This window comes from Sardina pilchardus, chromosome 2 (assembly GCF_963854185.1).
Source record: "Sardina pilchardus chromosome 2, fSarPil1.1, whole genome shotgun sequence".
NCBI lineage: Eukaryota > Metazoa > Chordata > Actinopteri > Clupeiformes > Clupeidae > Sardina > Sardina pilchardus.
In genome coordinates, this window is record NC_084995.1 from 9234781 (window position 1) to 9305845 (window position 71065).

Here is a 71065-nt window from a genome sequence, read left to right on the forward strand (position 1 = left end):
AATCTTACAGACTCACAGAACTTCACTGATTGAAATTGGATATATTTTTTTTTCAGCAGTGTAATTTCCTGCTGCTGGCATGATTCACATCTGACACAGCAGTCATTGCTCATGCTTGAAAGGAACAAGATGATGGATGGCCTGTACACAGAGCACCACTGACCTAAAAAAAAGCATGCCCCTGGTCTGACAGAGCAGGCAGCCAGCAGTCCTGGGAAGCCTCGATAGACACCTAGGTAATGTGAGTTAGGCTGGAGGGGGAGACAGACGATGAGGTTAGAGAGTGCACGGGACCAACCCGGCCTCAGGAGTAATTCACCTCCTGCATGCATCTGCAGAAATGCATAGCAACTCATTTATTTACTGCATGAAAGCCCATAAGAGTCTGCATGGGGGGTGGTGGTGGTGGTGTGTGTGTGTGTGTGGGGGGGGGGGTGTTGTCCAGCGCCTGACCTGAGGTTAATGAGGGCCTAGTACTCGCCAGGGTTTCCTAAGTTAGCAGCCTCAGTAGAATGCAGGATGGGTACCAGAGTAACACTCATAACAGACCCGAATGTGGGCTTTCTTCCTGAATCCTTACTTTGTTGCACTGTCGATGGCAGTAAGGAAAAAACAAAACATCACTTGACTACTGATCCTGGATCAGATCATTGGACATTACAGTAACATCAATTTCTACACGGTCATTTCAAATGCCAAATTAGAGATTAGCCGCTTATTTTATTTTGATGGACTCATCACTCTAATGCGAAACAGTCTAAACATGCAAATTGCAAGTATTCCAGTATTTGTAAACACTCAACACTTGACTTAAGAACCACATTCCAAACTCTTCCGAACATGATGTCCCAAAAATCCGTCTTCTTAGATATTACCACTCGCAATGAACAATATAATTTGATGTGTGGACAGACAATGTTCCCCCATCTCCCCAGTGCCTTGGGCATGAGGAAGCAGAGATAGAGAAGCAAATTGTACAATCGTTTTGAATAAATTAATAAATAATCAATCAAACAGATGAATGAATGAGTGGAATTGTCTTAGGATGGTGGGGGTCTGGGTCTGATCTCACCATGTTAGAAAAACAGAATCATGCGATAAAGCTCAATGACCAGTTTAATTATTTTGGTAATAAAATCTGCCGCTCCTCAATTGAGGTACTCTCCCATCTCTTCCATCTCCTGATTTATTTGAACAGCGCAGCTGAGCCAGGTGGCCTGTGTGCTCAGCAGGACCGAGGTTAGAGGAGAGGAAGAGAGAGCGCAATATGAGATGGCGGCGCCACAGGAAGACACTGCCAGCACTTCCTCCGCAGGACAGCAGCGCCGGAGAGCTCTGGGATCACATTTGTCTTTTTTTTTTTTTTTTTTTGCTCATGAGAGAGCAGGGCATGTTTCACCCTACGTTTGTTTTTGTTGGCTCGCTGATGGCTAAAACTTTATGGACTCTGTAAAATTCTTAACATTCTGTGAATAAGGGAGTGGGGGTGGGCTTGGAAGTGATGAGTTTCTCAGAGAGGTGCTGAAGTAAGTCTTTATCATGATTTGTCTATGTAACTGTGTGGTGGTTTTCTACTTGTCTTTTTATGAAATACCAAAAGAACCACTCTCCTGTGCCTACGGCACATACTTAACAGCAGTGACTATGCAAGGTTTTCGCCATTTTAAATGTGAGCCTTCAGTTTCAGACTTTTTCATGTAAACAACATTGCTATTTGAAAAGCAGCAGTAAGTCGGCCATAATGAATGACAGATGTCACCCCATCTCTGTCTCTCAAAAGAAGAGGCAATGGCTTCACTGGACTTTCAGAGACTCCTCTATTGTGATCCTGTAAGCCAGTGTTGCCACATTTCCTTCACAAAGAGCCTAATGGCTTCAGCTTATGAGCCATGCTGCACACACAAGCCACCAGCATCTCCCCACAACACAGGGCAGATTTAGCTTGCTGACCCAGAATTAAGCAGACCTTGTGAGCATGAGTGATGTCAACTAAACTAATTCTACAGAATACTCTCTGTGACCTCCACTCCTTGTTGGGGAAAAAAGAGGCTGATTGTCAGTCCTGACAAGAACCACTCTGCAGATGGTAGGCCTGAACGGGAACCTAAAGAAGGTGATGAATAGGACAGGAACCAGCCTCTCAGCACAAGGAGGGGATTGAGTTTCACTATGCGCTGCCCGCAGTCTCTCTCTTATACACGTGAATACACATGCACACACACACACACACACACACACACACACACACACACACACACACACACACACACACACTGACCTGCACACAAAAACTTCAACATGCAGGACAAACTGCTTGAGAAACATTGAAAATATACCCTAATGATGACAAATGAGGTCTTTCAAAGTTGGGAGTGAGTGACATTTATTAAAATGACAAAACATATACATGAGTGTGGCATTTGCAAATTGGTCGTGGGTGAGGATTTACAGATTTTGGCTGAGCAATATGGTGACACTTTTTTTGGTCAAGAAAGTGTAAGACATAGAGCAGATATGACTATGTGGAAAAATTGAAATAACTCCCTCTCTTATTTTCAACAGAATTATGTGCAGTGTAACATTACAATTAGCCTAGTATTTTAAAACACATTTAAAGCTGTCAACATAAAGTTATAAATTGGTAGTATGTGTTTGTTAATATTGCAAGGCTCCAAGCAATTTATACAAATTTGTAATGGTAATGTAATTGATGCTTAAGTTCCTGAGCAAGGCTCCTTTAAACCATGTTATGCATAAATACACTAGACAGAATGTCCTCTGTGTCTGCAGTCACAGTGAAACAAAAAAAGTCAAATCAGTGTTTGCCTGTCAACTATCCTGAATCCCTGGCAAAATATACAGCAAAACTGCAGTGATGGGTTTGTTACTGCAGTTTTGCAGAGTGCAGTAGGAATAGTTTAATGTCCAAAAGGTTGCAGCTGCAAATGTTATGGCAGTAAAGTACAGTAAAATAGGCTCTAGTGCAATGTCGTTTTCCATATCCAAAATATTGCATTTCCTGCACATGAACCGCAAATAATTACTCAAAAACGGCAGTTATAATACCTGAATAGTGCAAGGGCTGAGTTTGAGGTAGCCAACATGACCTTAGGCTACTTGCAATTAAACAAAGTAGGTTAATGGCAAAGAACTGGCCATTATCGAAGAATACTATTCTAGTATTCTTCGATGTTTAATAAGTAGTTCTGAAGTTGGGTTTACCTGATACCTCGGGATGAAACCAGATCCAAGTTGACCAATGATTTGGTTCTCTCTCGACTCCGCCCTGATTCTCCTTAGAGAAAACCACAGGTTAAAAACTCAAACAACCCATTCTCAATGAATCGGACTGTTCATCTAACAATAGAACAAGGACAACTTGGTGTTTTAAATTCGGGGGCTTGTATAATTGATAATAACTTTCAACAATGCAGAACATAATGCTGCCTTTGATCTGGGCTTTGACATTACCCGCCTATATGGAAGCAATTCACGGGATATATGCTTTCGGTCAGCCCGAGCTGTTTCAAAAGAAGAGCAACTGCAAACCCATACCTGCGAACCTGCTACTGTGCCATGACATTGAGTACACCGAGATGCGCCTCCCGAATCTTCTGGGACACGAAACCATGAATGAGGTCCTGCAACAAGCAGGCTCTTGGATTCCCCTTGTGCAAAAGCAGTGCCATCCGGATACGAGGAAGTTTCTTTGCTCTCTGTTCGCTCCAGTGTGTTTGGATGATTTGGACGAACCCATTCAACCGTGCAAGTCACTGTGCGAGAGCGTGAAACAGGGCTGCGCTCCGGTAATGGCTGCTTTTGGGTTCCCATGGCCGGACATGCTCGACTGCGAGCGCTTCCCTCTCGATAATGATCTGTGCATACCTCCTGCAAGTGATACTTTGATGACGGCAGCCACTCAAGGTAGACTACATACTCTTTTAATGTTAATTATACCATCGACCTCATGAAAAGCAGTAGCCTAATTTAGAGGCCACTAATGTGAAGTAGGATACAATGCATCTATTTCAAACGCAAGGAGGCTACATCGTTTTTTAGTACGAGATCAGATGTAAGGTCCATCTATACTATATCATCAGAGGTTCTCAAACAAAATCCACTTTTCCTGGTATTCTTTGAAGTTGGAAACATGAGTTTACCATTTGTAGAATGTAATATGATGCCAAAACACCTAACAATTTGTTGTCCACCTGTTCAACTAAACTATGGTCTAATCTATTTAACACTGTTTTGCTGTTTCAGTGCCTAGAGTCTGTGATGCCTGCAAAGAGAAATCAGAGAATGACAACGAAATTGTTGACAACCTTTGCAAGAATGACTTTGGTAAGTTTTGCGTTTTGACATAGGCTAATAGATAACTATTGTAATACAATGTCGTCAACCATACACATTGAAACAAGGCATTTGACCTTTGAAGAAAGGCTTTAAATCAAGCTGTCTGACATGCATTTCCTGTACATTATATTGTCATTTCCTTAATAACTGAAATGAGAGATGGAAGGGTGTCACTCAAGGGGAGTAAAACATTTTTGCCAGTTAAAATGAAGGGCCCGGTCAACTGGGGGTCCTGTCCTTACATTGAATAATTGCCCCTACAGAATCCTCTGCTTCAATAAGAATATAGATGAAGGCTGCAGGATTGGCATTTTAGGCCCAACAAAGATGATAAACAAATATATTCTACCCATATTAAGAGTAGTTTTCAGGACTTTGGGTTGGGCATTAATGAAGGTGAGCTTGAAAATAATTAAAAAATTTCTCTCAAACACCACACACACACAATAGTATCATCATTGTTATAACAAGTATGTGTGGAAGTGGACAATATCAGCTGAAGTATTTCTGACACAGATGATGAAATACTTAGACCTATCTTTGGTGTAGCATACAGTATGATTGTGCCCCATTCAGTTATTTTCACCTTTTCCCACAACAATAACACGAATCCTCCCCTGTTTTCCATTCTAGCCTTGAAGATCAAGGTCAAAGAGATCTCATACCTGAATGGTGACACCAAAATTGTGCCAGAGACCAAAAGCAAGACCATCTACAAGATGAACGGCGTGACGGAGCGCGACCTGAAGAAGACGGTGTTGTGGCTGAAGGACGGCCTACAGTGTATCTGCAACGAGATGAGCGACATCAACGCCGCATACCTGGTCATGGGGCAGAAGCTGGACGGCAACCTGGTCATCACCTCGCTCAAGCGCTGGCAGCGTGGCCAGCGTGAGTTCAAGAGGATCTCGCGCAGCATTCGCAAGCTGCAGTGTTAGGGGTCGACCACCCCCCACACCCCCCCTCAACCCCCCACCACCCCCACTGACCTCTGGGCTGCTGTAAAACAGCCACTGCTCCCAGTTCAGCACTCCAGTAGACACCCTAGAGTAAGGCTCTAATCTTTCAGGGAAAGAACAAAATTCTTGCTGGTCATTCTCTGTGACCACTGTCGGCATTCAGTGCTTTTATATATTTCCATACATGTCTTTTGTAGAGGAAGCAGCATGTCCTCTCCGTGGTAACTCCCTCCCAGTGTGACCATGTATTGCATAAATGCCACATTTCCTAAATGGTGATTAGAATTGTGCTCTGCGACTCTCTGGTACAACTTTGTACTGCTCTCAGACCTCTAAAGCGTAGCTAGGTAGCCTATTCACAAAGCACAACTAAAGTAGCACTCAACTAATCTCCAACACATTCTGTTAAGGTTTGGTATCCAGCACATCAGTATTTCCATTGACAAGGCCCTCATATTTCTTCATAGGGAAATTGATATTAGCATACAGTGATTTTGTGTCTATGAGCCGCATCGTATAAGCCGCAGTGTTTTAGGCCGGTTAAAAGAAACAAAACCATATTAATACCATAGTAACTATCCCTGTGTATTTACCTCATAGTTGAAAAAAATTGCGAATCAATTTATGAGCTGCGGCTGATATTTGGGAAATTACGGTAAATGCATGTGGTTTAAAATTCATTCATTGGACATTCTTGTCCATGGTAAAGAAAACAGAAATGCTTTTTTACAAATAATTTTTACAACAATGAGGAATAGCTGGCTCTATTCTCAGTCCTTTAAAATACCTGTAAATGTCCCCCTAGTTCATAATTTTAGAACTTTAATCTAAGTGCTGTGCGATGTTTTAGCCCCTACCCTGTCTAGGCATAGTGTCCCGTGTGATTTGGGTGTAAATGCATGAATCAGTTGCGTTTCTGTATGTCCTGTTTTTGCCTTTTTTTCTGTGATTGTTTTGCCTTCTGTATACTTGAGCCTCAGAACTGCACTGCAACAGTATTATTTCTTTAAACTGTAATCTGATGTTTGTCTGTCATCTTGACCATTAAGGTTCCCTACACAACTGATGCAGTTTGTTGTCGGGATGTTGAAAGTATGTTGTTATAGCGTTTTTATGGGTCCATTATTTCCCATCAATTCGGCGTGACAGAATTTATTTCCAAGTTACTCATTCATCCATTCATCCAGAAAAATGCCTGTTTTCTGTGTCATGCAAACAGTGGTTACGGTTAAGTTTCGTGACTGTGCATTTGGCTCAATGTTGGTCACTGCCAAAATGTTGCATATTTGTGGTAACAATATGTCCTACTCTGTAAATATCTAGATAAAACAGTTTATTCTTGTACATAGTTTTCAGAGACAGCAAATCGAAAGTCCAAAAATATTTGCGGACCACCATAATGCCTAGAACTTGTTGTTCAAGCTGGTGAGTCATTGCTTTGTATGTGGTATATTACTTTTTTATTATTATTAAAAATAATGTTAAAGCAATACATTTATTTTCTCGCATTAGTGAAATATTTAAAATCATTTACGTTTAAGATTAAACTATCAACACATCATATAAGTATTAAAGATGCAATAGAAATAACATGTTTGAATATGTTTGAAAATATTTTCATAACAATACTAAATAATTAAAACTTTCTAAATACCTTGTCAACAGGAGTCACTGAGAATGTCCTGTATGTGTGATGTATGGAGTCTAATGGAGTGTGTTAAGGTTTTATTAGTCATGAAAAGCAGCTCAGAACATTTACACAAGCATTTTGGATGGATCTTATAGCAAAGTATGCCTTCAGCCACCCTAAGTCCAATGAATCTCCATGTTATATGTGTGCATGTAACACCTCATTCTCATTGGTCATCCAATTAGCCCTCTGCTAAGTGTTGTCAGTTCCACAGTGTTGTCCTGTGCTACAGTGAGGAGAAAATGTATTTGATACCATGCTAAAGTTGCCTAAAAAGAGGAATATAAAATCGTCATTTGACAATTGATCTTAATGTCTTAATTCAAAAATTGAGTAAAAATAAAACCGCTAAGTACGCCAATTTTCTTTGTGATGGAAGAATGTTTCGTAAATAAATAAATGTTCTTCCTAAATGCTAGGGGGAAGTAAGTATTTGACCCCCAATGTAACCCTATGGGAATTCAACACATAGGGTTAACATAGGGGCGGGCAGATTTTTATTTTTTAAGGCCAGCTATTTTATGGATTCAGGATATTATGCATCCTGATAAAGTTCCCTTGGCCGTTGGAATTAAGATAGCCCCACATCATTACATACCTTTCACCATAGCTAGAGATTGGCATGGTGCTTTTTCCAGTAGGCCTATTAGCCTGTTTGATGCTCATTGAGCTCAATGCAAATCAAACAGGCTAATAGGCCTACTGGAAAAAGCACCATGCCAATCTCTAGCTATGGTGAAGGGTATGTGATGATGTGGGGCTATTTTAATTTCAAAGGCCAAGGGAAATTTATCGGGATGCATAATATCCTAGATCCATGAAATAGCTGGCCTTTAAAAATAAAAATCTGCCTGCCCCTATGTTAACCCTATGTGTTAAATTCCCATAGGGTTACATAGGGGGTCAAATACTTCCTTCCCCTAGCATTTAAGGAAAACATTTATCTATTTACGATACATTCTTCAATCACAAAGAAAATTGGTGTCCTTGGCGGTTTGATTTGTACTAATTTTTTGAGTTAAGGCATTAAGATCAATTGTCAAATGATGATTTTATATTCCTGTTTTAGCAGGGTATCAAATACATGTGCTCCTCACTGTATATGCTGAGTTAAGCACAGCACAGAGGGGATACCAAACTCACTGCTCCCTCCATATGCTTGCCCTATGTGTCTCCTCAGGTCCATATTGGGCTAAGGATATGTGCGTGTCCTTAAGAACAAAACATGCAATGTTGTTTCTATCCTTGAGCTATTTGCCCGTTTAATCCGTACCATAGGGAGAGACCCTTTGTAAAGTGGGACCAGAGTTTTTGAGAAATGGCTTGGCTAGCGGACAGCTATGAACTGGATTTCCCAACATGCCTAACTAGCCAGTCTTCCCACCCTCACTTTTCTTTTTTTTACAAGGTCCCAGTTCTTCCAGGAATTGTTTATTTACACATGTACAATGTCCTGGTTAGAAATATGAATAAGAACATGAAGCACAGAATTAGGCAGAAGGATATTAATACTGATGAAGAATGAAATATATGCGTAAAAACAAGAGATCAAACAAAGAAGGCAGGTTCTGTCAGAATCAGGGGGAAAAACTAAACTAAAATAAAAGTCCTTGCCAATACGATCAAGATTGGCTGAAAATGGGCATTCCAGTGTAATGGCCAAGAGCATTTCTGAAATGTATGAAACAGAATATAATAAAATAACCAAGCACAATAAAATGTTCTGCACTGGCTGTCTAGATCATAGTCAAATTATGCCTTGAACTAAAGTCAGCCATCTTCAAATAAAAAACACAAAACGGTAATAGTCTGTGGCAGTTCTGGAGTTCTTCCAAAATGTGTTTCACTCGTATTTTACTGTTGCAGTGCCCAAAATATAGAATTCCATGGGGTCCCTGGTCTTATCTTGGGCCCAATCGTTTTCTTCCTATGATGTGGCGTTCTGACCCGTAACCAAACCAGGTTGTAAACCATTTAGAAAAATATACACCGTAAGGAAAATGGGACTCAATACAAGGCAGTCAGGATTTCTAAGTCCAGTGTAAGGTGGTCTCAGTTATTCATTGGCATTCTGACCACAATGTGGTGTCTACTTCCCTCACGGGATCAAAAAAAGTATATATTCTTATTACTTATAGATGTAGTAAAATGCCTTCCCATGTCCAGATGTCAAGATTAAGAACACGTCTAATTTTTAGTTTTGGTGTAAACAGATCGGTTGTTATGCAGTACACGACATATCCACATACATTGTAAAAGCACATATTGGAAGGACAACCAGTCCAGTGACAAAAGATGCCAAGTCAAAGAATAGGGCATATCATTGTTACAACTACTAGATTGTGCCCATTAAATCAGTCTATGTGACATCAAATAGCTATAAATACAGTAAATCACTTCTTTTCCAGCTGTATAAATCATGACACAGAGATTCATGCTAATGAATTTAACTATATTGAAGAAAACAATTGCCATTAATTTAAGAAAGAGTGACAAACAGTCAGATGATCAGAAGATAACAAGACAAGACATGAATATGAAAGCTAACACATGACGTGTACGACAGGGCTGTCAATATCAATTTATGAAATGAGTTCTTGTGCAGAATGGACAGAATATTTCACCCCCTCAGGGTCCAACTCCTGCAATAACCAGAACAGGGGCCAAGGACATCACCTCAAGACACCAAGCAACAGCATACACGCCAGAGTAAAATAAAGGACTACAAAATGTGTCTCCCTGAAGGGACAGCAAAATCAAGGCCATTGTCCATATTAAACTAATTCACTCAAAAGTCTTAAAACTCCTTGCTGTTACCCACATTATTTGTATTAATGATTTATTTTGATCTTGCTAGGCCTGGTGGCACGGACACATCCTCAAAACATCCACTCGTTAATGCTTACCCACTATGCAGAACAGAGATACAATCAGGAGTCTGTTGGAGTGAGGACAGACAGAAAAATGATTTCCTTCTAAGAAAGAGAAGGACTGGAAAGACTGACACAAAGAGAGGGAGAGAGAATGATGGTCTTTCAAGGTCTCTGAGCTCCACTGTCATGAAAACAGAAATGAGAAACAGAAACAGCGCAATTCAATACAAATTTAGACTTAATTTGGCCTTATACAGCCCATTGACAATGACTTACATATGTATGTCCACCTCAAGTATACTTTTTTGATCCCTTGAGGGAAATTCAGTCTCTGCATTTATCCCAATTTGTGAATTAGTAAACACACACAGCACGCAGTGAATACACAGTGAGGTGAAGCACACACTAACCCAACAGCGGCACTCGGGGAGCAGTGGGGGGTTAGGTGCCTTGCTCAAGGGCACTTCAGCCGTGGATTGATCGGAGATCGAACTGGCAACCCTCCGGTTACAAGCTGGAAGCCCTAACCACGACTTCCCCACCTGTAGAAACATATGAGTCAGTGCAACACTGGTCTCCCTCGAACGCCTGCAGGGACACACACTCATCTGAGTCCAAATACCAAGGTATACCGTTCTCTGACAGTTTATTTGGGAACACTGGCATGAATGCCTTCACTAGCTTCCATTTATTGTATGCGTATTTTTTTTTAATTTTTATTTATTATTGTATTGTTGATGAGTGTATTGCAATGTGTCCAATGTGGGCCCTGAGCCTGTAATAAAGTTTATATATATATATATATTTAATGCCACCAACACAAAAGCACAATCAAAAATACTCCTGAAAACAGCAATGCTGGGGTCATGGACCGAGACAGACAGACAGATTCTGTTATGATTCTGAGGATATAGCAGTGCTCTGCTCCTGTTAAAAGTCTGTTCTGATTAGATTAACAGGTGATGAGGTACCTTGGTGGAGCAGTGGATGGAACAGACGCAGGAGTGCGACTGTTCCACTGTTCCAAGCCTTGACAAAACGGTGCAGCGGCACGGTGCACAATGACTTTTACAGCAGGAGACAGGAGAAGACAGGAGAAACAAAGAGAAAGAAGTTAAGAATGTGGCCATCAATCCTGTGGATTATTACTAATATCTTCCCCCAATCTCATGTAGCCACTACAGCTAAAGCAAATACCAGTCGAGTGACAGTATACACCGCACACATTCCAAAAGACCCTTCACTAAACCACGGAGAGAGCAGGAAAAGAGATGCTCTGCAGTGGCAGACTAAGAGGTGGTCTTGCTGAATGTGAGGCACGGCTGCTGTCCAGGCCAAACTCCGGCTTTTCAGCCAGCTGCAATCACCTCCTTCAGCTCGGCCTAATAATCCTCTGTGATCACCTGGCAGACTGCTGTAGGTCCTTCAAACCCAAGACGTCAAACACATCCGGCAGCAACATGGCACTAGCTTTGTCCAGGGCCCACGTCTGGTCCACAAAAGCAGAAAACTAGACTAGAGCTAGCAAACGGCATGGGGGTTCAGGAATGAACGTGAAATGTACCAGTGTGTGTGCATTACTATACGCTATTGTTACTCTGGACCACGGGACACAAGAAAAATGTAAGTAATATAATCATTTGTGTTTCTGTGCAATGAACCATGAGTGTACCAGCATCATATCAAAACTAAGTGTCCCAGAATGTCCCACAAAAACAATCATGATCTTGAGGCCCCCCTGACACTTTGCCCCCCTCTGCACAGGTTATGAACAGTTCCGGTAGAGAAAAGAAGGCACACATATGTAGGCAGGCATTCATACACCACGGCCACAGCTCTTACCTCAGGTAACAACCACATGAGCTTGCACCACAGATGGCATGGGTGAGCTTGAACTGAGACAGTGGCTGACTACCAGGCAGCTCTGCAGAGCCCTCTGCTGGAGAAAATGGAAATCACCACATGGGTCAGCCCATAGACTAGTTTTTCAGTTGGGCATCTGCATAGTGTGCAGCCTGAAACGCAGCTTGGATGTTGATGAGTTGGTGTTGAGGATAATAGCTAGCTGGTACATACAGTAGCCGTGCATGCTGCCTTATAAGACAACTACAGAGACTTTTCACATATAGATGTCTGTTTCTCAAAGTCACCGACTACTATCGCTACACAAGAAAACTAAAACCATTGGTGCTACCTATCTCAAGTGGGTGCAGCCAACAGATAGAGCAGCCGGGCTAAAGTGCTACAGTCTGGAGGCATGATTTTAAAGATGCCCCAGAGTGTAGAACTTGGTAACCCGATACCAAATCTGCAAAACCATACACTCATTCTAATAATTTGACTAATTTCACAAAACACCACACAGAACTCTATACCTAAAAAAATCTCATAGGGTGGTACTTGATTTACTCCTTTTTCAGTCACAACCTGCATGTTATTCATCAATGCATACCTGGCTAGTGCCCTATATGTACCTGGCAGCTCTACAGAGCCCTCTGCTGGGGAAAATGGAAATTACAACATCTTAAACAGAGGAAAACAGGGAAGGACACTACACATAGTAAACTTTGCACAGCATTTACACAGTCACGCTTACCGTTAAAGCTTATAGCCCTCTTATGTCCATCAATAGCATGCACCAGATCACTCCTGTGTGTGTGTGTGTGTGTGTGTGTGTGTGTGTGTGTGTGTGTGTGTGTGTGTGTGTGTGTGTGTGTGTGTGTGGCAGCTAGGTGCTTGGTCTGACTTGGCTGTGGCTCCACAGCTACTGTGAGGATGGAAGGAGGGCATGAGAGAAAACACCCCAAGATTCACTCACCCCGTGTTCTACTGGGGTGCGTTGCAGTGTGTAGGCTACAGGTGTCTCACCTGGTGGAACAATAGCATCCAGTCACATTCTTTTAAAACAAGCAAGTAAGTTCAAACAGTTTAATTGGAAAATCAGTCTATTCAAATGTTTTTTGCTATGTTCATAGGCTACATCCCAGACACACCAACAAAGTCCTTAATGCACACTTTGGATAGAAAGTGCAGATAACAAGTGCTTAATCAAGAGAGACTCTTACTCTTGATTCATTTGTCTTTTCCACTTGGAGGTGCAATCACCTAACAGCCTAAACTGTCAAAATTGCTTACAAAATAAGTAAACACAATAGCAATAATAAGTAAACCGTTATAGACATTGAATGATCGTTTCAGGCTGATATAAAAACAAAATAGACGTGCACGACCCACGATCATTGACAATAAAAGCTGTTCCTCTTCCTGTTTCGCCTAACCAATGACGAATATTGTTGACGTCATGCGGACCAATGACAGCAGGGCTTTTGATAGGGAAACTTCTCCCGTTTTGAAAGCGTTTACATACCACTGTTTGGCGCGTAGATTTGAAGATGGAGTTGGACACTTTGGAGTTATTGAAATTAAGAGATGTTCCGAAAGGTTTGTTCATGCTCTTAAACTCATGTGATTATCAACATAGAATAGGCAATCTGCATGTTATTTAGGCTATCAAGATAGTTAAACCTTCACACGGAAATCGCCTTCTATGCGTAACTTTTTTGCTTGGTCTTCTGACCTAGCTAGCTAGCGTTAGCCAACGTCAATATACTGTGCCAGTGTTTTCAGTGTAACATAGCTAGCAGGTTTAGACTAACTACAATAACAATGTTACTCTTTTGTACAGCTTGGGTGGACGCAGTATGGGAAGCGGAATTCTGTGACGCTGAAAAACTGGACTCTGTTATTGAGGAAAAAATAACAGAGGGAGGAATAAATGTCTTCAAAACTATACAGACTCAACTGCTACCGTTTTCAAATGACATCACAGAAAATACGCAGGTAGTTTGTCACTCTAAAAAAATATGGATACATTTTCTTTCGACAGACTGTCGGGTCATGCAGAGGACTAAATATCAAAACAATACAAACAAAATATATATTCACGTTTGACACAGTCGCTGTTCATTTTGCAGAATGTCTGGGTCTTGATGAAAGAAAATGACATCTCTGTCAAAACTCTTGTGGCAGTAATTTCCCATTTCATCTTTGAGGGAAAGTCAAAAAACTCTAATGTAGAAGACAGGCTTCATGCGTTGCAAGCAGCCTCACTTTATCTGCTCCTGTTGAGGATTCCAGGTAAGATCCTTCTATCTGAAAATAAGTCGAATGAGCTTTCTTGATTTTGATTGATTCATACCTTGATTTATATACCAAATAACAGATTTTTATTGGCCTTCCTTGAGCTTTGTTGTCTTATTGAGTGTGTCTGTTATGTCTACAGGTAGTGTAGCCAATCAAGTTTTTCACCAAATTCTGTTTGAGAGCTCCCTTGGACTCATCCAGAAATGTTGGCCAAAGGACTCTTCTGGAAAGAAGCGCAAGAAAGACCCCCCAAGTAACTCCCAGGGCAAATCAAAGGGACGGAAACGTGCCAAGCCTCAGACAAAGAACCAAAATGAGGTACCTCTGCACATTCATACGAGTATGGGTGTATAACGTCGCTACAGTATGATTTAAGTAGTATAAATAGATTCCTTAGTCTGTGTGCTTTTCATGTTCATACAGTGTGTACTGTAAAAACTAATTGTGTCCAGTGGTTTCTGAATACCTGATGGCTATGCTGTAAAATCACAATTATAAGATGATCATGAATTTAAGAGGAAGGTCATTGTTCTTTCTCAGCTCCATATCCGGGAGCAAATTCTGTTTGTACTGTTGTACTGTAACCCTCAATGTCTGACCTTGACAGATGGACGATGATGATGATGATGAAGAGGAAGATGATGACATGGACACGGAAACCGCTTTTTCTGCTCGAGAACTGTTGCAAATACGAAACGAAATTGAATCCCTTGTGAAAACTTTGCTTCACCTCCTGAAGAATGGTTGTCTTCAATGCAGGCCCGAGTGTGTCACTGAGTGTGTGAAGGTGAGTTTATGGTTTTCAGCTGAGATATATGTGCGATATTGTTTCAAAACAGACTTTTTTTCTTATTAAAAAGTTATTATTAACTCGGGCAGGTATACGCTTTAATCCATAATGCCAATGCCATTTATTGTTTGTTTTGTATTTAGATTTTGACTGAGCTCACTCATTTTGAGCCAACTGTTGAAGAGGTGTTGTTTTCAGATTCAGTGTAAGTTTAACATGACCTTTCAGGTCATTCTGTCCCTGTATATGGGAGATGGTGTGTGTGTGTGTGTGTGTGGTGTGATGTGTGGTATTAGGTAGTGTGAGACAAGCCTATTTATAAATGTCCAATATCATCATGACTGTGTTTAGGGGAATCAACCGCATGAAGACGCTGCCAGAGCTGGCCTATCATGGACTGTGGATTCTCTGCTCCAGCCGTGCAGCTGGGGACACGGTGCTTAAACAGCTTCTTTTCTTTCCTTTTATTTTCTTTTCATTTCCCTAACATCCAAAGTGGTAGATGTTTACTGTATCTACAAATACATCTGTGCTGATTCGGTGGTTTGTGTGCCAACTGCTGTGTGTTTAGTGCCTGAGGTCAGTGTTCGGGCGGCTTCTCTACGTGATTCTCATGATGAGCAAAGATGACATGCGGTCCAAGCCCACCCTGCTTTTGCAGTCGCAGGTGGTTCTTGCTGCCAGGGAGCAGGCCCTCCGTTTTGTCAGGTGAGCATAACATGTTTGCTTGATATGTTTGTCACTGGTGCTTGTTTCTCACCATGACTTTTGATAACTTGTATGTATGCATGTTTGTTTGTTTGGGCTACATCAGGCACGTGGCATATTTACGGGAATTGTTGGTAGTATACGACTGGTGACTGACTGGACCCAAGGGTCAGTCGGTCAAGACCAGCATGTGTGTGCTTTGCTGTATTTGAGGTGTGTTAACAGTAGTGTTGTGTTTTAAAGCCATGTTGTTGATGAGCTGAAGGATGCTGCCGTGCCGGTGCTCTACATCTTGGCTCAGCACGTTTGTGATAAGGTAAGGTTCATGTCCAACTCAAACGATGTTTTTATTTTACTTTCATGAAGCAGAGCAGTTTTTTAGTAAGACAGGCAGATCTCAGCCTTGATGCAAAAGCAGTCCCGGGCCTGGGTTTAGTGGAGTTGACCGCCTCATTGGAACATGGAACGTGGAACATTGGAACAGGAACACCAGTATATCAGAATGTTTGACTCTGAATCTTCTCTGCTGGCTTCAGATGGTGGAGAAAGTGGACTACCGTGCCAAAGGAGCCCAAGCTGTGGGGCAGCTGGTGGCTAAGATGCCCCCAGCCAAGCGTGCCAACTTCATGCAGTGGCTGTACAACTACTCTCTGAAACCACAGGTGAGCGCCCCCTCCCCTCCCCTTATTTAATTTGAACTGTGGGAACCCAGACGCAAAAATGAGGCCTGTAATATCTTCTGTATTCCCTGCACTTAATCTTCAACATTGTAACTAAAAATGTGAAGTAAATTGAAGAACAGTAATGGGCAAAAAAAAGAACATTAAGTGTGACATCCAATGTTCCTCATTTTGCCATGTTCTCGATCAGATCGCGTACCGGCTGTTTGCGCTGGACGTTGCCATGGTGCTGCTGGAGGAGATGGACGAGGAGGAGGAGTCTGAGCAGCAGGAGGCGCCCCAGGAGGAGGGACGCTCGGAGTTCCTGACGCGCCGCTTCCTGGTGCAGACGCTGCTGTTTGGCCGCAGCTGTGACGTGTCGCCCACCGTCCGCGCCCACGCGCTGCACTGTCTCTCCCGCTGCCTGGACATGCAGTCACCCAACACCACCCGATACGTGCAGGAGATCTTCCAAGCCAGTGAGTCTGCAGATGAGCGCCCACATCCTGACCACTGCCCTGGCGCTCCAGACTCCAGATTTGAAAATCACACGATTTTCACACATACTGTAGGCAAAAACACAACAGCCTGAGACAAAATCTATCATTAGTTCTTTATCTTCCCCAGTTATTGTCTTGAAGTTGAGAATATGTTTCAAAGCTCCAAGTAATTCATTCAGAGTTAAAGGTAGAGAAAACATAGCTATAATTTATTTTTCATAAACGGACCAGCAGCTGTGTGTCATCCTGTGCTTTTCTTCGGCTTTTACAAATAATTGGCTAGTCTTTGGCTTCAAAAGTGGATTGTAAACGTGAATATGTTCTCTTTTCAGGTGGTGTGGAGACCAGGAGCCTCTTGGAGATGGAAGGAGGTGAAGGTGAGCTGTGAAATTAGTCTGAATTAGACTGTAGTGAAAAATGTTGAGGAAAAATGGACAACAACACGAAACTTTGCATTTATATAGCGCTTTATGAAGGCATCCAAAGCACTTACTGTAACTGTGAAGAGGGAACCACCACCGATGTGTAGTGCCCACCTGGGTGAAGCAGGGCAGCCAGACAGCTCAAAAGCATCTGCCAGAATGCTCAACACACCAGCTTGAGGTGGAGAGTGAGGGAATGGTTGAATGGTTGAGGGGCATTTAGAGCGCCAGCGCTGAATAAACCAGATGGGAGATGTAGCCGGGACACCAGTGAAGCCCTGTTCTTAGCAATAAGTGCCATGGAATGTTATGACCACGGTGAGTCAGGACCTCAGTTTGATGTCCCATCCAAGGAGGGGTGTTCTGATCACTGCACTGACGAGACAAGATTGGGATTTTTGGCCACAGTCGAGATTGCCATGTACCAGTGGCCCACCAACACTACATCCAGCAGCAGCAACAGCAGGTCTCCCATCCAAGTAGTAACCAAGCTCACACCTGCTTAGCTTCAGCATGACCGAGAATGTTTCTAATGCAACGTTTGAATCTCAAATAACAAATATGGTTTGGGTTTCCCTCCACAGGCACTGTGAGCACCCACTATGGTGCCTCCACCTTCAGGACCATTCAAAACACCAATGCCAACACGGCCATCGGCGATAGTAAGCGCAAACTTTTTTTTTTTACATTATTGAGTCATTTACAATGTTTTATGGTAATTGTTCATGCATATCAACTCCTTAGGATGTCCACTATAAGCCTCTTTAAAAAGTTAAATGAATTGGTCGACTGTACATTTGTGCTGCTCTGAAGTCACTGTAGAACTCTTACAGACGATTGGCATAACTCACTCCTGATTGCTATTCTTTGTTAACCTGCGTCTGTGTCTTGGCATGTCATCATGCTCAACACAAATAGCAGACTGCATTTCAAACCATCCCCCCAAAAAAAGTAATTTGTATGGAAAATATGTACATCATGTATGTGTTGTGTTCTGACAGGCTGTTGACTTGAACTATTTTTTGAAAGGCTCTACTCCCATCGCTCGGGACACCTTGGATCTGTTAAAGCAGCGTGTGTCAGATGCCAAGACCAGCGTCAGAAAAGCTGCTTTGGAGGCGAGTTTCTGCCTGTCATCTACTTTTCTATCGACCGTTTAAGCTAATATTTAGTGCGTACGTCTAAAATGCGTTTGTGTGTGTGTGTGCGCTCGCAGGCCATTACGGGACTGCTGAAGCACAACGTGATCTCGTGCAGTAAGGAGCACCTGGCCCTGCTGTCCGAGCGCTGCAGAGACTCCTCCGTCATGGTGAAGAAGAAGGCCATGCAGTCCCTGACCGACCTGCTCATTGTGAGTCTGCCATCGCCCTTCCCATCAGTGGCTCTCAGCCACTCTTGTTCCCAGCTGTTCGTTCTTGTTCTCTGTCGTTGTTTTGTCATGGTGAGCGTTGGTGTACTTGGCCATTCGCTTACCAGAGACTCTAGATGTAAATGAACCCATGGGCAATAGTCAGGCTTGGTCATACACTGTTGCATTGTCCCTGTAAGATAAATGTTAAAGATGTTTATAAAAATGTGCCTGTGTGTGTGTGTGTGTGTGTGTTTTGCTCTGTGTGTGTGTCCAGGCGTGTCCAGAGCGTAAGCTGGTGCAGGTGGCCTGGCTGCGTGGCGTGGTGGTGTCGGTGATGGACGTGGAGTCGTCGGTGCAGGAGAAGGCCCTGGAGCTGCTGGACGTCATCATCCTGCAGCACATCAAGGAGCCGCGCGGCTTCGCCGACACCGCCCAGAAGCTGGCCTGGGACCTGCTCGGCCTCATGTGTGACGAGTGCGCTGACCTCGGGTGAGTGTGGCGCAGTCACGCATGCCCACACACACACACACACAAATATCTCTATGGTATCTTGTCACGTGGTCACAGCTCTTGTGATGATTGAGACTGTTATTGAAATATTGTTTTTAATAGCCAAAGTGAAAATAAAATGAAATCTCCACACAGTCATTGAAATGTTTGAAAGTGTGCACAGATGTGCAAATATAATCACTTCCTCCACCTTTCTCCACCTTCCTCCAGGTGTTACTTCCGCAAAGCCTTCCGCATTTGGTCCCGACAAAACAAGTTCTCCACGGGGTTTGTGAACACGCTCATCAAGCACACGGAGACGGAGCGCGCCTCTGTTGCCTGGATGCTGCTGTCCAAGGTGTCCGGCGGAGCCTCCGGCCTCCACTTGGAGACCATCCTGAACAAATGGGACGACATGCTTGTGTAAGACCCGCAGCCCTCTCAGGGGGTCACTGAGGTCGGACAACTGCTGAAGGTGCACTGGGTCATCTCACAGGGCCTGTGGAACAGCTAAAGCCTACCGTACACTGACAAGATTTGGGAAAGGCTCTTGAAAGATTGTAGTCTTTTGAGTAAAGCTTGAATGCATTCGTCGGGGCAGTCGAGTCATTAGGCATTAGTTAAAAGACTACAATCTTTCAAGAATCTTTCCCAAATCGTGTCAGTGTAAGGTAGGCTTGACTGAGAAGAGAATAATGTCCTGATCTGTTGATCACTGAAGATGGGAAGACTAAATAGGAAATGTAATGGTGACCTTAGTAGATTTGACCAGATTGTGGAAGAATGGTGTCTGGCCCCACTCATAGCTGTATGTTTGGTATCCATTATTCAGTATGCTTAAGTGTATGTGGTCTTCTTTTTGCTGCCAGGAGCAAGGAGGTGAGGGGAGACACCGCTTGCCACATCCTGACCGTGATTGGCCACATTGCTGAACGCATAAATGATGTCACCAGGGAGAGGATTGTGGGTGAGTCACCCCCTTCTGTGTGTGATTGTGTGTATAGATGGGGGGTGGGTAAAGGTGCATACAGTATCTGAATATCTGTTGGATAGCAGGGTACACAAACCGTTGGAAACCACACTGACCTGTGGCCATGTCTGCCTGTGCCTTCCTGTCTGTAACGTTACTGGGTTTGTTTGTCCAGAGGAGGTGAGCTCATTGCTGGGCAGCTGTGTGATGCCCACGGGCGTCATCCAGGCCGGGGTGGAGGCGCTGTGCAGGCTGGGCCGGGCCGAACACAAACAGGTGGGTCGATGCTCTACCTTGCTCATCTTCAGGGCTTGTGTGGTGAAATGAATGAACTAGGTATTCCGCTTGTATAGACCTCTTGGTGATGCACGGACTGAACAGTCATTTGTATACCCCTCTTTACAATTACTTTCGTAATTAATAGTTATTCTGTCTGCAGAGACCCTCTCTGTAGTAGCATAGTCGTTTAATTATTTTTCAATGTAGCTAATGCCTTCTAAAAGGCAATTTATTTTGATATTCCGAAGGCTATGTTAGATGCTAATCAGTTGTGAACGCTTATTCTTGGTTTTACCCAAAATGGCATGGATTGATTATGCTTGATCCCAAACTCTTATCATCCACAATTGGATGCTAAATTGTAAAGATTAGTAAAGTCTCCCCCCCCCCCCCCCCCCCTCTTTCTCTGTCTCTCTCAAAGGTGCCTGAATTTCAGGCCTTCATGAATAAGCACTGTGGTGAGCTGGTAGCCATCTGTCAAAAGTATTTATCCAACGTCGTTCTGAAAGTCAAAGCAGCAGAGGTCATTGATACCGATATGGTGGTAAGGTCATCCTGTGTTTCTTTTGGTTTTGAGATTACTAGTTGCCCTAACTAACCAGTGAAGCTCAGACTGATTTCCTTATTTACCCATGAACACACATCGTGCTTGTTAAACGTGTGACTTGCTCCACCAGGTGAGGCACCTGTACACACTGGGGATGGCATCCCTGCACTGCCCTGAGCGAGTGGGGGAGCGCATCTTTGCTCTCGTGCTCTCCTTCCTCACCTCGGCTGTGGAGATACAGCCAGGTCAGACCAAACACCCCGCCACACACACACACACACACACACACCCCCACACAGTTGCTGGACAGGAGAGGTTTTCAAATCTATATGGTTCTTTAATGATTAGTGTGACTGTTTTTGAATTTTAAATGTGCCTTTCAATTTCTTTCCTGTTCTGTAACTACAACTTTACAACATTGTTGTGATTCCCCCCCCTTTCCCCCCAGCAGAGGGCCCTACAGAGCTGCCTGGTAGTCAGCCGCTGTCTCAGTTCAAGGTCACCCCCATGCCACCTGTGGTGCAAGCCCATGCGGTCATTACCTTAGGTAAGAGCTGTGGCCGTGGTCTATGAAGGCCTGCTGCCATATACTGTATGTGTACCAAAACTGTTCATAACCTGTGCAGTGGGGGGCAAAGTGTCAGGGGACCTCAAGAGTGTGTGTGTGTGTGTGTGTGTGTGTGTGTGTGTGTGTGTGTGTGTGTGTGTGTGTGTGACTGTAGGCCAGCTGTGTCTCCAGCATGAGCAGCTGGCCCACCGCTGCCTGCCAGCCTTCGCCCGTGAGCTGGAGGTGGGCCAGCACATGACGGTGCGGAGCAACGTGGTGGTGGTGCTGTGTGACCTGTGCGTGCGCTACACCAACATGGCCACCCTCTACGTCCCCAACATCTCCGCCTGCCTTGCTGACCCCGTGCCTGAGGTGCGGGAGAAGACCCTCATCATGCTCACCAACCTGCTACAGGTACACACACACACACACACACCTTTTAAGTTCTGTAGAAATATTGTGGTTCTGAAATAAGCTGGAAGCTTTAATACAGAAATAAGCATTAGTCTGGGTTTGTGTGTCTATTGAATTGCTTCTCCATGCACTTCCTGCAGGAAGAGTTTCTCAAGTGGAAAGACTCTCTGTTCTTCCGGTATGCAGCGGTACTTGCTGATCCTGTCCATGAGATTGTGAGGTACTCCAGCACTTTCATTTCTAATTCCAAGGCAAAGCATTGTATTGTTCTCCATAAAACAATGTCTTCATCCCTCTCAGCAGTGTAGAAAACATCCTTTTTGACCGATTCTCCTCATTTCTTTGTAGTCTGTGTGAGTACTGTTTGGTGGATCGGCTTCTGAAGAAAAATCCACAGATGTTCTATCAGCACTTTGTTGAGTGCATCGTCCACTTTAACTCCTATGACAAGCACAGCAAATACAACAAGTTCCCTCAGACTGAAAGGTAGCGTTGACTGTGTATGACATTTTTGAGCCAAAGTTATTTGACTGCTGTGTTGAGTCATGAAGAGCTGTCATCAGGTGCAAATTAATTCCGGTATGTTCTCTTTTACTTAAGGGAGAAGGCCGTGTTCTCGCTCCAGGGACAGTTGAAACAAGGCAAGCGATTCAGAATCTACAAGTTCCTGTTGAAGCACTTCACTGATGAACAGCGCTTCAACACCACAAACAGAATCAGCAAGGAGATCCTAGGTAACAACCTTAAAGTATAAAACACGCATACAAACAGAAATATATTTCTTGTTAAAGGGATAATCCGGAGTGAAATGCACTTTAGATCAAATTTTCGGGCTATTGGGAGTACATACGTTGAGTTGACACCAAAATCATGTCATTCGGATGTATTTTGAGAAAGTTCGAGTTCACCGTTTTTAGCCAAAACTCGTTAGCCTGTAAGTGACCGGGGCAGGTCCTTTCGCCACTACAAAACGCTATTTTTATACCTCTTCTACTGTTCCAAACAACACTACACTTACGTGGTAGTGAGTAGAGGGTCCCTAAAGCCAAACCGAAGTATCCTCACGTCTTTATGTGGTCGGATAGAGAGTCCAGAATGAATTTAATCGAGTCAGTACCTTTCCGGAAATGTTAGTAAAGTGTTGTTGAAGCGTTGCGCATCTGCCGCAGCGACATTTCCGGAAGGTACTGACTCGATTAAATTCATTCTGGACTCTCTATCCGTCCACATAAAGACGTGGGGATACTTCGGTTTGGCTTTAGGGACCCTCTACTCACTACCACGTAAGTGTAGTGTTGTTTGGAACAGTAGAAGAGGTATAAAAATAGCGTTTTGTAGTGGCGAAAGGACCTGCCCCGGTCACTTACAGGCTAACGAGTTTTGGCTAAAAACGGTGAACTCGAACTTTCTCAAAATACATCCGAATGACATGATTTTGGTGTCAACTCAACGTACAGTACAGGCCAAAAGTTTGGACACACCTTCTCATTCGGACACCCCTTCTTTGTTTTCATACTATATGACTATGAAAATTGTAGATTCATACTGAAGGCATTAGAATTATGAATTAACACATGTGAAATTATATACTTAACAAAAAAGTGTGAAACAACTGAAAATATGTCTTATATTTTAGGTTATTAAAAGTAGCCACCTTTTGCTTTTAATACTGCTTTGCACACTCTTGGCATTCTCTTGATGAGCTTAAAGAGTCACCTGAAATGGTCTTCCAACAGTCTTGAAGGAGTTCCCAGAGATGCTTAGCACTTGTTGGCCCTTTTGCCTTCACTCTGCAGTCCACACGGTGGTTGGAACCAAAGGTCTCCGATTTTGACTCATCAGACCAAAGCACAGATTTCCACTGGTCTAATGTCCATTCCTTGCGTTCTTTAGCCCAAACAAGTCTCTTCTGCTTGTTGCCTGTCCTTAGCAGTGGTTTCCTAGCAGCTATTCTACCATGAAGGCCTGATTCAGGCAGTCTCGTCTTAACAGTTGTTCTAGAGATGTGTCTGCTGCTAGAACTGTGTGGCATTGACCTGGTCTCTAATCTGAGCTGCTGTTAACGCGCGATTTCTGAGGCTGGTGACTCGGATGAACTTATCCTCCGCAGCAGAGGTGACTCTTGGTCTTCCTTTACTGGGACGGCCAGTTTCTTTGTAGCGCTTGATGGTTTTTGCGACTGCACTTGGGGACACTTTCAAAGTTTTCCCAATTTTTTGGACTGACTGGCCTTAATTTCTTAAAGTAATGATGGCCACTCGTTTTTCTTTACTTAGCTGCTTTTTTTCTTGCCATAATACAAATTCTAACAGTCTATTCAGTAGGACTATCAGCTGTGTATCACCCCTGACTTCTGCACAACACAACTGATTCCCAACCCCATTTATAAGGCAATAAATCACACTTATTAAACCTGACAGGGCACACATGTGAAGTGAAAACCATTTCAGGTGACTACCTCTTGAAGCTCATCCAGAGAATGCAGAGTGTGTGCAAAGCAGTAATCAGAGCAAAGGTGGCTACTTTGAAGAAACTAGAATATAAGGCATATTTTCAGTGGTTTTACACTTTTTTGTTTTCCACATGTGTTAATTCATAGTCTGATGCCTTCAGTGTGAGTCTACAATGTCAATAGTCATGAAAATAAAGGAAACTCATTGAATGAGAAGGTGTGTCCAAACTTTTGGCCTGTACTGTATGTACTCCCAATAGTCCGAAAAATTGATCTAAAGTGCATTTCACTCCGGATTATCCCTTTAAGTAAGTAAAGTAAGCAAGTTACTTTATTTGTCCCCCAATGGGGCAATTTGTTGTGCAGCAATAGTACAGTACAGATCACACACATCCTGACACCATGTTAAAAAATGGTCAACGACCGGACTGTGTGAATGTTCTTCATTGTTCAGTAAGCTGACAATAACCGTATCATCAGCAAACTTCACAAAGTGTTGGTTTTCAGTGTTAATTTGGTGTTAATTCCTGAACCCGGACTTTGTGTCTTCAGCTGGTTTTGTGGAAGAGGCATTGCCCCTGGATGAGGATGGCGCCGCGCTGCTGTCAGACTGCTTTGACGTTTTGAGTTTGAAGGAGCTGAAGCTGTCGTCTGCCTCCAGCGCAGCAGAGGGTGCTGATGAGCCTCAGGACGAGCAGGCCATGATGGTCAAGACCATGCAGAAGAAGCTCATCTCACATGTAAGGGCCATTTGAAATGCCTCAGCCCTCAGAATATAAGGGCTAGGTTCACACTCAGTGTTGCCATATTCCATTTATTTCAAGCGATTTGGGCTTGTTTTTTTGTGAAGTTGCGAGTTGCGGTTTTGGGAGCGTGTATTTTATGTGGTCGCTTCATTTGGGCTTGCTTCGTGTTTGTTGTTTCTGCGTAGAATTCAGGCAGCGCCTACACTTACACAGAGGGCATTTTAAACCTATATGCCTCTGCGCTTCGACTCTACGCTGTAACTATTGGCTCCTCTAACATGACCGCCCCAGAAATGTAACGTCAGGGGTTCGGGGAGGGGATGCTACTTGGGTCGCTTCTTTAGGGCTTATTTCAGAGACCTGTAGCTTATTTTTGCTCAATGTGACGTGACCTGACAACACTGTTCACACTATCAGGCCAAATTCGATTCTTTTTCACTTTATGTGATGCATATGTTTAAATGTCCAAACAATGTGAACAGTGCAAGTCACATGAAATCTGACTCTTCCCATTCTGGTTTGGGCCACTTCAATTTGTGGTTTTACTCCGATAAAGGTCTGATGTTTTGCAATGCGGCATGCGGTCTGAACAGTTATATTGGAATTCATGCAAATTTTACATTCTTTATCAACATTCCTCAGAAATTGTGTGCTGGGAGAATTCCAAACATTTCCCTGGAGCACCAGAGAAGATGGCTTATTATTGCATCACTTTGTGAAATGACCTATGAAGGTAGTCAGTAAATCAGTCCGGTTAAGCCTACCTTACACTGACAGACTTCGACAACATTTGGGAAAGATTATTGAAAGATTGTAGTCTATTAACTAATGCCCCTCATTCAAGCTTTACTCAAAAGACTACAATCTTTCAAGAATCTTTCCCAAATCTTGTCAAAATCTTTCAGTGTAAGGTAGCCTTTAGCTGTGTACTGTTTTGCACATGTGGGTCAGTTCAGGATCGATCACCAGTGCTCACTGGGGTAGAAATCTGATTTTGGCCACATTTAATAAAAAGAAAATATCAGAATTGAGCATTAAGCATAAGCGTATCTGACTTCATTCTGTGCTACAACAGCCATTAACACTGCAATGCCTTTTGGCCATGAAAAATACAAACGTGTTAACATTGAGTCCACAGAACATGAGAAAGAGGGCACATTCTTTAATTTAAAGAAAACAAAAGTGGATGATTTATGCCATGCACTGAATTTACTGCTGCGCTTTTCCAGATACTAACATGTTTATGTTTTTTGTGGGCAAAAGACATTACATGGATTTGTTTGAATGGATCTGTGAGTGTGTCTGTGCGCAAAATAAGGCCTGTTACACTTGATGCCCCATGAGAATGCCTCCCAGTTATTAAATAATGTTCATGCATAAGCGTATTCCATTGGTAGTTCCACTGATGTGGAGTATGTCAGGTCGTGCCAGACCATCAGAATAAGAGAGTAACCTTTTGGCCTCTGCTGTTTGTGATCTTCAGGCCCAGAAGAAGAACTTCATGGAGAACGTCATTCCCATTGTGCTGGGGCTGAAGAGCTTGCTGGAGGAGAAGCGCTCCCCCGTACTGGGCAACCTCATGCGCTATCTACGGGTTAGGAACACACAAACCAGTTTAAAGTGCCACTGATTTACACCTGTTTACTGTAAATAACGTTTCAAAGTGTGTAAGAATCTGAACAAACAAAGACATGACTTCCACTTCCAAGTAAAAGTCCTACCAAGTATTTGAGCCAACCATGTAGTGAACCAGCTCATCCTAATTGGCAGCCAGGTAGATCAGATAATTAGTGATATCACCTGTGTTAAGTGCACAGATAGAAAGAATATATGGCAGGACTTTTACTTTGTGGAACTGGGATGTCTGCCTCTTGTTTCCATAGTTTTGAATTATGGGTCAAGGTGCAGTAATCTTGCTGCAGGGAAGCTGTGGTGTTATGTCCAGCGTCTCGTTGGCTGACCTCAGTGGCGTGTGCGCAGGTGATCACCGAGGACTACCGGGCCGAGCTGAAGGAGCTGTTTGCGGCGGACGCGCAGCTGGCCGAGGAGCTGGAGTTCGGTCTGAAGCAGTACCAGAAGCAGCAGGAGGACCACCAGCTGGAGCAGCAGCTGCAGCGCCTCAACTTCTCCAGGAACACCCCGCAGCCTGCCAACGTACGGCCCCTCTTCTGCTGTCCTCCTACTGCTTTAGTGGAAGCTCTTTGGGGATGTGTGTGTTGTGATTTGCTCTAGCCGTCAGAGCTACATGAGGGTGTAAGATAAGGGCGATGATCCACTGCATTGATGGCAGCTTCCTTACTGTTTTCCTGTATTTTCGTTGTGGATTTGTGTGTTGTGATTTGCTCTAACTATCAGAGCTTCATGAGGGTGTAAGAAGGGGCGATGATCCACTGCAGTCATGACAGCTTCATTACTGTTTTCCTGTGTTTCCGTTGTCCTCTCTCTCCTGTAGCGTAAAAGCCGCCGAGGCCCGTGTGCCTCACCGCTGTCTGGTCAAGGCTTCACTCCTGGTGGCACCGCTTCCTCTGTTCCATCCAGCATCAAGCCCGCTGCTCCACCTAGGTACTGTACCTCATCTCCTGCACATCTCCTCAGAATAGAACCCTTAGCAGGAGCATAGAACTGCTATATCCTCAGAATCATCACACAATGTGTGTCTACCACATGATTTCTTAAGTAGGGTTCAGACCAAAGATTCGTGATGAGACTAGACTTGAGATTAGCCACATTCTAAAACCTCGCAACTGCGACTAAACATGTTGAATGCTCTGCGAGGGCTTGCAACTAGGTGCAATATTTAATTCACACCGCTGCAACTCGGTCTCGTCGCGTCGGGAATCTTTGGTGTGAATTGAGCTTTCTGATCCTGAGTGTGTGTCCCTGCAGGCGCATGGAGGGTGGGGAGACCAGTGATGCACAGCTGTCAGCCAACACATCTGTTTCAACAGGTGAGGTGGACATACAGTACACGGATGCAAGTCAATGGAGCTTCAGGCTAAATTACAGTAGCTGTGGTCTAACTAATGTGTTAATGTATTCTCGTTTCTGTGTTCATCACAGTGGAGCACAGAGATGTTGGAAGAGCCATCAGCACTCCGCAAGGTGAGTCTGTCTGTCCCTTTCCTTTCCTGTCTGTCTCATGCTAAGAGCAAGCAGTAGGAGTACTGTGAGTATGCATGAGGGGAAGCTGTATGGATACAACTTCCTCCTTTTCCAAATCTAACTTTGCTGAGTTGCATTGCATTTGTGTGTGTATATGTACTTTTTATCTATATAAACAAATGCAAACAAATGAATATATGCTGGTCAGTATATGACCTGTCAACAGTAGAGTTCCCAATCAGTGAAAAATATGTTGCTGTATCTCTGCAGCTATGATGAGCACTGAAGCAGTGTGGACATGCCCTGGAAATCCAGAGTTCTCGCGAAAGCACATTTTTAATTGTGTCCGCAAGATACTCTGACCACGAGCAATGATGCTCGTTACGTTTACCCCAACCATCTGTGGTAACCAATCAAATCGGTGTATCTGATATAGGCAGGCCAGGGGCGAGCTAAACTGATGACGACAGCGCTACAACTTTCATTTTTGGTCGTAGTGTTATCCAATTGTGTCGAAGTCCAGAATCAGTCACAGTAAACCTTGGTCGCAGTGTTATCCAATTGTGTCGAAGTCCAGAATCAGTCAGAGTAAACCTTGGTCGCAGTGTTATCCAATTGCGTGCAGTGAGATGTTCAAATGCATGCTTGGCGCCGCCCCTAGAGTTGGGCCATTTTCATTATTCGGGGCGAGACCCTTCATCTGTGGACATGTTTTTCTTGATCACACACACGTTCAGAGTGTGTCTCCATTCACAAATGACATGCACACATGTTTTGTTTTGCGCTCTCTTGCAAATGTTTGAGCTCTGGTGCAATAGATTTTCTTTGGACTTTCTTGTGTTGACATTGATTCAGTTTTCAGTAACTATAATCTGTGAATTGACTGTCGTTAAAATATCACAAACACAGGTCTGGTGACCTCCAGTGGATAATATCACAAAAAAATGTCCTTACTGAAATGGTCTCTTTAGCCCTATTCGCACGGGATTAGTATTACCTGTGGACCTCTGGTCATTTTCAAATTATCGCCCCACCTCTGTGTTACTTGCAGCGCATTCGCACGGGATAAGCAAAGTCTGTAAATTACTCTATTTTCACTGACATTACACCCGGATATGTCGTATGCTAACGTCCGAAAACAACACAGAAAGTAGAAAAGATATGCAATTGCAGTAGCAATCACTGAGATGCAGATTCGCACGGGATTAGTATTATCACCGGACGTCTGTGTTTGGCGAAATATAGTAGGTAATTTGCGGCGGAATTTTTACTTTACAAATTACAGACATGGCACATTCGCACGGGACTAAGATCTCAGGCATTCTCCGCAATTATCACAAATCACCAAAGGTCCACAGGTAATACTAATCCCGTGCGAATATTGTCATCGACTGGTTTGTTTAATACGCTGGGGATGACTTTCACACAGTAGAGCTTCAAACTTGGTTTTCCTTTTAGGTAAAAACGGAACTCTAAAACTGACCAACTGGCATTTGGAGTTGGATAAGCAAAGCTGACAGCTGATACTGTAGCTGACATCTCTTTTGTCTATTTGCCATGTGCGCTTTTGTCTGTTTGTATGTCCACACTCTAACAGACTTTATTCCTTTTCTCCTCAGTGGGCCCGCATGAGCTGACATTTGGTGGATGTGTCAGTGCCATCAGATATCGCAAAGGTAAAACGCTTTGCCTTCAATCTTTTTTTTTTCACCCACATGCAAATATTATGGGTAACTGAAAGGAGTTTTAAGACTTTTAGACCTCTGAGTGAAATAGTTAAATGTGTATGATGGCCTTGGTTTTTTTTATCTTAGCTCCAGCAAGACACCAAGAAGAAGAGAGTGATGTTTTCCATGTGACTCTTGGGGAAGAGTAAGGACCGATCTCATTTCTCTCTCTCCACACACACACACACACACACACACATTCTCTCTCTTACCTCAGCCATTTGTTTCACACAAACTGTTTACTGCTGTTTAGGGTCCGGTGGAAGGGATGTTTGACTTCTCTTTTTGTTTCTGCAGGACCCCAAAGCAATGGAATATCCAGTCACCTCTGCGCAAAACCCCCATGCGTTTAACTAAATAAACCCTGTTGTCCTATAATGTCTTGTATCCCTAGCTCTCAGATATAAATGTTTTGTTTTGTCCTCTATGTATTTTGATTGCACACTTTCATCTGAATAAACTATTTACTCTTTTAAAATTGAGAGTAATTTTCTTCAAAATATAGTTCTCATTGAAAATGTATTCAACATACAGTATGTAAACCGCTCACAAAAAGTAAGGAAACTTGACTTTGGCCCATTATATCTCCCCTTTAGTAATACCAACCAGTAAAGTGTTGCATATCATTTTTATCGTTGATTTGTCACCTTTACAATGAGGTATAGCTTGTAAGCATAGGGCAATTATGGAATGAGCAACACAAGCAAACGTGTAAGTAGTGCCAACGAAAAATGAGGAAAACAAAACATGTTAGGCATACATTTGTTCATTTTATACTCAGTGTCAGGGTCCTCAGTAGCGTGTAGAGGATCCATATGCAGCCACAACAGCTCGGCACCTTCTTCTCATGCAGGTCACCAACCTGGCTACATTCTGCTGTGGGGTGACATCTCCCTAACTGGAAAGACACACCTTGTTATCATTGAAGGCAATCATCATGCAGTTAGATACCGGGATGAGATTCTGGAGCCAGTGGCAATTCCATATCTCCAGAATATGGGACCAATTGCCATCCTCCAGGATGACAACGCTCGCCCCCATAGAGCTGGGATCATCAGAGAGCACCTCCAGAATTTGGGAGTGGAGAGGAACGAATGGCCTGCCGTGAACACTTGTGGGATCAGCTTGGGCGTGCTGTACGTGCCAGAGTCACCAACAAAACCAGGTTGGCTGACTTACAACAGATCCTTATCGAGGAATGGAATGCCATCCCACAGCAGAATGTAGCCAGGTTGGTGACCAGCATGAGAAGAAGGTGCCAAGCTGTTGTGGCTGCATATGGATCCTCTACACGCTACTGAGGACCCTGACACTGAGTATAACATGAACAAATGTATGCCTAACATGTTTTGTTTTCCTCATTTCTGTGGGAGAGTGCAATTGTCAATGCTTGAAGTAACAAAGGTGAATTCCAGCAGCATAACAGGCCATTTTGGCACATTTTTCGTTGGCACTACTTACACGTTTGCTTGTGTTGCTCATTCCATAATTGCCCTATGCTTACAAGCTATACCTCATTGTAAAGGTGACAAATCAACGTTAAAAATGATATGAAACACTCTACTGGTTGGTATTACTAAAGGGGAGATATAATGGGCCAAAGTCAAGTTTCCTTTCTTTTTGTGAGCAGTTTAGTTTCAATAGACAAGATGCTTTGTGTCCGGCTGTTCACAGGTCCTGCGAAAGATGCCAGAATACTGTTGTCAGTAAGGAATAGTAATCGATTCAAAGTCAATTATCTTTTTAAAATAATATATAACATTATTATTATTATGATTTTTATTTTGGGCCATTGATATCCTGTATTGATGGAACAGAGAGTAGACAGGTAGAGAGTGGGACAGATATGGGTAGTGGAATTGACAAATGACCTCAAGCCAGACTTGAACTTAGGATGTCATGAACAGTGGCTCACAGTCATTCAATATCACAAGATACATGAAATACTATTGTGTGTCAGTATTTGTCTATGGAACTAGTGCAAAGTGGTTAAATGTGGTAACAGGTTCATTCTTGAGAAAATGCTAACTGTGGATTCAGATGTGTCTTCGTTAATTGTTGGCAGAAGGCATGGGACAAGTAAATACTTGTAAACGTGTGTTAGTCAAAGACTGTTAAGTGCTCCACAACTAATGAGTGAGATTTTAGGGACATTGCTTTGCATCAAGTCCAACAATGCCCTTTAGCTACGCTATTCTAAAATGTACAACCTCTTCAGGCTTAAAACTGACCTCAGACATCTGAAATGATTTTAATGACTCCAGTGTTTACAAGTATTTGCCCATGATGAGTGACACCACCATTCCAGACACCACTGTTGAGCCTTTAAGTCTTGTGGGCCTACCTCAACGAAACACATGGTGACTGCTTGAAAACCCCAGAGCTCTCTTTGATTGCGCAACTGGCTTTGCTTAGAGTCCGCAGCATGGGGCATAAGCATACACCAAGGGTGATGTTTTTAGCTGCTTTGGATACTCAGGCTTTTCACAGTGCGTGCTGTATTGTGAAGGAGGGCCTTTACAGATTCCTGGTACAACATGTGGTGCATTTGAGACTGCCACTAGCTGATGGTGCATTGCTGTTGTATCTTGTGTTATGTGTGGTGTTAAATAGGGTCATAAGGTTGTCAAAACAATAAGGTAAATGGGAGCTAAATTATTATCAAAGTTAAAGGTGGTGCAGCAAATACACTGGACTGCAAATTTTTTGGTGCATTTGCATAGGCTCTGGCTATGCATGGCATAATAGTTAACTAAAACTGGCCTTACTCACTAGGGTACTTTTAGTGACTTAGGGCGTATTCACACCAGGAAGGTCCGTTGGTTCACTTATTTGGTCCGGACCAATTTTTTTTTCTTTTTTTCTTTTTTAGTGCGGTTCGCTTTCACACCGTGATTAATTGCAACCGGACCAGAATTTATAAACAAAAGCACATGTGCTAAGGTCGTTCAACCATTGGCTGGTAAACGTGTAGGTGGGGTAAAGAATGGGAAGCCAAAGTCAAAGTTGGCCCACGTAAATACTATGTTTGCGTACTGTGCTCGTTATTATCCTAGCAATATAGTTTATACAGTTACAGCTTTGCAGAAGTGCTTGAGCGTCAAGACCGTTTGATGCAAGTTTAACAATATCATGCTGGTAATTTTGCAACGACGAAGACGTGCAACAAAACAGCTGAGAAGAGCTCTCATGTGTGTCCAACATGCTAACAGCAGGCCTACGGAAGACGGAACGGGTAGGAGATGCAAAATCAAATTATTGTTGGCAAAAAAGCGTTAGTCCACTGCTGCTTACAGCTGTTGTGCGTCACGGAGCTATCCTACATTTCCCATAATGCGCAAAAACTACGGGAGCTCATCAAATCCAAAAAAGGTAGATTTCTGTAACTGGGTCGGATCGAGGTCGGTCTGCTTTCACACCATAAACGAACCGCACCAGGGTTCGGTAGGAACCGCTCCGAGACCACCTCCTCAGCTGGGTCTCGGTCCGCTTGTTTGGTCCGCACTAGAGTTCGAGTGATTGTATTCACACCAGTCAAAAAGGTCCGAACCAAGCAAGAAACGAACTTGAGTTTGTTTTAATCGAACTAAACAAGGCAGGTGTGAATAGCCCCTTAATTATGTTTCTGGTCTGGCACTGGTTTTAACTTGGCAAAGTACTATCTGTAACAGTACTAGTGCAGAGTACAAAAAAGCCCCAAACACTCCACTCATGCATTTGAGACTTGTGGGCCTAAAGACAGACCAGGCAGAGATAAATATCAAAGATGTAGGCTACTACAAGGCACGAGAGAAAACATATCCATCAAATTAATCTCTTTGGGCTATATGCTATCATCATAACTTCCTGCGCTTCTCTAATGCCCAAATGCTCTAATGGTCAGGCTTCCAAAATTGTACTGGGGAGGAGTTTGAATATCCTGCCAAACAAATTCTCTGTTTACTTTTCAGAGTACGGCTATATCCTTCGTCTGCGATACAGAGAGAACACACATGAACTATGTCAAATGTCCACAAATATTATCGGGCGTCCATTATCCATCTTGTAGGGCATGCGCTCTTGGCACTGTCCAGTTGCATTGGCGATCTTCCCTGTCTCGTCTTGGGAGCCGTCCTCTTCCGGGTCTGTTTCAGCGACTTCCAATGGGCGCCGACCAACGCTTTGCTGTTGAATAAATTGGACAAACTAAGCTACGAAATATAATTGCACATCGGAGCGGCTGCGATTTCGTGTCCTGGACACCAGCCACAGGTAACATACACGAACGCTTTAATGCACAAGTCATGAATAATGTTGGGTTGAATAGTGCGATGGATTTAGCGGTAGTGCTGTTGCTGGGCTGTACGGTTGGGGTGACAACATGGGCAGCGGTAGCTTGAAGAGAGCATGAAACTTAGCTAGCTTTTAAGGATAGCCCTTCAAAATACATGTCACGTTTAGCGTCGGTTTAAATGGGAGGCTATCGAAGTGCGCCACTTCAGCAGGACCTAGATATCCTTCCTTTGGTCGAAGTGTTAAGTTTTTGGCAGCATTGTTGTGTAACTTGTAGCTAGACAGTTGCTGCTCTAGACACTTTGTGGCTGATCGGCTACTGTTGCCGAATGTATCCACCTGCAACACAATTGCAACGTTGTAACCTCGGATAGTTTGAGTATGTCAAGTCTGGGTCAAACTCCACCATAGGCTTTCAGTGAGGCGATCCAGTGAGAGTGACAACTGTCAGCAGCATTAGTATTGGGGGCGAAAACTGCTATGTATTTTTTGAATTCCTGATCTCTTTGCCGCTTTTATGTTACATATGACAGTGGTTTGTTTTCTACAGTTAGGGCAGAAGCCTAGGGTGTATTGTTTACGTGTCCCTGAATTTTCGTCCAATATTTCCTGCTTTAGTCTTAAAGGTACCGCGTGATCATTGGATGATATGTGCTTCCGTGCCGGTTGAACACGATAGAAGGCAAGGTTAGCGAAAGAGCATAGGCTACGTGCAGTGTGATGCATGCTCTTGTGCCCTGCCATGACATCTTCGAAACTTTGAACGCTTTCATGCGAGAAGGGCCCTATCACCAAGTCCTTATAGTTTATGTCTTTCAACCATCCTCATAATGTTTTTCACTTCTTAATAAAATATAGCCAAGAGGAACCCTCCACAAGAGTTTGACAGGACATTTATCAAACATAAGGGCCATCTGGCTTGGCCGAATAATGCCTCTTGTTTGTGAAAGTTATGATGCCCGTCTCAAGTAGCCCATTTCCTTGTAGTAGGCGGCATGTCAACAGACATCAGACAAGGCTGCTTATTGGACATTTATTGCCCCTGACCTACATTGTTCTTCCTGTCTGACTGGGTAAAGGTACTTCAGCTAGCTACTGTACCCCCGGCCCCCTCTAAAGCTTAATTGACCCTCCAGTCCATTTTTCCAGCGCAGAAACAATTAATGATAAAGTTAGCCTTTTCATGTTCAGAGATGATGGCAATGTGAACTGTAATGTGCGTTAAATACCAAATAATTGTCAGTGAAACAGAAACTGGTTGTTTACCGCGCGCAGGCATAATGACTATCCATGCTTTTGAATGGAAACCATTTCTCAGAATATTTTTTTGTGCGTTTTTATGATGTATTTATTTACATAGTCTGAATAAAATGAAATGTCAACCTAATTTGCTAAATATTAAATTGTTGCCACAACAGTTGTTTCAGCTCCGAAACAAAATAATCTTCACTTCACCAACAGAAAACAAAACGGCATCAGAGTTATTTGCATTATTCTAAAGTTACAGCACTACACTCTGGACCACAGAGTTTCTGGAAAGCCTCTTAGTCAGTGGAGAGAGATGTTATAAGTGTAGTCTCATCCTCTAAATATTTTAATTGTTCTAGTTGGAAAGATGTATTTCAGACCAGACCTATTTAGAAGAGGCATTACTGTAGCCACCAATCTAAAAATGTAGTACCAAAATAATGGGCACATTCTCTAAAATGCACAAGACTATAGGCTTACATGCCTGTAGCCATACAAAAGTGCCTTGATAAGGCAATCATTCCACCAGTGCCTCACTAAAACATGATCAAACAAGCAAATTAGTTTGATCAAATGGCAATAACTTCAGTAGCATTTATATCAAAAGTCACAGATGGCCATTGAAACAACCCTTTTTTTATTTTCAATACCATCCTCCCTGGGTACTATGCCACTTCCACCTGCCTGCCGGGGATCCTAACCCTGTGAGCCAAAGCTAATTCACACCATCATACATGTTTGCTTCCAGGGATGTCAGACGTTAGTGTTGAGACAGAGCCCAGCCAGGCTGTGGGCGCAGGGTCCCAGGTGGAGCATGAGGTGGGGGAGCAGGGCCACTCTGAGGAGGCTCGGCGAGACCCCGAAGACGCTCAGGCTACACATGAAGGAGCCCCGCAGGGCACAGACAGCCCCGCGGCTGACACGTATGATGATGTTGTGTACGATGTGGCTCTGAGTGACAGTGATGAGGAGGCAGAGGGTGGCTCTTCCCTGAGCCGCAAGGGAGGGGCTCACCTGGACACTGACCCATCCCTAAAGGCCACTGCTCCCTCTGGTAATGACGCTTCGATGGATGCAAAGTTAAAGGTGACAATCGTCCTTCGCCAACCTCGCTGCAATCCTTCTCCTGTGCTCTAGCTGCTTCATGTTGCTTTGCTGCTTGTCGGGTCACGGAAGCTTCCGAAAACCCTCTCTACAGCTCTGTCTTGGAGTTCAAGTGATGTGTTCTCAGCAGTAAGCAACATGAATCAAGGTCTATGGAAATCCCTCCCATTTTAATCAGCGGGCTATCGTACAGTGTCTGTCCGTGGGGTGATGGTGTGTGCTGGTGTGGTAGTGGTGCAGATCCAAACCGTCTTGGTGCCTTTTTATTAGAAGCAAGTGTCTCTGTCCTCTTCCAGTTTCCCCGGCGCCATATTTTGTGAATGTGGGGCTCATGCTTTTCTTATACTGCTTTGGACTTCTTCTTCTTTTTTGCCTCTCTTGGAAATTAAAAATGAGTTCATATGTGTCGAGTTAAAATTGTTTCAATCGGCGAATCTGTGTTTTTGTCTGCTATCTTCCTTACTTCTAACTGTCGTTATCTCATGTAAAATCTCTTGCGTCACCACAGGTCTTGGGCAGAGGCAACTGTTTAGTGGCCTGCTGTGCACTCATAACATTGCACTTCTCTTTCAGTTGGTACTGTGATTCTCAGTGTGGACATGTTTCACCCAGGGCCATGTCAACATCTGTTGACATGAGTTTAACATTACAGCAGTACTATTTCAACCCTTTCTTCCTATGTTACATTGAGTTCCTCTTAGCAAATTCATAATGGGTAGTTCTTCATTTGGATTAGGAGAACTGATTTGGTTAGGTTTGCCGTTAACTTTGTGTTCTAGACTGTTGTATGTTCTTTTATGTACACAGGCTTCCTAGACAATCAACTGTTACTTAAAACTAGCCACAGAGCAGCACAAACATCAGTTCCACTGTTCCTCTGGTGTCTCATGTCCATTATTTAGCAAACCAGTCCTGTAAAGAGCTGAGAAGAGAGCGGGAAGCAAACAGGAGACACTTGACATGCTGGTTTGGAGGGGGGGATTCAGTTATGTTGCCGGTCTGGCATTCTACTCATTGTCCTGTTGTGTTGGTTCGGTAAGAGTGGACAGAGAAAGTAATGTTTCAGATCATGTGCTGTGAGTGGCTGGTCACATGGTGCTCTTCCACACGGCAGCTTTTGTGAGTGTGTAACCAGGGTAGTGGCCTAATCCCCAGGGGAACACACAGCTCCACCCACTGAACACACCCTGACTCTGAATCATGAAGCCATGATAGCCATTTTGTTAATAGAAGTTATTCTTTTATTCAGATCATCTCAGCTTGGGTTGTTGGGCTTAAATATGACTCTGGTGGTCATGAGGATTGACGCATCGATGACCATTATGGTCCACACGGGGAGGTGAACGCCCTCAGAGAGACAGATGTGCTGTCCTGTGCCCCTCGGTCTGTCAATTGTGTTATTGTGTAAGGCCGAGGCACCTGTCTGTGTGCGGGCGTCCGGTGGCTTTAAAACATTCATGTTGCGTGTTACCGGATATCTGGTGCTGTTTTCCCCTCAGACTGGCTCTGCAGACAAAGCCAAGCAAGTCCAGTCTGTGAAGATGACTGTTTTATGTGAAGTAATTTGTATAAAAATCGTTAAGAAGGTGTTTTCAGTGCATTAAATGTCAGTGTGCATGTTCAGAGGTGTAGTATTCGCCACGTTGCTCTTGCTGTGCATTCTAAAGTTACTGGAATCACACAGTATGATATTCCATTCAGATAACAATCCTATGTTGCGTATTCTTGGTGACCTAATCAATGCATTTGGCGCAATATTGATGAAGCTATGGAATGGGGACCCCAGTAGAACAGAGGAGCTCTGGTTGGAGTGCCATGTACTGTACCTGTGAGAGCTCTGCTCTGCTCTGCTGGGTATTAGCAGTACAGCTACACCTGCTGGCTGAGTCCCTTGACTCCTATTAGTAGAAGGTTGATTTCTCTCCAGGGTGCGTGCCACCATAATGGTGTCTTAGTCAGCTTGACCCTCGTACCCTCTGGTGGCCACCTGGGGGTTCAGCTCTTCTCAGTGTGTGAATTAAAGCAACACAGCATAGTTCTTTTACTTAAAAAGTAAACTCATTTAGGTGCTACACTGTCTTACAATGAGGAAAATATGATCTCTAACATTGTAGATCCATGCCCAGTATACGTATGTTATTGCACCATGTAAAATTGTGGGAAGGAGCACGACCCTTTTTGTTGGATTTAGACTAATGTTTACCCACTAACAACTGAATGGATCAGTTTCATTGAAAATTGATGAACGGAAGAATTCCTACATAGCGTTACTATAACATAGTCCAGTAATCCATTCACACAGAGGCACAGAGTCTATTTGTAGTTACTGTTGTCATGGGAGTAGCCTGCATGGTCAGTTTGGCGACCACAGTGCTGAGAGGCACAGGAGTCTAATGAAACAGCCTTCTATAATGCTATCAAGATTATGAGCCATCACACACGTAGTTTTGCTCACTTTCTTATTTGCCAAATCGTGGAAACCTTTACATAGTGTGACATCACATATTCAGCTGTGATTGTGCACAAACTAAACAGTGGCTTTGTAAACTCTTTATGCAGTACTTAGGTTTTCCATGACGGCCTTTCATGAATTAGGCGTTTGATGTTATTTGGCGTGTGCTTTGTGCGGTGTTATTTTTAGCGTATGTAGGCAGTGCCTGTGGCTTATGGGGAATAGTGGGCAAGCGTGAGTATTATTTTGCGGGTGCCATTGCAGCCTTCAGTGCTGCCGTCAGATGATGTCCGTGGACTCCGTGCACACTTACAGTGCCTGTTGCACGTGTCAGGGCGGACTCTTACCTACTGTAGTAGGCTTAAGACTCTTCTGTGAGCCAGTGAGTCGACCCAGGTTCCTGTGTACCCCACTTGCACACCCCTCAGTGCAGAATCTGATTCTTCTCTGAAAGCTGATTGTAACAGTGTCATTCATGAATATGAGGACAATTCTTCTTTTAGATTGTGTGATATTTGTAATGAGTTGTTTTACTTACCGGTAATAGTCTTGGATACGTTACCAGATAGCATTTCTTAGCGTTGGCTTTTTTGAGTATAAATAGTGTGATGTAATTCCTAAGAGGGCTGTGTTGGCAAACTGGATCGTCTTGAAGAAATCATTACCATGGAGACCAGGACTTGAGATGAGACATCTCCATGGTTATTCTAATAGCTGAGGTTATTTTATTTCAGACATGCGTTTACAGGTCAAGTTAACACAGATACTGAGATGATCTCCGTAGATGAAATATAGTTTTGAAGTAGATCTAGCTATATTGGGGATGATTGTGTTCTTTCTGAACAGCCATGTTTAAGAAATGCTACCTTAGTGTTTTTGTTAGAATGTTCTCCCTGAGTATATTCTCCTAAACGTTGTCTTCGTCAGGAAATAGAACAAAGTAGCTCTTTCATTATGAAGGACCTGCTGTATGTGGCAGCATTGGATGTAATGTCACTGAAAAGATGTCCACAAGCTTTTTAAGAGGGATATCTCTGCTACTGGTCTTGGCAGTAATGTCACTCTACCGTCTGTCATTTAAAGCAGTAGCTACAGCGTACATGACCAACTAAGTGACGTAACCAGGTCAAGTGTCCTCAGTGAACTCCAGCCACAACTTGTAGCGAATTCCCCGCCCTGTTTGCCATTGTTTAATCTGGCTGTCATGGTGTTGGGTAGCATAGTGGTTTCTGCCCAGGAATAAATTGTGTGCAACAGATTAACACAAATTAGACAAATGGGCCATTCAAAAGGATTGACACACCATGGCAGCCTACAGTACAAACACAGTTTTTTTTTTGGATAAGTGGGCAATATTGTGCTTCTCGTCTTGACTGGATAGAAATGTGTCCAGTGTGTTTGTCCAGTGTGTACTACTAATGGACACTGTGAATGGGAGCTCTTTGGTGTGTGGATCATCTTTGACTTGATTCCAAACACACTGGACAAGAATCCGATATCCTGAGATATAAACATCCAGCTGCTTATTCCGAGTCCTCTGAGTAGGATCACTGGGCATCTCTCTGACTGTCTCTAATGCTCTAGTGGTCGGTTGGTTTCCCTCTCCGCAGGAGACCATGGCAGAGGAGCCGCACAGAAGCACAGCCGCTGAGATATCAGTGACCAGCAACGGAGAAGCGGAGAGCAGCCGTGATGATGTGTTTCAGAGGGTACGTCCCATGGATTTGCATTTTGCATGGATAACCTGATAACACTATTTCAGTTGCAGCGTTGTTGTTGAGACCTTCGATACACAATACACAAATCTCACTCACCTGCAGTTACAAGTATTTTGCCATATTATTAATGATTTGTAAGATGATTAAGCATTAACATGTAGTTAATTGGATGAGTTATTTATATTTTAAAGTATTTTTTTGCAGCTCCTAGGAATGCATTTGTTGTATCACTAGTGAACTTAAAACACACACACACACACACACACACACACACACACACACACACACACACACACACACACACACACACACAAACACAAACACAAACACACACGTTTACATCAAACTTCAGTATGGCACTGGGTTTGGCACACTCTCCCAGGAAAGTCTACTCTAATCTATTCAACTAGGTTGGAACATTTTCAAGGGCAATGAAAATCACTTCTATTTCAAACAACACATTTCTGTCTGGCCTAAGCTTGAGCTCTATTGTGTCTTTCTTTGCTTTGTATCCCAGTGCAAGCTTACACATTGTCATAGTCCCTCAGCTGAGAGCAGTATGGCAAACCATGCCATATGGCAAAAAATATCACACTCCAAAAGAGTTTTTTTTTTGGTTGTTGTTTCAAAAATTGCCACACACAAAGCTGTCCTGACATATAATTCAGAAATGTAATTTGGGCTTTATATTCCACCGATACATCACATTTATGACGACTGAATTTGATTTGTGAGCAGGCAGTGGCTGAATGACGGGATTATGAGCCTGAGGGTAGAACAGGGAAGCGTGATATTAATCCAGCTATGGACAGATGGTCAATGGTGTCATTTGAGGAGCGCTCTGGTTTTTATTTAAATCATGTTTCACCAGACAGTCACAGAAACTCTAGCCATTTCCCTGTCAAGGTTCAGTAACATACAGCTCCCCTTGGTCATGGGGTAATACAAAAGGCTTAAATATTTGATGCTGGTAACATGTGATGTATGTAGTACTGTTCATACTCCATAACGTGCATAATGTGGTGGGATATTTATTTCTGTACATCACAACACACTCTCAGTCTAAGTCTTTGAGGTCTACACGTTTCATTTTTACCGTTCATCAAATCAAATTTCAAGTTCAACCTGCTGCATTCAAATCAATATGTGTAATCACATTGCCTTGACCGGCTGTCCATTTTGCCCCTCTAGGACGCAGCCCATGGAATGACCAATTTCTCAAGCATGGTGGCACAAACCCACGACACCTTGGACAGTTATGGCTCAACCACAGAGGGAGTGGTTGAAGTGGGCCCTTACAAAGGTACAGCTCCCCTTATCCGGCTGTCCCTACACACACACACACACACACACAGTGCCATCACCCAGTGTTTTGTCTATAACGCTCTCCTTTGTGATAAAGCTACAGTATAGCACGCCATTGTTTTGTGATAAATCAGATTATGCTGATGTATTGTTGAAAACCGAGGCCATTGTGCGATGTCTGTAAGCCCTCACTGACGAGGCTCCCATTTTAGCTTTGTTCTCCTCCTGTCTGCTCCGCTCAAGAGTTGCCGGCTCATCTCGACGTCCTTGCAGCGCTCCACGTGGTCTTGGTTACCATGAGAGTGAATTAAACGAGAGCCCAACATTTCAATTTGAAAAGAGAGGCACCGGGCTGTGCTCATTAAGCCGCCTGTGATCTTCATTTGATTCCTATTCCTTTTCATGCGGAGCCTCTTGATTTAGATGGAAAGGGCCGGGACATCCACATCATCTGTTAATATGTTATATTTACATGCTGGGTTTCTTTTCTCAGGATACTAAAAGGATCTTGCTCCTGAGATAATGTTCAAATGTCTACCAGATAGATGTCTGTCTAATTAAGAGTTTATGACACTGCTTTCCCCCCCAAGAGTCCCTGTCACAAGCTTTTTCATTACCACACACCTGTGCCTGCACCTGTACACACTTCAATCTGTCTCCAACAAAATACTCAACCTTTTTTTTGCTGTGCACACTCACCAGTCTATTAAGATGATCACTGCATATCTCCTTAATCAACACTGAATATTCCCAGGGTCAGCCAGCCAGCCCACGACCCCCACAGTGGCCCCAAGCTCAGTAGCGGCTGGCCGCCTGGCCCGTGGGGCCAGTGACAGTCAGGTGGAGCTGGAGAAAGGTACCGGCTCTCAGGGACCCAACGCCCAGGCCACGGCTCACAAACAAACTGTGGAACAATGCTTAAGCATCTCCATCATAGATGTCCACCTCTATCATGGAACGCCATCTGTTGCTCTCTCTCCTGGCCTGGTAGCTAGTAACAAGTTATTAAGCAACCATTCAGGCAAAGCTGTGTGACCGACAAGACATCTGAAGATGCATGCCCCAATCTTCAGTTTTTTTTGTCTAGTTTCACTTACTTTGAGCCAAAAACCTATGAAGCGTTAGCATGTATATACCCAGGCCATATCAGATGTGTTCTGTTCCAGATAGCAGGCAAAATGGGCATTATGACGTGGATATACGTTAGGCTGTTATGCTACCAGACCTCTGCACCAGTGCTTAATCTTGACTCGTGTCTCGATCAGTTCTCTACCCAGTCTTCCTTTGAAAATGGCACCTGTCCCCTGCTTCTTTCCCCTGACTTTCCTTTTCATTTGGAGCTTCACTGAGCGTAGCCCTCGGGGTAAGCGACTATGGTACATGCTAAGTGCAATGCTGATAACAGGCTTTGTAACGCACTTCTATGGCACACAAGATCAGCAAACTGCACTCTGCAATGTGAGGGTTCATGCTAACACAGCACTCAGGTTAGCACTGACGGTGAGCCCTCGTGAGTTTCGGGGAAACTCTAAGCGCGTGGGCGGCCATGTTCTTCTTGCAGCCCTGCTCCCTCTGGTCTCCCCTTTGCAGATGTTCTGCCCTCTGCCGTCTCTGGAATGCTGCGAACTCGTTTTCTGGCCCAGCTGAAATCTTGTCCTGAAATCCACGCTGACACACTCCCTTTCCTGTTACGCCTTTTTCTGCTGCTGGTATCGCTCTAAATACAACTGTCACCTTGTTTACCGGTGTTTGAAATAATCCAACAGGTGCTGCTATGGGACAGCCAACGAGTGGGCCGGTGGTCCTTGCAGATGATCTGAAGAACCCAGCCATGGAGAAGCTAGACCTGGTGAGAAAGTGGAGCATCAACACCTACAAGGTGAGTGAAGGTCTCCCGTTGGTGGGTCTTGACCTAATTTCATCCTGTAATACAGTACAAAGCTGAAAAAGGACTCCAAAAGTCTTCAGTTCAATAGCAGATTTTCATTGATCGACCAACTATATCTTCTAGAGGTTGCTCATACAGTAAGTGACGATAGCGGAATCTGTCATGGGTTTTTCTGGATTTTGACTGTCTTTAATGTCAATAATTTGGGTATCCATCAAGTACACAGTGGGCTAGACTTTTGCGTACGGTCTCATGTTGTCTCAGGTGCAATGTTTTCTGATGTCCTAACTCTCATCACTACTCACAGTAACCGCACAGACTGCAGTAGAATGGTCACATGACTCACGGATGTCCATTCCCCCTGTGTCCCTCAGTGCACCAAGCAGATCCTGTCTGAGAAGCTGGGGCGTGGCTCCCGGACTGTGGACCTGGAGCTGGAGGCACAGATTGACGTTCTCCGCGACAACAAGCGCAAATACGAGCAAGTGATCAAGCTGGCTCAGACACTGGTCAACCAGCTGGCTCAGATGATGCAGACACAAAGACAGCTGGGAGACGCCTTCGCTGATCTCAGTTTGAAATCACCTGAACTTCATGTGAGTCACAATTTCCTATGGCTCAGGAGTCAGGCAGTGTTTCTGTATGTTCCTGACTTTTCACAGTAGGTGGCAGTGTTTGTAAATAATTTCATATTACAAAGGGGGACGTCAGCAGAGAAACCCCTCACAGCAGAAGGCTCAGAATATTCCTTCCTTTCCCCCCAAGAATTGTATGACAAATTATTGCGCCGTTTTATTGTCATTTTCAAATATTAATGGCGTCTGAGAATCTGAACCAACATATTTGATGCCTCTGTCAGCTTTATATATCTCTCTGGAGTGGTGGTCTCTTGGTCATAGTGAAATATACATAGCCACAAGTACTCTATTGAAAAAAAGATCATGCTGTTTTTTCCCCAGTGGACTTTTTACAAGAATTCTGACATGCTACAGTATGTTTTGGCAGTGCATGCACAATTTGCTGTCTGTTCCTATTAATTCAAATTCAACAGTGAAGGGATGAAATTCCTCTTACTGCAGTTTACCTCAGTCTTTAAACTGTCCACATTCACAATACAAATCTTTGCAGAGGATTTATAAACCTTTCTAAGACAATGCTGCTTCTACCTCCCTCCCAGGCCATGTATAAGAGTGATGAACAGTAGTGACAGATGATTGTAGAGATGTTAGGGATTCCAAGCAGAGACCCATGCACAGATGCAGACCTACAGTACAGTAGATATACAGTATATACTGTACATGTCCTGTGGATAACAGCATTACAAAAACATAATGCTTGCCAGAAAAAAATATTTAGTAAATGTGTTTGAAAAGGCCCAAAAGCATTGTAGTACAAAATAGACAACTCTTTAAGCTAATTGGTAGAGTGAAAACAAATGAAAGGGCAGGAGCAGGATTTAGGTGACCAAAGACCAATCAGCTACTCAGGGTAACCTGGAGGTAGCCTACTCAAGGACAGGAGCATCACCTGTACTCAAAAGCACGTCTCAGATTCACCTGGTCACTCACACAGATAGCCAAACACACAGACAAAAGCAAACAAGACTACAGTACAGTAGGTAGAAGCACTGGGCTGAACTGTCACAAGAGCAGTACTGGCCTGTAGAGCCCTCTCCAATCACCAGTGTGTCTGTGGCATTGAAAGGTTACCTTAATGCTCATTAATAACCCACAACCAGGCTGTACTATTGAAAACAGGATGTACAGTCTGTGTACAGCTCCTTGTTCTCTTTAAAACGGATCTCTTCACATGTCCCTGTATTGTATAAATATGCCAAAACAACTGATGCTATTTTTTCAAAGGTGAATATGAATTTGCTCTTTCAGGAGGAGTTCAGCTACAATGCCGACACCCAAAAACTCCTGTCCAAAAATGGCGAGACTCTCTTAGGGGCAATCAACTTCTTCATCTCTTCTGTGAAGACACTAGTGGACAAAACCATTGAGGATACCTTGCTAAACATCAAACAATATGAAGCAGCCAGGTAGGAGTCTGTGTGCCCCATCTTGTGCATTTTGTCCCAGTGCTGTCAGCTTGTAGCTGTTCTTTCTTTTAACAAGAAGTGTGTGTTTTATGTGTTTTCCCCCTGTATGTAATGGGAGCTCTGCTTAAGTTTGAGGGTGTTGTGTTGTGCTGCAGAGTTGAGTATGATGCTTACCGCACCGATTTGGAGGAGCTGAACCTGGGGCCCCGCGATGGCACCACGCTGCCCAAGATTGAACAGTCCCAACAGCAGTTCCAGCTCCACCGGGAGAAATATGAGCGGATGCGCAATGATGTGTCCGTCAAGCTGAAGTTCCTGGAGGAGAATAAGGTATGAGTATGGTCACACTGTTAAAGCCAGGTAGGGTGCTCAAGCCAGAGTTGAACTCTGCAGTATGCTCGTATGCTTACTCTTTAAAAACTGAGGTGCAAGGAGTAGAATGGTAGAAAGGGATTTGGAAACTGGTGCATTTTTATGGGTAAATCTGCACAAAATGGATTAATGTGGTTGTGTATTTGGAGGGCTGGTTTATGGACATGGGGGAATTTGTATTTGAATGAAAAGGATTAGCAGGGGCTATGTGGCATGAATCAGGCTACCGCCTAACCAGTACCTTTTTATCTCCTCAGGTTAAAGTACTGCACAATCAGCTCCTTCTCTTCCACAATGCTATAGCGGCATACTATGCAGGCAATCAAGAGCAACTAGAACAGACCCTTAAACAGTTCCACATCAAGTTGAAAATGCCCGGTGGGGACTCCCCTTCCTGGCTGGAAGAGCACTGATCGATGGTTCCGGCCTGCTCGGTGTAAGAGCCAGAGCGGGACAGGCATCAGCGGCTGAAGATGGGAAGTAACATGTGCACTCCTTCATAAGCAAACTGGCTATCCCAAATAAAGTGCAGTTTGCTAGTCCCCTTTTCCTCTGCCTAGGAACTTAAATCCATTGGGCAAAAAAAAAAAAGAAATAATTACACAAAAAAACAAAGCTAACAAGGTTTATTTTTCCCCTCCTTGTCTCTCTTGTTGACTTTTCAAACTAAAGATTTTTATGGTGTTCTTGTATTCTCACATCTGAGAAGATGTCTTTTTACTCTTTAATGGAAAATCACTTGACTCAAGGGACATGCACTTTTGTGGTATGATGTGACAAATCTGACATGAAAAAAATACTGGGCATGGCTAATGTCCATTAACAAAGCTCGGTGAATGTAGGAACTAGAGAGTGGCCTGAGGTCTGAATCTACACTGAAGGAATTTTCAGGCACGTGGCACACTTTAAAAATCTTGACCGTTAACCCCTGCTCAGTGCTCTCACCTGCATGGACAGGTAACAGCGACCAGGACAATACCAACAGGTAGACTACAAAACTATTCAGAGAACTGGGGATCCATACAGTGTCTCTCATCAGTCAGAAGACAGTTTTAGAATATCCCCATCACAGTATAGGCTCTTCTCATTCGTCTTTTTAGCTATCCTCCCTTCCTTCCTTCCTCAGTCCTCCAGCTCGTTCCCACTGATCTGCAACAATGGGATGGGGCGGCAACAATGGGATAGTCTATCCAGTGTTCTTTATAGATCAGTGGGAATGAGCTCGGGGACCGAGGAGAGACGTTGAGAAGAGCTTTGTGTGTTCCGTTAAGAAAGTGAGCAAAGGTTGAATGTCCGCACAGGAAGAGGAGATGGCTAGGGCAGGGAAGCATTTTACTGTGCAGGTAGTGTGCACATTTGGTTTCTGTTAACAGAGCCTACTGGTATGAGCGCTGGGTAGGGGTGAGAGATTGATGATCACAACTGAATACATGGATTATACAGATTTTGGAATTTTGATTGATTGGGAAGGGCCAGCCTTATTGTGTTTCTTGACATGAAATGACTTGATGTGCCTTTTTAATGTTGCATGCCTGACCAGTTTGTGGTGATCTTATTAGAGATGAAAACACCCAGGATCCAACCACATTGCCTGGCTAGGAATCACCTTTCAGGCCAAACACACACACACACACACACACACACACACACACACACACACACACACACACACACACACACACATCCCTCCAAGAACCAGCACAATCTCTTATTGTCTCTGATTTATAGCCTTCTAAAGACTATCATACAGATACTATGAATTCAACGCAGCTCTTCACCCATATACTGTTATTAAGGATAACACAACTCTTGAATATTTAAACCAAAAGACATCTGCCCTTTGTACATGGGAATGACCAGCACTGCCTCTGCTGATGAACCTTCTGTTTGTTTGAAATGATCCCTGTGCTTTTTGTTAGATGTTGTCCTTTACAAGGATCATTTGGTGTACAGCTGCTGTACCATAGAATGATTTGCTTGAACACATACAAACACGTTCATTAATGTCTATGTCATAGTTTATCGTTTCATTTCTTTTAGCTTTAATTTGACTACTCTTTAACGGGACATACATCTGCTTTTATTTAATATGTTGTGCTACCAAGACCAGAGAAGAAATCACTATCTAAAGCCTCAACGGCCTCTGAAGCATTTATTTTTTTGGGGTTTTTTTTTTCAAGAAACTTTTTGAATTGTTCTTAGTTTTTCTTAAAAACATCCTCTTCTGTCCAAAAAATATAACTCCAAGTTGTTTGCAGTAGAGATGTTCTTGAACATGAGCATGGTCCCCAAGTGGCCAAGCAATGTCCTGCACTACCCAAAGCCCCTCAAGTGTTGCATCTGCATTGCATTTCTATCCACCCATTAGAACAGCATAGGGGTACACATGTACAATGATTCTGTGTTTGCTAACACAAACATAGGCCTAAGCGTAGGTAGATATACATATATATAAATATCTATATATTTGTAAGTTTCTGTATTTTAATCTTGTATAAATGAACTCTTTCGTGGGCATTGTTCTGAAGACATCACCGTTTGGAGTATTCCTCTATGAAGGTGGAACATCAGTTGACACACTGTTAATATGATGTATGTTCAGTGACAGGCTTTCAAGTGTAAGAAACCCTCTCTATGTTGTGTAACATCTTTGGAGAATAAAAATAAACTATTTTTTTTCTTCTTAAACTCTTATTTTGTTTTTCTAAAAATATATATTTAGCTATAGAGAGAGAATATGCATCTTTCTATAACAATATATGTTTTTATATAACACAGGCCTGATAAAAGTTCAGGCGTGCACGGCCATGTACGATGTCAAGAAAGGCTATTCTCTATATTGTCTTTGGATGTATTTGATCATTTCAGGCACAGATAATGTCCTGTCTATCGGCCCTGTATAACATGGTTAAGGTGTGGAGGACCTTCCAGGTTGCCTTTGGACAATGAGCTCAGAGCATTGGCCAAACAAAGAAAATATTATCCAGCTTACTCAGAGGCCTTACATGTTAGATTTTCGTTGTCTGCCCCTCAACCAAATCAACTTAATATGCCAACACCTGAATGGTAAACCCGTGCAGCTCAGGAGAAAGGAGATCACCACGATAGTGTTCTTAAGACATAACGTTCCAGACAGTGACCCTAGGCACACGCCACCCTGGCCTAATTGCATTGGCATCGTTTGTTTACTACGGCTAATGGAATTAAATCCCAGATTTAATCATAGCGCACCTTTCTCCCACATTTCAAGCGCATATGCAAATGCATGCTTGTGAGAAGGCTATTTGTTACACTGTTTTTGTTGACTCATCTTTGCGTTTACACTGTGCCACGTGCATTATGTGACGATGGTGATGTTGTATTGTAGGCCTAGCCCACTCATCACTGTGAAAACATGGCCACTCAGCATCTAGGAATTTAACTTGAAAGTGCTCTATTGTCTAAATATTCAAACTGAAAGAGTTTAGGCCACGGATCTGATTTAGCCTTCCCTTTGCATTTTTCACAGAAGGCCACCTGGCTGGACAGTAGATTAGCTCTGTGCAAACTCTAGCTTGTAATAGCCTACTGAGTGGACCATGATCATAGTCAATAGTTTTTTTTTTTTTTTTTTTAATAGCAGTCTAAGTAATCTTTATATAATCTGCATGTAGGCTGCGCTTTGCTGATGGCATTTCTGTTATCATACTACTAATTAATATCTACTGTAGCTTAGACTAGGCTATTAAAAAAAAAAACCTGCAATTGGCTTTTATTTTCATGCCTGTATGGTCTTGAACATGGATGGGCGGGATAATCGACTTCACCTGAGTAAGTTCCTTCTCAGCATGCGCATGCGTCAAAACCGATTGCTGGTAGTGCTGCTGCTGCTGCGGCCGCCCTTTAAAGTATCCTGCAGGTCTCTGAGGAAACCGCAGACTACGGATGAAGGGTGATGTCCACACTAGCCTGAGGATGCAGACAAGCGCTTCCTTGAAACGCATTGGTTTGAAGTCTCAGTTTAGATCAAGACAGAAGTGATTCCCATTGGCCTCATATTTTTCACGGTGAGTAGATTCATTCAGTCGTACTTGTTGGTTTATCTAATGTGTCCGAGCAAATTACAATGTCACGGTACAAGTGTGAAATGACATCATGTCACATGCTGTTAACGGGGCTTTCTAGGCAGCCGCTTTAAGCCTCTTTCATTCTCTCCCTCTCTATCGGTAGACAATATCATTACAATAAGTTTTTTTTCTTCTTCTAAAGGCCTACATGTTGCATGCAGAATATTTTTTTGTAAGACGTTTGTGTACGAGTCTGTGTGTGTGTGTGTGTGGGGGGGGGGGGGGGGGGGGGGGGGGGGGGGGGGGGCATGTGCATGTAGCCTGTTAACTATAGACTTTCAGTTTGACTATAGACTACAGTCCAGATAGATTGTTAAGTTGATCTAGAATTGACGGCTTGTGTGGAAATAAAAAAAAATAGCACCATGGTGATAGCCAACATGCGTCTGTGTCCTGATGTTCACTACGGGTGCAGAGTTGGCCTGTTATCGATTTCAACTCATTAAATAATGATCTTTGTAGGTCCCAAATAGGCTACTCAGCTTCTCCATTGAATCCTCCAGTGTTTAAAAAGAATGTGGCGGTTCTCAGCACAATTGCTCTTCACATAAATCAGTAGGCTGAGATTTTAAATACCACAGGTTAAATAATGACATTTGAACACCAACCAGGCATACTGAGTGTAAAGTAGCATGATGTTTATGAGATCAAAGGTAGGTCTACTGTATTGTCTTGTTATGCTACTATATGTGACTCGGAAGACTGGACCATCTCAGACAACAGTGAAGTCTTTTTTTTGTTCAATTCATACAAATACAGTAGGGGAAAGCAACATTGATATAGTGGGTGTTCCGACATAGCCTATGTCCTGTGTCTTGTGTCTGCACAAGAGTGTAGAATTTCACTGATTATAGGGTTCAGCAGTGTCCATTATGACATGTAAGAAGCCTCTGTGACCTGAGGCAGTGAACCCCCATGTCAGGCTTTTAACCCTGCCCGCCTTGGTTTGTTTTAATCCCACAAAGCCTGTTTCCTTGGCCTTTCAAGGCCATTTCTCATGCTGGGATGAATTAGAGGCAGTCCATTCACGTGTTAGGAACAAAGCCATGAAGGAAAGTTCCTCCTAGGTCTGGTCAAAGGGGGGGAGGATGGTATCTGTGTTGCCACGGGAACATGGCAAGTAAACTCATTTCAGTGACCCTCCCAAGCAATGAGTTTCATTATATGTCCTCAGAGTAAAGGATCTCATATTGTTGATAATACCACTGGGAAAGATACTACCACACATCATTCAACATCTCAACATCTCAAAGATAGTGTTAATGTGTTAAGTGCTGAACATGGAGTTTCACAAGTTAACAAGGATAATATGGCGTCATGTTTCAAGGATTAAGCATACTTGAGAATGCATAGCCTACATTAAGAGGCTACATTATGGTATATGCTACTTTTAAATCAGTATGGCATACACTTAAATGTTTTTGTTTTTGCTGTCAGTCAGACATTTGATGCACTGTCATGGGGAGTGGCCATGTTTTTCGTCTTTCTAAACAGGTGTTTCGAATCCCTGTCTACTTCCTCTCCACTGTCACTATGGTGATCAAACAGTGCCTCTCTAAGGCTTTACCCCAGGATTTGTATATTTGCCTTGGGTGAGTGAGTGAGGCTGATAATGATGCTAGTTAACAACAATGGCATTATGACTGTCTGTTGAAATAATAATTCGCTGTTGGATTAATACTACAGTATGTATAATATTAGTGTAGTAACCTATTGTTTATTGCCCTTATTGTAGACATGTGCCTGGCCAGATTAATATTGGTAATAATTCATTTTTGTTTTGCATAAAGTTACTTGAGGGAAGATTATGTTGTGTCATTCACCATTGAATTTTTTCAAAATTCATATCACTGTACATATTGCTTACTTGCTGTTGTTTTCAATTGGTAGCTAATCTATTTGACAAAAGCCATCTTTGATCATTCTGGCACGTGGGAATAGTTTTTGCTACACAACACAACAACAAATAGTGTTCTATTGTCATGCATATTTTATATGAACCATTATATAGCATACATACACCATCAAACAGTTCAGTCCAGTTCTATCTATGTTTTTACTAAATGGAGTGGTGGCTCTAATTGCTTTGGGTCAAATAGGCAGCCTAGTCTGTAGCCTAGACTGTAGCCTAGACTGGCTGCTCTCGTTGTTGCTTGTTTCTTTCTTCTGTTTTGAGTCTTTGAATTTTGTGGCTCATTATTCTCTCAGTCTAGACAATAATTCTTGGACTACTTAGGCGTCATACGTAAATCTGCCCATGACCTGGCGACTGACAAGTGGCAGCTCAGAAAAGAAACATGCCAGTTATATTGGTGGTTAATATCAGAGCTTTAAAAGTACATATGTGCACCTTGTAGCCTTAGTTTTTTTACTGTGAAATGTTCAGATCAGGTGTCTTCCGCTTATATATTTGTGTTCATGAAGGTCACTGTTAAATTGTAACTCTGCCAAACATTTCATTATTTATAACATTGTATTGACAGAGAAAAGAGAATGCATACTAGCCATACCACATCTGTCTGTGTTGTTCAGAACTATTGTCCTAAAGCTATGAATACTTGAACATTAAAGATGAGGCAAGAGCCTCTCTGCCAAAGGACATTAACAGGATCTATAATGCTGATGTAAATTACAGGCACCACAAAGTGTACAACCCAGAGCACAGATCTCAGTACAGTCGATAACGCATTTGCAATAACATAGTTTTTGCCATGTAGTGAATTATTATCTATGTATAAAGCTCAGTAATACAGAGCAATCTTCATACTCATTAAGGGATCAAATGCTCTTCAAAACCATATTACACGTCTTTGAAAGCCAGATAACTGCCTTGTTGTTAATGGAAGCTTAATGTCATTACTGAAAAGACAACTTTCATCCCTTCAACCTAATTTGCTAATATATAAATGAGCTGTGGTGTTTGTTTTGCATTCTGTTACTTCAGACCAATAATGGCAGACAAAAAGACCAAGAACAACCCAGTAAGATATCACCTAAAAGTGCAGTCCTGTTGTAATTGACCATGTCTGGCCACACACGGCTGTGCCTGTTAGCAGGTCTCCGATTTGCCCATCCTAATGATGGCAGGATCAGTGCTGAACACCGCGGCGGGATAAGGCATTGGCTGCTCTCCACTGTTTTCAAAATGCTGCATCAGGGGGAAAACACACCGCACTGTTCTCCATCATAAGAGTCCCTTCATGTTTGCTAACAGCACAAAAGATAAACAGGAACAAAGTGTTCTGCTTTGTAGATGCATAGTGAGAATCTCAGATTCTACACTTGCTGTTAACATTACTTTAGCGGTAATATAACTAGTAACATTTATCAGTTAGAAGTCCCTCATTGTATTTTGTCAAAGTTCAAGCATTTACAGGCAGCACCAGTCAGGTACTGTACGGAGATATGCGTAAAATGATCAGTGCTATTTCCCTCCATCCTGTATGAGTCCCCATTTGATGCGTCTGTTCACGAGAGGAACGTGTCCCCTCTTGTGTTCTCTCTGCCTCCTCGCACTGCACCTGTCCCTCCTTCCTGAGATCATTGGTCTCCTCCAACACCTTCCCTTTCTTCTCCCTCCCTTCCTCTGTTCGTATCTCCCATCTATTAGTATGGGGTCTGTATGTAGGGCAGGCCTCACTGGGCTTTGGATGTGTCCTCCAGCTAGAGACTGAATCGGGTTTGGATATCGTCGTTTATTATCTGTGGAGGTAGCATGATGTGGCATACTGCTCTGCATTTGAATAATGATATACAGAGATAGCCTATCTGTGGTTCAGTGTTGAATGAGAGTGTGGGAATAATAGAAAATAATGGAGGCTAAGACGCAATGCAAAAAGTGTATTAAAATATTCTAGGAAACAGGGTGATGCAAATTATGCGTGACGTTTGAGCCGGTGGTTTTAAAAGAAAAATAAATAGTCTAACAAATAGCATTGAACAGATGTGTGGTATTTGTTTTGCTCTAATCTTGTTTCTGCAAACAAGGCTCTTTTCCGTTCCGTATGCCATCACTACACACACTCTTGTATTTCCATACTCTTTGTTGCTCATTGACCTTTTGATGTTGTGAAGTAGTGTAGCTGTATCATAGATGCACCCATTTGAGCACCTAAAAACTGATTGTTTTAAGCACACCCACAGTATACCAATTTGTGACTGCTTGGTTTCTCTCAGTGTATATCTTAATACTTCAGTGTTGTCCAAATGACAACCCCCCAATATATTCATATTGGATGAGATGTTTTACTGTGTGTAGAATTACATTACGTGATGTCCAATGCTGTTCCCTACGGCTACTGAGTGTGCAGACTGTGTAGTATCTCTGAAGTTGATTCAATAAAATTTGCAAGTCGTAACCAAGGAGTCTCTCATAAAGCTCGTAAAACAGAACACCCAGGGGCAAGTATGCAGTTGTGTTGCTGCTCCTACAGTATTATATACAGTTTGACTCCATACTAAAATACATATCAGCATTCTGAACTTTCTGTTTGAAATATAACTGTAGTTCTCTATGCTGTTTGGGTTTTTTCCTACTGCCATGTGAATCACTGTGTGGTCTGAATTCAGTCCTCAGTGGGCACCACCTTGTCTTGATTATGACCGCCTCGCAAGCGAAGCATCAACGATTGTGTCTACGATCCACTTAAAGATCAGGCTGCATGAGACTTGGTGGGAATGTAGCCCCACAAGGATGACAATAAACCATTGACTTTTGTTTTGATCGAAAGTCCACTGCAACAGACCCCCGAAATATGGGTAGAGCAGACACGGTTTTCTGTGAATTTCTCAAGAACCGTAGGGCCTAGGAGGACAATGTTGATCTTAAGGGACTATCTCAGCCCATTCCATAACCATTCATCATTTGCGGTATAGCGCTAGCTAGTTAAAAATGAAAAGGTAAAAAAATGTAAGCTCAGTGTGAGCATATGAATGCATGCTGTGTTTCGTGGAATTCCGTTCATGGGGGGCCAAGTTGAGCGAAGGGTTGCACATACCCACTCGCACAGATGCACACAAACACACATAAAACCACACACACACACATTTGAAAGACACACAATGTTATTTTTGCAGAGATAATGTGCAGGGACTGGATGGAGGTCATATTTTGTACCGCTCTGCGGTACATCTAGTTGTTGTTGTTGTTGTTGTTGTATGGAGTGCACAGGACACAGCCATGGGGAGTTGATATGCTGGTGTTGGAGGGAAAGGGAATGGAGGGAGGCAGAGTGAGCTCTCTTGATAAGGGTCCCACATGACAGATGGCCGGCAAGAATAGACACACATTCAGCAAAGCGTGAGCTCAGCAAAAGTCAAACCAGAGGGGGTCCTCTAGAGGCATCTCAGAGCCTGGAGGATTTTCAGCTGCAGTACAGCAAGGCCCCTGGGAGAGAGCAGTGCATAGCAAATCACATTCAGCCTGACTATGCTTCTCTTGCATCATTCCGTTAGGTTTCACTGCTGTAATAGGTTATGATGACTTTTCCCATTTGGGATCCATTTACCTGATTGAGAGCACAGCACTTTGAAGTCTCTCGGCAGGGACGGTGAAATCTGTCTTGATGACTAACCTTTATCTGCTGGATCAAACTAAGATATAGAAAGCCAAGCAATGATTATTTGTGTAGTAATCAGCCTTGTTCTTTCATTAAAAGTTACATTCTGGCATGAAAAAATGATGTGCAGACTCACGCTTTGCTGGTTGTGCTTGAGAGTTCTAGACTCCATTTGATTGTTCGAGAGGGTTCTGCACTACGTGAGTCCATTTGGGTGTGCTGGAGAGTTCTGTATTAGTTGATGAATTCATTTGATTGTTCAGGAGAGGTCTGCTCTCCATTTGGTTGTTCTAGAGAGTTCTGTACTCATTGAAGAGTCCATTTGGTTGTTCTGGAGAGTTCTGCACTAAGTGATGAGTCCATTTGGTTGTTCTGGAGAGTTCTGCACTAAGTGATGAGTCCATTTGGTTGTTCTGGAGAGTTCTGCACTAAGTGATGAGTCCATTTGGTTGTTCTGGAGAGTTCTGCACTAAGTGATGAGTCCATTTGGTTGTTCTGGAAAGTTCTGCAGTATGTGATGTGCCTTTGGGCCGCCTTTGGCCTTGCTTGCCCAGCTCTGTGAATTGAGCTTAAAGTGTTCTCACATTTAAAATGCAGATAGCCCTTCCTGGAAGACACATATTCATAATTAATTCTCTGCACATTTTGCATTTGGCTCTTGAATATATAAGTAGGACAGAAGGTTATGCAAGAGGTGATGTGTCACTCTCCTGGACTTTCTTGGTGTCATTGCCTGAGACATTGTATTCATTTTTAATGTGTGTTTGGGTTGGAGTATGGATTTGGTGCTGAAAGAATTTTGGACTCTTGTCATAGGCCTACTTGTAAGCGACCTGAATGGAATCCTTTTAGACATTAAAACCTGAATTTTTCAAAGTATTTGAATAAGCTTATTTGTTTGCTTCCCTGAATTTTATTATTTGGGTCTCCACCAAAAGGCTCTTTTGTTAATGTTGCGAAAGTCTTTGTTTACGTCTGCCAGCTGGTCAGTGAAGTAGGCTGATTCCTACCCGGTGCATGTGCCCAGCAACCGGCAAAAAAAATCCATCTAGACTCAAGACATTGTTGTACCCGCCATGCAGACTAAACAGTCCTGTTGTTAAATACAGAAACTCCAGACAGCAGTTAAAATGTGTAACTCAAATAAAACATGTTGGCCCAGTCAGATTGAAATAAATTGTAATCCAGCGTTGTGAAGCGCCCTCCTGACTCCTCATCACTCGGATTCTGTGAGTGGAATCCTTCTAATCTGTGTGTCCTTTAGACTGTTTGGGGAACATGCTCTCTGCATTGTTTAGCCTTCTGTTGCTCACGGCCACATCTGAACAGTGCATTGTGCCACTGTGTGATTGTTTAATGCCTTTGTGTGCACCTGTCTCAGTGGATTGTTTTTATGAAAGACATCCTTGCCTGGATGATCGATGTGTTTTTTGTTGCCACAACAGCAGAGAGCTAAAATTGCACTGACAGTTAGACACAGTAAATCCCTATATTTAAATGTCATTTCACCCTCTCAAGTGACTCGTTTCTCAATGTAGATCGACAGTTAAGAGATTCATAACAATTTTGACAGGAGATGTATGAGGAGTCATTCAGGAGAATAATGATGAATAAATAAAGTATGAGGAAGTCGTATAAGAATGCTGATGGAATATCCTCATGGAACCTTCTCTATTATTGATTTATCACCTTGGCTCTGTTACGTTTCCTGGTTTTCCCACAGTGGGAACCCATAGTTTACAGAGGGATCTCCTTTATTGTGGGGTGTGTCTGTCTCATTGACCCATTGTTCATTGAAGTTCTCTTTAAGAGAAGACGGGAGGAGCCTCTGGATCCAGAGGAACAGGGCAGAGAGCACCACCCGACACCCCCACGACTACCTGCTCTTTGTCAGTGGTGGGGGAGACTGTCTGTCCTTAGACAACCTGGCTCTTCCATCCTGTGTGTGTGTTATACGCAGACGTCCTGAGGGCTGTAGAGAGATGAGGGCTGGGCAGTCCTATCAGTTAGAGTAATGGTGCGTAAGTCTACCCCTTCCAACAAATGGCCTTTTCACCACAATGCACAGACGTCCTGTCTGTTCCTCACTACAGCTTGATGGAGCACTATTCACTTCTTGTTCATATCATCAAGGAAACTGGTGTAACGTTTCTCTGTGGTTACCTATTCTATCTCTACTGAGTGTTGAATGTGATTGGGTGTGTGTGTGTGTGTGTGTGTGTGTCCCATTCTGTTGTGACTGAGTAGGCACAGCCATGATACCCACATGCATGTGGATTGCACAGATGTGTATGATGTACATTGTGTGTGTTGTGTGTTTGTTGCAGCACTTGTGTTTGCTGCTCGGTGCAGAATCTGAAACGGTGACATTGCAGCAAAGACACCAGAGAGGGAGAGAGAGAGAGGGAGAGAGGGAGTGTTTAACTCTTTCCTCTCCACTGTGTTTCATAATTACATAATCAACTATTGAACAAGCTGTGTGTGTATGTGTGTACAGTATGTGTGTGTGTGTGTGTGTGTGTGTGTGTGTGTGTGTGTGTGTGTGTGTGTGTGTGTGTGTGTGTGTGTCTGTGTGTGTGTCTGTGTGTGTGTCTGTGCATGTGTGTTTGGTGTGGGCCCTGCCATCTCTGTTTCTGGTATTAAAATAGTGACAGCTAAATAACTAATGTGAGCATCCTGAAACTGAATTGCATCTTTATTAATTATGTGTTAGGAAGGGAAAGACATTACTGTCCCTGTCTACAGTACGTCCTGGAACTGAGTTGTATCCTTGTTTACGTGTTAGGAAGGAGAGAGTGACATCTCTGTCCCTGGCTGCCAGTGTAAGTGAACATCAGGCTCTTTATGCAGATGGGTCCTGCGAACGGATGAGAGACATATTGCTCAAGCTTTTATAGTGAACAGAGTTTGTCCAACAGCAGCCATTATATCCTCCCTTTGCAGTTAGCCGATGATTCAGCTGTAAGTTAGGATTCCACTGGCCTGAGTGGACAATGAATTTAACATGAGACTGACCCTAAGGGGGTCAGACAAGCTCAGTCTTACTCTGCCATGCTGCCAGGAAACTGGAATCTTCCTGTGACGTCAGGAACATGAATAAATAAACATTTAGCAGGGATCGGGTTAGCCTATTGCTAAGTGAAGCCTGTGCCTGTGGCAGCGCTGGGCTCAACCAACAGGGCTCTCAGGTGTACCACTGCACTGGGATGTGGGCATATTCATTACGCCACCAAACCTGTGAAGGACTGTCACCATCGGCGAGGTGTTGTTTACACTATTCTAGACATATGGAATCATCAAACTGTATTCTATTTCTAACCTCTAACTTGGTCAAATCTAAAAAATATATTTTGGTTTCTAAAAAAATACGACTAAATGCAATCAGTGGCAATGGTTTTGTAATAGCTTGTTTGCTGCATGTTTGCTTAGTTTGTATATAGTATGTCCAAAAGGCTACAGTATGTTGATGCATCTCATAGTTTGCATCTCTACTGAGGCATCTTATAGTTTGCTAGCTTAGATTTTTCCCAGGGTTCCCTAGGGCTGCTTTGCATATGGAAATGAGGGACAGCAGAGAGACTAAACTATTCATATTAGCACATCTCTCAGCCAGGTGATGTCATGACACTCAGTCATGCCATCTGGTTTATGGGTCACTTGGACTCATTACGCGACATTTCCAGAATAGATAGCGTTTAAGGTCAGTGGTGTTTTTAGCATTTTAAAAGTGACGTTAAGTGGTGTATGATGTTCCGGTGATGGATGCAAGAGTTTGTCTGAGCTAATTACTATAGCTCCCAAACTACAGTCTCCTCCATGCTATCTCTGAGTAATTCTTCACTCCTGGGGACGGGACTAGGGAGGACTACTGAGCACCTGTGCGTGACCTTAGTGTTCTCTCCTTAATTCTGTGTTTCTGTGTTTCTCCTCCTAGCTCCATGTGGTTGGCCATTGACTCCTTCTGTGGTATTGGAAGCCTGGAAAGTCCTACATGGCCGAATGGATAGGCAGCTGTGGTGTCTGACTGAAGTCTGAGATGCTGTGACAGGAGAGTGGGACACCTTTCATTGCTCTTCCTCTCCCCACACCCTCCCGCAGAACGTGAGCCATTTGGTCTCTGAATGGTGTTGGGTGATGATGAGGCGCTGAAGGCTCGCTCCGTGAGAGGGCCACTCGTTGCGCTGTCCAGCCGGCGGGACGTCAGTACTCTCCCGCAGCGGCTCCTGTGATGCACGTCTCCAGCACCATGAGCTCGGCCAACGAGACCGCGCAGCTCGGCGCCGACCCTGTGCCCGGACGGACGCCCGCGTCCGAGGTGACGGCGCGCGGCGGAGCGCTCGGTCCGGACGCCGCCGCCACCGAGCCCCTGGCCGCCCCGCCGCCCCCGCCCCCTCCGCCCCCTCCCCCTCCCCCGGGCACGCCGCAGGGCCACGGCCCGCGCAAGAAGCGCCGCGTGCGCAGCTTCTACTGGAAGACCATCCCCGAGGAGAAGGTGCGCGGCAAGCCCAACATCTGGACCATGGCCGTGCGCCAGCAGCAGTACCAGATCGACGTGCGCACCGTGGAGGAGCTGTTCGGCCAGCAGGAGGAGAGCGGCGCCGGGCGCGGCACCGCGGGCAGTGCCACCCCACGCCGCGGGCGCTCCAGAGCCTCCTTCAAGGAGAGCAAGGACGAGGTGAGCGTGGGCAGACTGGGCACGCAGCAACACTCCTGAGTGTCTGAAAAAGAGCACATACTGTACAAAGCTGTGCTCTGACTTGCATGCACATATGTATGTTACGTGTATGTTATTTTCAGAAGGGGACATACCGGGTTCAGAAAGTAAAAGTCTTGCCAACTATTTGATCCAGCCATTTAGTTAACCAGCTAATCCTAATTAGCAGCCAGGTAGATCAGATAATTAGTGATATCACCTGTGTTAAGTGCACAGGTAGAACGAATATTTCGCAGGTCTTTTACTTTCCGGAATGTCCTCGCGTCTGGTTATATTTTATAAAAATATTTTGATGATTTGCTGAAACTGGAAATCGTTCTGCAAGCATCGCCATATAGTGCTGAAGCGAGACCCTCTAATTGCTTGCAGTACAATGTACCGTTGCTGGAAACTGTTAGACTTAGAGTTTCATTGTATGCCCAAACCATAGTATTATCTGAGAGCTTGCACTCCAAAATGCAGTAGTATTCCTCTAATCTTTCTGCCGTGCACCTCTGGTGTGATCATTAGACAATCGGGACTGAATGTACCTGTGCACTAACTAAGAGCCGTGGTTCCATTGTTCAGCCGAGGCGGGGTGACCCACACGTGGAGGCCTGTCTGAAATTTCAGACTCTCAGAGCATTGGGGAGTCACATGACCCCAGGGGGTGGGGGATGATGGGGCGTGCATCACCGCGTGCTCAGATTGCTGGCACGCCACACCTGAACCTGAACACCACGCCACACCTGAACCTGAACGCCACGGCGCATCAGTTTGAAAGCAAAGTTGAGCTGTAGCCACATTTCTGTGGTCATTGATATCTGTCCAGAGTTAACACTGCGTCAGCTAATGTGGATTTTATGGGTTTATTTGTTCAATTACAGAATAGATAGAATAAATAACTGTGGTCTGTAGTAAAACTGTCTTTTAGAGGACTCGGTGTTCTAGCAGCGCAATGCAGCTCTAAAACACTCCTGCTGAAACCCACCCATCCTGTACACACGTCACACATACACCACTTAAGTGATCGTTGGGCTTCAGCAGATAATATAAAGTGTGGCAAGAGTGCAGCTAATCGATAAGATCCTCGTCCTAAATCACACGCCTCTTCTCATCCCTGCTGTTCTCAGGTCAGCATCCTGGACTCCAAGAGAGGCATGAACGTGGGAATTTTCCTCAAGCAGTTTAAGAAGTAAGTGCCTGAGATTGCACCAGCTGGTGCAGCGCGCTGCGCGGCGCGGCGTCCGCGGAGGCCTGCGGAGGGAAACGTGACTCGGGTGTGAAACCCGGCCTGCTTGTGGAACACCGGAGTGGTGATAGTAGCCCCTTGAAGGATAGAGATCACATGCCTGATATGTGACTATCCTCTTGACAAGAGCAAGATGAGAGGGATTGAAGGGCTTCTCTTGCAGTCTCGCTGATGGCTGACCTTGACGAGTTTCATAATTGCATCTGCATATTTGAGAGCTGAATTGCTGCGTATGGAGTTTGAGTCTCCATATGTTTGTGCTGGAGCGTTGTGTTGTATTATCCTGTATGTAAAATGCTAGCGTATGCTGCAGTCCAAGCAACTGAGTCCAGCAGCAGAGAGAGCTCTGCAGCTGTAGTGAGCGGATCCCCAGAGCCCCACATGCAGACCTTTAGCTGCCTGTCTGAGGCAGAGGAGGAGCTTCACTCTGAACAGGAAATGGAGGGGAGATAGAGTAAACAGAGTGAATACATACGTGGAGGAGAGCCACAACTACACATACATTTCCAGAAACATTACAGAGGTAGAGGTGATATTTAGTATGTGAATCTTCACAAATACTGTGTTTTTAACATTGCAAAGGCCTTTATAGGTTTGCAGTAGCATTTTTTATACATATTTCATAATACATATCTTTACCCACTACTTCCTATGATTGGCTAGAAAAGTACACGGTGAAGTTGTACACAAGTAACACAGCCTTTTCATTTGTACGCATAAAGAGAAAGTCTGTCTAGCTCTGGATTTGCATTTTCTTTTACACAATTTCCATCTGATTTCCCTGTGGTGAAATAGTCTGAACACATACTGCCTGTTTGGATAGCCTCGCTCCCTGTCCCAGTATGCTGTATTAAGAATGAGGGTGTGGAATTTCAGATCACTTGATTTTACTCCTGCTATCGTAGGTCCTCCATTGTCTGTCACCATTTTTTTAAATCATGAATACCTATTTAGTAATCCATTTAAACATACTATGTTATCTATGGTAGAATATGAAGTTGTCACCTGGTCTGCCTGTACTAGAGCTAAACTAATGACTAGCTGGTGCATCCTCATAGGCCTAACCATGTCATTGTGGAGGACATCCGCCAGGGGAACAGCCAGCCTTATGGGGCAGAACCCCTGAAGGAGCTGCTCAAACTGCTGCCGGAGTCAGAGGAGGTGAAGAGATTTCTCTGTGTGTTCGGTTTGGTTTGGGTGTGTCTATAAGTGGTGTGTGTGTGTCTGTGTGTCTGTGTGTGTGTACAGTATGTGCGCATGCGTGTGCATGTACTGTATGTGTGTGCGTGCGTGCGTGCCTGCGTGCGTGCGTGCGTGTGCGTGTGTGTTAGACAGACATAAAGAGAGGGATGGAAACCATTAGCCATTAGTGTCAATAGCCATGTGGATAGCATTGATTCCCTATCTCCCTAGAGCTTCTCACTGTTTGGACATATGCTGCTGCCTTGTGAGTTACTCTGGGCAGGGAACACTCAAATCAGTATAGTGTCTTAAAGTAATATTACAGTAATACAGTCGTATTTTGGTATCATCAGATGGTATGTAGTCATGTGAAGGACAAATAAAAACCCACATCTGTTTAAATTATAGCTACTGTACTACCCAGGCTATGCGGGCTATGCAGAACTCTGTTCTGTGCTGGTATCAGTTTTTGAAGACTTTACACTGCGATCCATGGAAAATTAAGCTGTCTCTGTATGTGATATATCAAGGTGAAAAAGCTCCAGTCATTCAAAGGGGACCCAGAGAAACTGACATTGGTGGACTCCTTCATGTACCTGCTGATTGAAGTGCCACGGTAGGCCATTGCCTTAGTATCTCTCAGCCTTCTAGTACTTAGTACTAGAGATGTAATGTTTTGACAATTAACAAATCCAATGTTTTTGCAGTGGTCAAACCTGTAGCTTTGTAAAATAATCCTTAATGTAGTGTTATCACAGATTACATTTTTATCTTGTATTGATGGTAGCTGATAACCAGCTGATAGTCCAGTCAGCCATTAAACTTTGTCTTTATATCTTTTCAAGTTTTGAGGTACGAATCGAGGCCATGGTTTTGAAAGAGGAGTTCTTCCCCATATGTGCTGTTATGAGCCGTGAGATCAATGTCATTCGCATGGCTACTGAAGGTAATGTGTACACACACTCTCTTTCTATCTCTCTCTCTCTCTCTCTCTCTATCTCTCACATACACACACACACACACACACACACATACACACACAATACAGACAGATGAGAAGTCAGATTGATGACTCAGATTGAGAGAGTATCACCTAAATAAACTCTGACAGGAAGCCACATTACCTGATGGGGTGATATGGTACTGTAGGAGGGATTCGAATGCTCTAGAGTACAGTGGTCAGAGGTGAAAAATGATTGACTGCTGACAGAATTCACTTGATGTGTGCACCCAAATCAGGCTAAGCCTACCAAGTTATAAGGATTTGCATCCTTTCTCTCTCTCTCTCTCTCTCTCTCCCTCTCTCTCTCTCTCTCTCTCTCTCTCTCTCAGAGGGCTGCATCTTTGAGCAACTGGGCCATGATTGAATCCCTCAGAATGATTACGTGTGCACTTTAAAGCATTTATACACACACACACACACACACACACACACACACACACACACACACACACACACACACACACACACACATACACAAACGCACACACATAGACGCTTTCACTGATAAGCTTGCCAATCTCAGCATATTTTGGGCTTAAGAAGCTGACCAATTAATGTTAAAAGAGCTTGTCCTCAGGGGGATCAGTTGCACGCTCACGTGCCCCAGCGTCAGTTTTGCTGATTCACTCCCTCTAAATTAGCTTCCCCTCAGAACTCAGCAGTCTGTGACCCCTTCACACTTTCCCAGGACTGAATCATTGGTTTGTCACTGTACTTGGCAAAGAGAAGGCTGGCTTTCATCACCCCAAGCCACTCTTAGAATTGTAATGGCTTTAGTGCCTGCGTCTTTACTTACAGCAGTGCACTATAGTTATGCAGAGTGTATACTGTACAATGCAAATATGTACACAGTGATGAGGCCAGATTGGTTGACTGCTTGTTTCATGACTCTATCTCAGAACTGATGACATGTGAGGAGCTACATGCAATCCTACACTTGGTGCTACAAGCTGGAAATATCATGAATGCTGTAAGTAGTCACGTTGACCCTTCTCTTAATTTTCTCTCTTTCTTTCTTTCTTCCTTTCTTTCTCTCTCTCTGTTCATTTCCTGTGTCTCTCCTCCTCCCTATTCTCCCTTCATGTTTGCTTCTTGCCCTCTAATCGCTCCGTCCCTCTGTAACTGATGTAATCTGTGGAGAGTGCTAAGGGGTTTTATGGTGCTGGCTGGCTAGACCCTGTGTGCTGTCGTTCACTGCAGGGCGGCTATGCAGGCAACGCTGTCGGCTTCAAGCTCTCCTCTTTACTGTCTCTGGCTGACACGAAGGCCAACAAGCCAGGCATGAATCTGCTGCACTTTGTGGCTCTGGTGAGTAAGATGTAGATGAAACACACACACACACACACACACACACACACACACACACCTGGGAAACCTGAGTCATCATCTGATTAACAGTAGTAAAACGTTTAAAGTTGCACAATTGAGGTAGTCAAAGTGATACAATCCCTCTTTTACATACAGGAAGCACAGAAGAAAGATGAAGAACTGCTGAAGTTTCCAGAGAAACTGCAACATGTTCAGAGTGCTGTCAGGTAACACAGTTCAGTTCAGTCTTGTCCAGTTCACTGCAGTCTCCAGGTTTCTTGAACCACTGCTTGTCAGAACCACTGCTTGTCAGAACCATTGTTTGCCCTCATATTTCCCATGGTGAGAACTGTTCCAACTCATCTGATAGTGCTATGGTATCTGCTTCCTTGTCTTCACAGGATTTCTGTAGAGAACATTGAGACGGAGTTTTCTTCACTCTATGTCAAGACACGCTCCCTGGAGGAAAAGATCCAGAATGAACCTGAACTTCTGCAGCAACTGGAGCCCTTTTTACAGGTTATTTACAGTATTTTGTGTGCTTTTGAGGGGTTTATTCAGTCCCATTCATAAAACTATAGTACATCAGATATTTCATGGTGCTTGGCATTGTTTATTTGTGAGTCAGAAGCTTATCTACCTCATTTCACCTTGCATCAGAATTCAACAAGTACGCTGCAGGACCTTAAAAGACGCAGGTTGGACCTCCGCAAAGAGGGTAATGCACTCATCGACTTCTTTTGTGAGGACAAAGACAGCTTTAAGCTTGACGAGTGTTTTAGAATCTTCCAGGATTTCTGTCTGAAGTTCAAAAAAGCGGTGAAGGTACAGTATGTCTTTTTATCTTCTGATTTGAAATGTCCCAGATGTTGGTGTACTCTAGTCTAGTGCACTTCCTCATGCCGGTCACTGACGCGCCTCTGCTCCCTCAGGACAACTCTGAGCGGGAGCTGAAGGAGGTGGCCAGGCAGCGGCGGCTGCGGGAGCTGGAGGAGCGACGCTTCGCCTGGACGGCCGGCGCGGCGGGGGTGCAGTCGGCCGGCGGGGGCTTCGGCCGCAGCAGCAGCGAGACGGACGTGGACACGCTCACCAAAGAGGGCCTGCTGGACTTCCTGCTCCAGTCCCGCCCCCACAGCCCCCACAGCCCCCTGGGACGCTCGGCCAGCGCCCGCCGCTACCGCCATCCCGGCTCCGCCGACCGCAACCTCCGCGGCTACCTGGAGCTGTTCTCCGGCGCGAGCCCCAACGTGACCGACTACGCCAAGTTCAACAGCCTGCCGCGCTCCAGCCGAGCCCATCAGCGCAGGACGATGGCCTGGCTAGCCAACCAGGACGACAACCGCGAGCTGGAGCCCCACAGCCTGCTCCAGGAGAGGCAGGTCACTTCTCCAGAGACAGAGCCCATTAGCCCACTGGCTAGGTACTCAACGGACTACAGTGCAAAAGATCATCCCTACGACAACAACCACAACCAGTACACCAGCCTCTCTGAAGGCGGCCTCCCCCCTCACAACATGAATGTTTTTCAGAAGACGTCTGGACACAATCTGGGACGCATGAATGTCAGCGTGGAGAGGCACAGGCTGGTGGCTGGTCCCCAGCCATTTGATGCGTCTTGCCCAAACAGAAACAGTCACCACCAGCTGAACAACTACAAGGACATACTCGTCACCAATCTGGAGGAGGTGGTCAGGAACGTGCCCAAGAGCCTTGTCCTGGACACCCCTCCGTCCAGCAAGAGCTCGGACGAGGCGCCCAAGCCTGAAGCCGGGTGGCAGAGCAAAACCTCCTTTCTGCAGCCGGAGGAGGAAGACGACAGCACGGTGTCCTCCACGACGTGCGACACGCCCCTCCCTCTGGACCCCTCCATGTCTGGGAACAGGCCGGCGCTCCACGGGATGGACTGCACGGAGACGGACTGCTCGGTCATGCTGGACTTCTCCGAGCTGGAAACCTCCCCGATTATACGCGAGGGGATGGGATTCGACCCCAGGGCGCCGGGAAACTTCAGGTTTCCCAGAGATCCTAACTCGCTGTCCTCGAACTTGGAGTCCACGTCGACCAACGACCAGTCCATGTCCACCGAAGACCCTCCTGCGCCCAGATTGTGTAGCCCGGCCTCGGCGAGCCTGTCCGGCACCACTGACGAGCCGGACCAAGACAGCGGGGACACGGACGAGGGCAGGAAAGTGGACGAGAAAGCTGTGCAGACCTGCAGCCCCAAACCTGCCCACAAGACCAAGGCCTCGTCCAAAGCCTCTGCGCACCAGACCCCTGGACTCGGCCGAGCCCCGAGGACCCTGACGCCCTCTGAGCACCAAACCATGCGCAAGGTGGTGCCCCTCACCAAGGTGAGCCGGTCGTTCGCCAGCACGAGGAAGGCCGAGAGGCCGGCGGGACACGAGGGCGGCGGTGAGCTGAGACGGCCGCTCCGCGACCAGAGCACGCCGGCCAGAAGGGCCGTGGAGAGGAACCCCCGAGCGGCCCGCCACTCCAGCCTCCCGCCCGAGGACTGCGGCGGAGGGAGCACGCCCGGCGGCAGCCTCACGCGCTGGGCACGAGACCCCACGCCGCGCCGCTCCGCCCTCCGCAAGCCCACTGCCAAGCCCCTGAGGAACGTCCCCAAGCCGGCGCCGGAGGAGAAGATGTGCCGGTCGGCCATGAGGGCGCTGGCCCAGGCTCAGGCTCAGGCTCAGGCCCAGGCCCAGGCCGCCTCGGAGGCCAGCGCTAGCCACACGCTCACCAGCGGCTCTAAAGGCTCCTCTCCGTTGCCCAGCTTTGCCCGCAACACCATATCGTCCGTCTCCAGGACCAAGAAAGAGGTGTCCACCCCGTCCAGCCCGGCGACCCCCGTCAGGAGCGCGACCCTCGGCCGGACCGGGTCTCAGAAGGCGGGCGGCAGCGTCAAGAGCGAGGCGCCGGGAGGGTGCGCGGGGTCCCAGGCGGAGGAGAGGGCCCTGAGCGGCTCTTTGAGGCGAGTGCAAAGCGTGAGGGCCTCGAGTCGGAGTACCCAGCGCAGCGACACTCCGCCACCACCACCCACCCGCGAACGCTCTCGCAAGAGCAGCAACTTCTCCGAAAAGTCCTTCCAGACCTCCATATCCTCCAAGACTCTCAAGCCCTCGTGGAAGTGAGATGGCTGGTCACCTGTCTTAAGCCTTATACCACTGGATATTTCTTTGACTCCCTGTATGGTACTGTGGAACCCAGTTCCATTAGGCCACGTAATAGCATCCATATCGGCACATCTCTGAAGGCCTTTATCTACTGCCTTGATCAGTTTTTGGTTTTCCCAGGAATTCATCTCATATGTCAACATACCTTAGTTTCATTGTCATTGAAGGTCAATTGTCTGTTACCTTTTTGGCACAGTTGAGGCTGTGTTTTTCAAAGATTTTCCTGTATTTAGTCGTTTCATCTGTACCAACAAATGTCGGTAAAATATGTATATGAACACTGTAAAATATCTGACATCAATGGCTTGTTTACTTTGCATGGTATATCAAATTGCAAGACAAAATGCTTAGAACGGTCAAGCTAAGCTAAGCTAAGCTAATCCATGTAATGAGAAAGACTGTGTCAGTGACAGTACTTTTCATGTTCCACAGCTGCTAACGGGCTCTTTCACTTGACATTGAGTTGGCACTATATCTTTCAGGGTTCTAACTTTTCAGGAGATGCCTTGCTACTCTTTATGTTTTGCAAATAAGCTTTCCATTTTCAGTCTGTGTGTTTGCATTTGTCTATTGAAGTTGAGGAACTACTACTGAAGGTTTGGCAGAGTCCACCATTTCTAGCACCCAGATCATATAAATATCATATATGCATATGGACTGATTTGATTAAATCAGTTAAAGGTGCAAATCTAGTTGTTGTAGTTGTACAAAGGAAAACAGATAGGCTTCCAGACCGAATACAGCTGTAATGCTATTGGCATGATGTGATGTCAATACAGGTTTTTGGTATTCTTGTGTATTCTACATTGTTTTATTTTCATTGATGAGTGTAAATAAGTGTATAAAACAAATGAAATAACAAAACAAGATATGTAGAATGTGAAGACTTATTGTGAAGTACTACTGTTTCCCTGGACTTACAGAATTGTACTTTAGTCACTCATGACAACAGAAAATACAATTTACACATTTAAAATGAGTGGATTTTGCTAGAGCTCTGTAGCAGTACCTCTGCAGAAGTTCAGTGCTATTTTGTTTCTGTCTTGTATTATTGTATGCAATGCACTATATGTATACTTTAGCTTTAGATGGCATCCATTGTTCCAATGGAGAAGACTGATGCACAACGGAAGTCTTTTTCAGCTATACTGTACTGTATGTTAGCAGTCGTGATTTGGAAAGGACAAGCCAATGTAGTCTAGTTTTTGGACTGGTGTATCTCATGAGATGAAGAGCAATTTGTTTTAAGAACACCTTGGCATGACAGCCCACAGCAGTGTGAGTTGACCAGTTTGACCATTGTGATTGTAGTTAGAGTATGTTAGTCTCCTCAGACATTAACAGTGTGTGACACTGTTATAGTAACCAATGCTGACATAACACTGTAGATGTCTCAGCCCTCGGAAATGCTTGCTACACCTCTCCTGCCTATTTGAAAGCATTGTGCCATATGGACTTGACACACATGTAGTGCTTTATAGAGTAGTGTGCTGAATAGATCACTGTAGCAGATCTATTTTAATATGTGGCTCGCCACATTTGATGTAAATAAGAAGGACACAATTTTCATACAAATCATTTAACATTTGAATTATTTAAATCCTTTCCATCTACAACATCATATATGGCTCTCTGAACTGTAAATATGTCTACTTCAAAATTATTACTTTTGTTCACAGATTTATACATCACAAGCATTTATGATGGGGCTGTTACTGGCTCATGGATACTAGCCTCCTTTTACATAAAAGTCCTCCTGATCATTATTCATCTTTGTTTCTCTGCATCTGTTTTTGTGTCTTTGTTTTGCTTTTCATCAGATAAGATCATGAACAGATCATGTCACTTAGAAATGCCAGCTATGCCTCCCTCTTCCCCGTACTCTTGGCAATGCGACTGTAACGTGAAGTGCTCCAAAGAAACCCATAGATCAGTGCAGTCATATCTAGGCTGGTCCTCAGAGAGTAGACAAAAGCTCATGCCCTGTTCACCTTATTATAAGATCGGAAGGCCTATAGAGAGTGAAGACATGTCTTTAAAGGTTCAGGTTGAATGCTCTACCCCCAGAAACACCAGCACTTCAACACAGTGCCACCTGCTGCTCTCTGTGGAGTCCATCTGCAACTATGGCCAGCTTTGCGTCAGAGTGGATATCCAACAGGGGGACCTTTCATGCTCTCTGTTTTGTCTCTTGCACATGCCAATAATATACAGTACCAGGACAACTGGGACAGTAGATACAGATGCACTTGAATTTTTATTTCAAAACATTCCACATTCCAATGGAAATATGAATATCACTGAATTATCAACTGAATGTCACTCTCCCAGCACTTTCCTTAATACTCAACTGACCTTATAGTCGGTTGCCACAAACTTGTAGCTTTTCTTTTTTTCAGTTTTGCTTTTCATGATTGAGTGGATTGACACAATCATGTGGCTGGGTTAGGTTGATTTAGCCTAAACAAACAGGGTGGTCCTCTTTCTGCCTGAAAATGTATCAGTTAACTGGATGTACACTGTCCGACAACTTGCAATATAAATGTGCTTGTGAAACTGCAATCGAAACAGCTGGTAATCATTTTCTTCCCACCCTTTCTAATTCATTTTCTGGATGTTTACTTTTTTTATAGCTGGTTTATCAACATTACATTTTTCAA

The 71065-nt window shown here is 44.1% G+C and overlaps 4 protein-coding genes across 7 annotated transcripts in view; all 4 read left to right on the forward strand.

Annotated features, from left to right (window-relative positions):
* Positions 1-3332: 3332 nt before the first annotated feature.
* sfrp2 (secreted frizzled-related protein 2) lies at positions 3333-6805 on the forward strand. The gene is made up of 3 exons (XM_062517506.1): positions 3333-3924; positions 4264-4344; positions 4990-6805. The coding sequence occupies exons 1-3, from the start codon at positions 3429-3431 to the stop codon at positions 5292-5294; spliced, it is 882 nt and encodes a 293-aa protein (XP_062373490.1). The 5' UTR covers positions 3333-3428; the 3' UTR covers positions 5295-6805.
* Positions 6806-13220: 6415 nt separating this feature from the next.
* ncapd3 (non-SMC condensin II complex, subunit D3) lies at positions 13221-30190 on the forward strand. 2 transcript variants are annotated; one of them, XM_062517531.1, is made up of 35 exons: positions 13221-13319; positions 13564-13718; positions 13853-14015; positions 14161-14339; positions 14629-14808; positions 14955-15016; positions 15163-15247; positions 15383-15519; positions 15763-15835; positions 16056-16181; positions 16390-16657; positions 17011-17055; positions 17685-17762; positions 18130-18218; positions 18317-18451; positions 18726-18940; positions 19172-19363; positions 19810-19907; positions 20086-20186; positions 20611-20733; positions 20867-20981; positions 21185-21283; positions 21459-21697; positions 21838-21917; positions 22046-22183; positions 22298-22431; positions 24702-24889; positions 26379-26489; positions 26876-27049; positions 27348-27457; positions 27782-27843; positions 27956-27997; positions 29617-29673; positions 29812-29869; positions 30022-30190. In XM_062517531.1, the coding sequence occupies exons 1-35, from the start codon at positions 13271-13273 to the stop codon at positions 30083-30085; spliced, it is 4224 nt and encodes a 1407-aa protein (XP_062373515.1). In that variant the 5' UTR covers positions 13221-13270; the 3' UTR covers positions 30086-30190. The 2 variants fall into 2 exon arrangements, with proteins under 2 accessions (XP_062373515.1, XP_062373524.1); XM_062517540.1 differs by having other exon boundaries at positions 21188-21283.
* Positions 30191-33707: 3517 nt separating this feature from the next.
* On the forward strand, positions 33708-48815 carry arfip1 (ADP-ribosylation factor interacting protein 1 (arfaptin 1)). 3 transcript variants are annotated; one of them, XM_062517553.1, is made up of 10 exons: positions 33708-33975; positions 35993-36330; positions 40411-40509; positions 41710-41821; positions 42578-42679; positions 43590-43702; positions 44086-44307; positions 45598-45755; positions 45911-46085; positions 46385-48815. In XM_062517553.1, exons 2-10 carry the CDS (start codon positions 35995-35997, stop codon positions 46538-46540), a joined length of 1473 nt encoding a protein of 490 aa, XP_062373537.1. In that variant the 5' UTR covers positions 33708-33975; positions 35993-35994; the 3' UTR covers positions 46541-48815. The 3 variants fall into 3 exon arrangements, with proteins under 3 accessions (XP_062373537.1, XP_062373546.1, XP_062373554.1); XM_062517562.1 differs by lacking the exon at positions 42578-42679 and having other exon boundaries at positions 33709-33975; XM_062517570.1 differs by lacking the exon at positions 35993-36330 and having other exon boundaries at positions 33709-33975.
* Positions 48816-60190: 11375 nt separating this feature from the next.
* The window catches only part of fhdc1 (FH2 domain containing 1), a gene marked incomplete at its 5' end in the record, with an annotated part of 11063 nt that continues 188 nt past the window's right edge, over positions 60191-71065 (forward strand). The window contains 11 exons of the mRNA XM_062530833.1: positions 60191-60466; positions 61618-61679; positions 62795-62897; positions 63449-63534; positions 63764-63864; positions 64821-64891; positions 65122-65229; positions 65386-65456; positions 65631-65748; positions 65890-66054; positions 66162-71065. The exon at positions 66162-71065 is cut by the window's right edge and continues 188 nt beyond it. Coding sequence (XP_062386817.1) covers positions 60191-60466; positions 61618-61679; positions 62795-62897; positions 63449-63534; positions 63764-63864; positions 64821-64891; positions 65122-65229; positions 65386-65456; positions 65631-65748; positions 65890-66054; positions 66162-68363 — 3363 coding nt within the window. The remainder of the gene's footprint in view (positions 60467-61617; positions 61680-62794; positions 62898-63448; positions 63535-63763; positions 63865-64820; positions 64892-65121; positions 65230-65385; positions 65457-65630; positions 65749-65889; positions 66055-66161) is intronic.

Coding starts and splice junctions, on each gene's coding strand:
- arfip1 (XM_062517553.1), top strand. CDS start 35,995: ATGTCAGACGTTAGTGTTGAGACAGAGCCCAGCCAGGCTGTGGGCGCA. Junction 42,680..43,589: donor TCAGGTGGAGCTGGAGAAAG/GTACCGGCTCTC, acceptor ATAATCCAACAG/GTGCTGCTATGGGACAGCCA. Junction 44,308..45,597: donor TGAAATCACCTGAACTTCAT/GTGAGTCACAAT, acceptor TTGCTCTTTCAG/GAGGAGTTCAGCTACAATGC.
- ncapd3 (XM_062517531.1), top strand. CDS start 13,271: ATGGAGTTGGACACTTTGGAGTTATTGAAATTAAGAGATGTTCCGAAA. Junction 15,520..15,762: donor CAGGCCCTCCGTTTTGTCAG/GTGAGCATAACA, acceptor TGTGTTTTAAAG/CCATGTTGTTGATGAGCTGA. Junction 16,658..17,010: donor GCAGGAGATCTTCCAAGCCA/GTGAGTCTGCAG, acceptor TTCTCTTTTCAG/GTGGTGTGGAGACCAGGAGC.
- sfrp2 (XM_062517506.1), top strand. CDS start 3,429: ATGCAGAACATAATGCTGCCTTTGATCTGGGCTTTGACATTACCCGCC. Junction 3,925..4,263: donor GATGACGGCAGCCACTCAAG/GTAGACTACATA, acceptor TTGCTGTTTCAG/TGCCTAGAGTCTGTGATGCC. Junction 4,345..4,989: donor CCTTTGCAAGAATGACTTTG/GTAAGTTTTGCG, acceptor TTTCCATTCTAG/CCTTGAAGATCAAGGTCAAA.